Source organism: Jaculus jaculus, chromosome 15 (genome assembly GCF_020740685.1).
Source record: "Jaculus jaculus isolate mJacJac1 chromosome 15, mJacJac1.mat.Y.cur, whole genome shotgun sequence".
Classification (NCBI taxonomy): Eukaryota; Metazoa; Chordata; class Mammalia; order Rodentia; family Dipodidae; genus Jaculus; species Jaculus jaculus.
In genome coordinates, this window is record NC_059116.1 from 16,927,970 (window position 1) to 16,989,743 (window position 61,774).

Sequence of the window (61,774 nt, forward strand, 5' to 3'; positions counted from 1 at the left end):
AAAACCGCATTAAACTTGTTAAGGTGTGTCAGCCTTAAACCAACAAGCATGCCACTCCGGAATCCTTTCTCTCATCTAAAGATCATTCTTAACTATCATCCATCAAGACACATTTTGAAAGTTGACTTCTGATGAAGGATTGGAATACATTAATGTACTCCTGTTTTAATTTGGATCAAACTCAGCTTGCAGAGTCTCCTTTATAATCTCTGAGAGTGGTTGGTCTACTTAGGGGCATTATTAAAACAAGAGGAAATCATTTCTCCTCATGAGTTTTGTTGTTGCTTGTTGGGTCAGCAGCAACACATATCATTTGATGCACAAGAGGGCATATGCATCTGGAGTTCGTTTGCAGTGTCTGGAGGCCCTGGTGTGACCATTCTCTCTTTCTCTCTCTTAAATAAATAAAATATATTTTTAAAAATTATGGAGGCTGGAGAGATGGCTTAATGGTCAAGGCATTTACCTGCAAAGCCCAAGGACTCAGGTTTGATTCCCCAGGACCCATGTAAGCCAGATGCACAAGGTGGCACATCTGTCTGGAGTTCACTTGCAGAGGCTGGAGGCCCTGATGCACCCATTCTCTCTCTCTCTCCCTCTCTTCCTCTCTTTCTCTCCCCCTCTCTCCCTCCCTCCCTATCTGCTTCTCTGCCTTCTCAAAAAAATAAATAAAAATGAAATAAAATAGTATAGGTAGGCTGGAGAGATGGAACAGTAGTTAAAAGCACTTCTTGTGAAGCTTGATGGCTGGGGTTCAATTCCCCAGTACCCACATAAAGCCAGATGCACAAGGTGGCACATGTGTCTGGAGTTCATTTGCAGTGGCAGGAGACTGTGGTACAACCACACTCTCCTCACAAATAAATTTTTAATATTGAAATATCAAAAATATCATGGGATATTTAGAGATGCTCTCAAAATAGAAAAGGAACTAATTGGAAAGAAGAAAAAGTTCTGTGGAAGGAGATATGGAAGGAGAAAAAACAAGATAGTGGGAAAGGATTTTGATAATACATTATGTACATAAATGACATTTTTCAATTAAAAAATTTTTTTTAAATGTTACCAGATTGGGGACATGACTCAACAGTTACAGGTACTTGCTTGCAAGCCCCCCAGCCTGAACCTGATGCCCCAGCACCCACATAAAGCTGGGCACAAAAGACACACGTCTTTGATACAATGTGCCTATGTCAATGGGAGGCAGAACCAGAAGAAGTCAGGAGTTTGTGGGCCAGCTAAACTGGCAAAACAACCAGAGACCCTGTCATAAAAAGAAGGTAGGAGGGGCAGGAGAGATGGCTTAGTGGTTAAGGCACTTGCCTGCAAAGCCAAAGGATCCATGTTCTACTCTCCAGATCCCACTTAGCCAGACACACAGATGAGGCAAGAGCAAGGTCGCACATGCCCATTAGGTGGCACAAGAGTCTGGAGGTCAGTCTCAGTGGCTGAGGCCCTGGCATACCAATTTCCTCTCTCTCTCTCTCTAAAATAATTTTTAAAAAAAATTTAAAAAGAAGGTGGAAGGAAACCAACATTCAAGGATGTCTTCTAACCTCCACACCCATAAGCACACATGCACACACACATACATCATAAATATCCACACATGTTAAATATATATAAATTATACAATTATATATGTAGTATATAATATACGCTAATGTATAATAAATTCTACATAGTATACAGCAGAGGCTGTAGATCACTGATGGAGTGCCTGCCTTGCTTGCCCAAGGCCCTGGACTCAATCCCCCGTACCATAAAACAAAACAAAAACCTTAATACTGAAATACACCATGTTTATTTATTATATTATATAAAAGCAATATTTTGAAAACTAAAAAAGAAGAAGAAGACTGAACTTCACCACAGTTTAAGAGTCACTGTCTCAAAAGGAAGCTTCCAGCAAGGGGGCGGGTGAGTGTGGCCGTGTGTCCCGGTAACCTAACAAGAAGAAAACGAGAGCCACTGGGCTGAGTAATTATGTACTGCATAGTCTCCACAGTAAACAAAAACATTTGTTTCCATTTGGGTTGCAATGAAAACGAACATCTTCCCTTTCCCACACTGACTCTGCTTCCTGACCAGTGAGTGAGTCAGAGCCACTAATGAGGAAGGGCTGTGACCAGGGTCAGGCTGTCACCTGACTCAGCCCCAGCTTCTAGCTGGGAGGCTCTGCTAGTCCAGGCCTGAGCAGCGACCTGACTTGCGGTTCTCTTACTTCTGCTAACAGGGACCCACGCCCAGCTGCCACCAAAGAACAGAAACCCGAAGCAAGTGTTCCCATGCAGACCAGAGGAGACCCTTTAAGAAATTTGGCTTTTGAACCCTTCTACACTGCTGGTGGGAATGCAATCTGGTCCAGCCATTGTGGAAAACAGTGTGGAGGTTCCTAAAACAGCTAAAGATTGATCTACCATATGACCCAGCTATAGCACTCCTAGGCATATATCCAAAGGACTCATCTCATTTCCTTAGAAGTATGTGCTCAACCATGTTTATTGCTGCTCAATTTATAATAGCTGGGAAATGGAACCAGCCTAGATGTCCCTCAACAGATGAGTGGATAATGAAGATGTGGCACATTTATACAATGGGGTTCTACTCAGCGGTAAAGAAAAATGAAGTTATGAAATTTGCAGAAAAATGGATGGACCTGGAAAGGATTATACTAAGTGAGGTGACCCAGGCCCAGAAAGCCAAGCGCCACATGTTCTCTCTCATATGTGGATCCTAGCTACAGATGATTGGGCTTCTGTGTGAGAAGGAAAATACTTAGTAGCAGAGGCCAGTAAGTTAAAAAGGAGACATAAAGGGAAGAGAAAGGAAGGGAGGAGGGTACTTAATAGGCTGATATTGTATATATGTAATTACAATGATTGTAATGGGGAGGTAATATGATGGAGAATGGAATTTCAAATGGGAAAGTGTGGGGGTGGGGAGGGAGGGAATTACCACGGGATATATTTTATAATCACGGAAAATGTTAATAAAAATTAAAAAAAAAAAAAAAAGAAATTTGGCTTTTGAGCTATAGCACTCCTAGGCATATATCCAAAGGAATCATCTCATTTCCTTAGAAGTACATGCTCAACCATGTTTATTGCTGCTCAATTTATAATAGCTGGGAAATGAAAACAGCCTAGATGTCCCTCAACTGATGAGTGGATAATGAAGATGTGGCACATTTATACAATGGAGTTCTACTCAGCGGTAAAGAAAAATGAAGTTATGAAATTTGCAGAAAAGGATGGACCTGGAAAGGATTATATATACTAAGTGAGGTGACCCAGGCCCAGAAAGCCAAGCGCCACATGTTCTCTCTCATATGTGGATCCTAGCTACAGATGATTGGGCTTCTGTGTGAGAAGGAAAATACTTAGTAGCAGAGGCCAGTAAGTTAAAAAGGAGACATAAAGGGAAGAGAAAGGAAAGGAGGAGGGTACTTAATAGGTTGATATTGTATATATGTAAGTACAATGAATGAGATGGGGAGGTAATATGATGGAGAATGGAATTTCAAAGGGGAAAGTGCCGGGGGGGAGGGAGGGAATTACCATGGGATATTTTTTATAATCATGGAAAATGTTAATAAAACTTTAAAAATTTTTTTAAAAAAAGAAATAAATTTGGCTTTTGGATATCCATGACCTCACAGTGCCTGACACTACCTACACAAGACCATCATAACAGGAGGAAAAGATCATGACATCAAAATAAAAAAGAAACTGATGGAGAGGGGGAGAGGACATGATGGAGAGTGGAGACCCAAAGGGGGAAGTGGGGGAGGGAGGCCACTACCATGGGATTTTTTTTTTTTTAATTTTTATTTATTTATTTGAAAGTGACAGACATAGAGAGAAAGACAGATAGAGGGAGAGAGAGAATGGGTGCACCAGGGCTTCCAGCCACTGCAAATGAACTCCAGACGCGTGCGCCCCCTTGTGCATCTGGCTAACGTGGGATCTGGGGAACCGAGCCTCGAACCGGGGTCCTTAGGCTTCACAGGCAAGCGCTTAACCTCTAAGCCATCTCTCCAGCCCCCATGGGATATTTTTTATAATCATGGAAGTTGTCAATAAAAAACATTTTTTGAAAAAAAAAAAAAAGAAATTTGGCTTCATCTAAGTCAGTTGCTGGTGAGGTGGGCGGGAGCTGAGAAGGGCAGATGATGTGGGCCTTCAGGTTTACAGGATCAGGGCTGGGTCCCCATGTCACCTGGCAGAAGGAGAACTGGTACAAAGCGCTGAGAAATGCATCCAGAAGAATGTGAGAAGGCAATTCTGTCTGGATCAGAATGAGGGTGGGGCAAAAGAAAACGTAAGGCGCTTATCACTTTGTGCGGCTTCCTTGTTTGTTTTAGGTTTTTCTAGGGAGGTTCTCACTCTAGCCCAGGCTAGTCTTCAGCTCACAGTGATCCTCCAACCTCAGTACTGGGATCAGAGGTGCGCGCCACCAGGGACAATTTACTTTGTTCAGTTTTAAAGCTTCTGGCTTGTGTTTTTCTATTTCTAAACTACTGGCATGCCTTCTGAATCTTCCAAACATCCCAGTCTTGTCTGGGTTCACGTCCTGATTTGTGGGGCTGTGGACTTGGCGTGCTCACAGGTCCGCGGCTGGGGGGCAAGCATGCTCCCCGTAAGTGGAAGGCTAGCTGACTCCAACGGGTCGCTCTGGGGGCGAGCAATATGGAGTGGGGCCCGCTTCCTGTGAGTTTGTCCACTCAGTAGACCTTCATGGGATTTCCACCGAGGAGTGCCACAATATGATCTGGGGCCAGTGGTTGGATCCTCGGTACAAAGGAGTTGGTCCCCAGTCCTGAGCTGACCCCAACATTTATTCTATGTAAATTGTCTCTCGGGTGACATGACAACACCATCAGCAAACCCCATGGCTGCCTGCTCAAAAGGAAGATGTTTTGCAGTTACTGGTGAAGTGCTCTCTAAAACACAGCTCACAAAGTCAGTGGAGTCTACAAAAATGAAAGACCGTAAAAGCTGCCATTCCCCACACTCTCCAGTGCAAATCACACCCGCTAAAGATGGAACTGTTTTTAAAAAAATGTATTTGAGAAAGAAGCAGGTGTGTGTGTGTGTGTGTGTGTGTGTGTGTGTGTGTGTGTGTGTGTGAAAGGGGGGGCAGGGAGAGACAAAGGGAATGGACGCTCCAGGGCCTTCAGCCACTGCAAATGAATTCCAGATGCATGTGCCCCCTTGTGCATCTGGCTTGCGTAAGTTCAGGGGAATTGGACCTGGGTCCTCTGGCTTTGCGGGCAAGTGCCTTAACCACTACACTATCTCTCCAGCTCCACGTCTATTTATTTATTTATTATATGGAACTTTTTATTGGATTTAATTCCAAAAAAAGGTTATACTTCCCTGGCCACTAAACAGGCTTCCCCAGGAGACAGGTTAGAAAGCCACCCTACGCATGGGCCCCACATGTCCATCTTCTCACCCACCTGTTTAGACACACAAGCACACTCATGCACCCACTCTTGTGTGCACACTCATATTGGCTAATCCGTGTGCACAGGCTCACATGCAGATCTACTCATGTGCGTGCACACACAGACGCGTATCTGCGGTCACACAAACACAAGCACATTTGCATATGCACACGAACATACCTATGGGCATGCAAGCACACACTCACGTACACAGACATGTTCACCTGCTCTTACGCTTGCACACTCTGATGAGTGGATAATGAAGATGCGGCACATTTATACAATGGAGTTCTACTCAGCGGTAAAGAAAAATGAAGTTATGAAATTTGCAGAAGTATGGATGGATCTGGGAAGGATTATACTAAGTGAGGTAACCCAGGCCCAGAAAGCCAAGTGCCACATGTTCTCTCTCATATGTGGATCCTAGCTACAGATGATTGGGCTTCTGCGTGAGAAGGAAAATACTTAGTAGCAGAGGCCAGTAAGTTAAAAAGGAGACATAAAGGGAAGAGAAAGGAAACACACATACTCCTGTGCCTCCACACTCACACTTTAGCTTGGTAGCCAAGGGCTCACAGGGAAGAGAAGCTGCGGCTCTTCTCTGACAGCCGGGTCCAAGAGCACCCTGCGGAGTATTGCAGGCGTTCCCAACCTCCTCCCTCAGTTTATTTCTTAGGGGTGACAGGGCAGAGATCAGGACCAGACAGGAATGGACCAAGCTGGGAGGTGCACATCACAGCACCTGAGGTAGTGTGCAAAAGCTTGAGCAACTGCACACTTCGGAAGACCACGGCATCTCAGAGGTGATTCATTTGCACAACAACATCCCCTCTCTTGTAATCCCTCCAAGGTCACTTTCCCTGTGCAAGATGTTCTTGGCCAAGGAGTGGTGACTTCTCCACTTCCTGCAGCTCTCTCAGTGTAGCCTGAAGGAGCCATCGAAGCTTCCAGAACACGCTGGGGGTGGCCCTCCAAGATTTCCTCCAGGGGCCTCCTGAGTCTGCACACTCCTGGACCGCCTGCTGCAGCTGCCGCTGCAGCTGGAGGGAGACCGCGGGGCTCTTGAGAGTTGAGGAGAACCAGCGTCTAAATATTTTGTCGCAGATGACCTGAGAGAAAGAAGGAGAGACTCAACCACGGTGGCAAGAGGCCCTTGACAGCTCCCAGGTTCTTGGCTGGCTTTGAGCTGACCTTGTAGAGATGACTCTGGGCGGGTTTTACCCCCTGGAAACGTTGAACCATTAATTAAGTTCTGGGAACACACCCTGCCTAAGAGAGAAGGCTACCTCCCTATGAAAAGGAAAAATCTATTTCCAGCCCCAGAATAGTAGGGGGAAAGTTCCAGGTGACTCTTCAATGGGGGTCATGGTGGTTGTAGTATTAAATGTCCCACACGGGCTCAGATGTTTGCATACTTAATCCCCAGGTGGTGGCCTTGTTCCAGTGGGTCACGGAACCTTTAGGGGGGTTGAGCTGTGTTGGAGAAAGTAGGTCACTGGGCCGTGGACCTGGAGGTCCTATAGCTGGGCCCCACCGGCTGCTGTCTTTCCCCACTTGCTGTTTGCCAGTGTGACCATGTAACACCGGCTTCCCATACCTGCCCCGCTGGACTCTGCCCTCCGGAACAGCAATCCCAGTGAAACTCTGTTCCTTTCATAAACTACTTCTGTTCAGGCATTTTGTCCCAGCTGGGAGAAAGTAACTGACACAGACAGGGACCCAACCAAAGACAACGTGAAACAGAGTCATGGGCAGCAGCCACCACATAAGGAATTGTCCCCACTGCAGGTAGGTCTCGGGGCGGCCACGTTTGCTTCATCTTCATGCCTAGGTGACACCTTCATGTTACCCACAAGACGACCACGTAATAATAACCATCAAACAGGGCTGTCCTGCGGGGTCCATAGCATGGCACTGAAAAGCATACAAACGTGGGTCGTGACCTCCATAGCCCTTGGAGCCCCATCAGAAGAAGTTACATTCCAGGGGGACATGCTGCAGGCGTAAGGCTCTGCTAAGAAGCTTCTGGAACTGGAGAGATGGCTCAGTGGTTAAAGGTGCTTGCTTCCAAAGCCCGCCAGTCTGGTGCCCAGGTAAAGGCAGATGCACAAAGTGGTACATGCATCTGGAATTCTTTGCAGCAGCAAGAGGCCCTGATGTGTCCATGCTCATTCTTATTCTGCCTCTCTTTCAAAAGAAAGGAAGGAAGGAAGGAAGGAAGAAAGGAAGGAAGGGAGGGAGGGAGGGAGAAAGAAAGACGGAGGGAGGGAGGGAAGGAAGGAAGGAAGCTTTGAACCGTTCTATTTTAGGAGCTGAAGTCAACAGGTGAGCCACTATCTCACAGTTCTTAATGCTAACAGGCCATGAAATTCGAATCTACTTCCTCGTCCATCAGTCAGTGTGTAGTGAGTGTTATGTGGTGTGTATGTGGGGGGGGGAGGGGGTGTTGCAGGAAAATTTAAGTTTGCAAAGAAACTGCACAAAAAAATCCCCAAAAAAGTAAGCTAAAATAAAAGCAAACTAAAATAAAAGCTATGTGTATTCCCATCATTCAGAAATAATTGATATTGATACTTTAGTATCTGCCTTGTCGATAATACACCATTTAATGAAAACAGGATCAGAGAGCCCATGCTGCTCGCCTGGCCTGTCTGAACACGGTGTCTGTCCAGCGTCTCCTTTTCTCTAAACGGCCTGTATTCATCAGTCAGCCACAGAGAGATCTGTTCCCATCCATCCAGGGAGAGCTTCTTGGAGGCAGACATTGCACCAGGAGGAATGTCTCAAGGAAGCAGGAAGCCCAGCAAAGGCTGAGGCTGGGTCCTCCACCCACTAAGATCCCACTAACCCACTTGTCCAGCCACCCCCGCGGATAGGCCACAAGCAGGGACAGAGAGCTCCCGAGACCCTGTCCTGCCCTTGCCGAAAACCGGGAGAAGGGCCGGCCGCATGTGGAGGGGCCGAGGCAGGCAGGGCCCAGGCGTCTCCTGTCCTGCCGGCGACCAGCCACTCACCTGCAGGTTGCTGTTAACGCGCTGCGCTCCACACTTGTTCACTCGCAAATCACACCTCGAAAAACAGTCAAAGAAGTTGCAGTCTTCATCTCCTGTGCAGTTTTGCTCGAGGATTTCCCTCATTTTAGGTTCAAAAAAGGCCATGTCCACATCGATAGCCACCACCTGCCATCAGGGACATAGCGTTCAGTGACCCTAGGACTGCTGACCACATGATATGACCCCAGGGCTGTCTCTGCCCGCCAAAGTGAGAAGCCCAGATGGGCGTGGTGGTGCACACCTTTAATACCAGCGCTCGGGAGGCAGAAGTAGGAGGATCGCCCAGAGTTGGAGGCCACCCTGAAACTACATAGTGAATTCCAGGTCAGTCCACCTTGGGGGAAAAATATTGCTAGAATGCTGAGTATTATATATACTATGAGCTGAAATTATGCTTTTAATATTTTGAGGTGAAGGAAGCAAGAAGTAGGTGATGGGGTGATGAGACAGGGTAAGGCTGTGGTGTTTTAGGTGCTATCTAATTTTTCTTTGGTTTTTCAAAGTAGGGTTTCACTTTGGTCCAGGCTGACCTGGAATTCACTATGTAGTCTCAGGGTGGCCTCGAACTCACGGTGATCCTCTTACCTCCGCCTCCCGAGTGCTGGGATTAAAGGCGTGCGCCACCACACCAGCTCACATCTAATATTTTTGAACAGGAATACGACACCTGATCACATCCAGAAGGCCAAGAACTGACTGAACAGAAATAATATAAGACTTGTAGCTGGGCGTGGTGGTGCACGCCTTTAATCCCAGCACTCAGGAGGCAGAAGTAGGAGGATCACCATGAGTTTGATGGCACTCTGAGACTACGTAGCAAATTCCAGGTCAGCCTGGGCTACAGCAGGACCCTCCTTAAAAAAAAAGAACAAGAAAAAAAAAGTGAGAAACCCAGTCTGTGCCCAGGGAAGTGGCTTGCTTTCTCTGCAGAGTTCACAACTGTCTTTCTTGACACAAGCAATTATCATAGGTTATGTTGCAAAGTTCTAGCTGCAAAAGAACTTTGGGTATCTCTCATTAAGGCCTTGGATTCAGGACTACAACCACACATAAAACTTTCATCTTTGGATACTTGCTCTTTAAAAATGAATTTTTCTTCTGTTGCTTTGTGACTGTCCCTAATATTTGTCCCTAATAATATTGAAAAACAAACTATCTGGGTTGGAGAGATGGCTTAGCAGTTAAGGCACTTGCCTGTGAAGCCTAAGGACTCATGTTCAATTCCCCAGTACCCATGTAAGCCAGATGTACAAGGTGGTGAATGTATATGGAGTTCATTTGCAGTGGCCAGAGGCCCTGGAACACCCATTCTCTTTCTATCTGTCTCTTTCTCTGTCTGTCTGTCTCTCTCTCTCTCAAATAAATAAATAAAATAAAAAACAATCAGAGAAGGTTCTGCTAAGAAGACTGATATGTAGGGCTGGAGAGATGGCAATGTGGGTAAAAGCACTTGTAAAAATGTAAAGACCCGAGTTCAGATCCCCAAAATCCATGCATATGCCAGGCTCAGTAACACATGCCTGTGTGGGGGGGAAATATATATATATATATGTACGTATGTATGTATGTATGTATTTGCAACTAGCCGAGCATCATTATATAAAGATATGTGCTCTAGGCACATTTAAAGAGATTGAGGTAGGGGGAAACTTTTAAAAACAGAAGCCAGAAGCAAAAAAGATAACATCAGAGACTGGAACACAGTGATCATCGCTCACAATGACTAATAGCGAGCATGGCATCAGTCCAGGGATGAATCAAATGCTACTGGACAGATGTCCTTGTAGAAATAGCTTATCAAAGGCCATGGTGGCTACTGTGTGAGCCTGTTGCTTCGATGAGTCCAGAGAACAGAATTCTCTTGCAATCCTGCTAAGCAGTCACCCTTCATACCTTCCCACTGCATTGAGGTTTTGTTGTCAGCAACTCCACATTTTTGTTTGTTTGTTTAATTTTCAAGGTAGGATCTCATACTGTAGCCCAGGCTGACCTAGATTTCACTCTGTAATCTCAGGCTGGTCTCGAACTCAGTGATCCTCCTACCTCAAACCTCCTTAGTGCTGGGATTAAAGGCGTGCACCACCACACCCAGCCAATTCCACTTAGATTATGACAATTTTCACATTCTTTTCACACCCTTGGGGTTGAATATTATAAAAGCTATGAGAGTTGTACAATCTATCCCCAGGAGAGTAAGCAACCAAAGCCAGCTTTGGCTGTGGAGAGTCACAGTAGAACTGGGTGGGCAGTACCTAGGTTCTTTGTTTCAGGCACGTTACTACCCAAGTCAGCTGTTTTCAGACAGGAGATAGCAGCAGAAATGAAGAGGTACATATACGAGTCCTAACCCAGTAGGATCAGCCACCGAGTGCCACTGACAGGGACTGGAGCCATAGCTCAGTGGAGAAAGAAGTTGCCACGTAGCCTGAGCTTGGATCCCCAGAACTCAGGTGAAAGCCAGAAACTGTGCCAGACTTCCTTGATCCAAGCATGCCTACAGTGAGATGAGAGCAGGAGGCAGGAGAGTTTCCAGAAGTTTACAGGCCACCAGTCTGGGAAAACAGAATATAAACAATGAGAACCAGAGACCCTGCCTCGAACTGAAGAGGAAGATGGCAGTGGACAAACATGCCATACTTGTCCTCTGACCTGCACGTGCAAGCTGTGGTATGTCCACATCCACACTCCCACACATGTGCACACACACACGCACACACAAATTTTAAAAATTAAGAAATAAATAATGAAGCCAGGCGTGGTGGCACACATCTTTAATCTCAGCACTCCAGAGGCAGAGGTGAGAAGATCACCATGAGTTCAAGGCCATCCTGAGACTACACAGTGAATTATTCCAAGTCATCCTGAGCTAAAGTGAGACTGTACCTTGGGGTGGGGCAGGGGAAAGCAAGAAATAATGAAAAGAAAAAGTTTCTTAGCCAGGCATGGTGCACACCTTTAACCCCAGCACTTAGGAGGCAGAAGTAGGAAGATCACCATGAGTTCAAGGCCACCCTGAGATGACAGAGTGAATTCCAGGTCAGCCTGGGCTAGAGTGAGACCCTATCTTGAAAAACCAAAAGAAAAAGAATTTATCAGAGTGAGAACTTGACTTGAAGATGTCCTGGAATTTTAGATTTGTCTTTCTGGCTTCAAACCAAATAAGCTTCAAAATCAGAAAAGAAAATAACTTGTAAATTATGCAGATTTTCCTTCACCACCTGGATGCAACAGGAAAAAAAAAAAAGGTGAACTCAAATCCGCAAGAATCTGGAGTCCGCCTGAGCCAAGCAGCTTGTAGCTTCAAGGCATGAAGAAGCCACCAAGCAATGTGACGTTTGACGAGTTGGTGCCTTCCCGCAAGCCCTCACAGGCCAGCCTTCCTTCCCCTCTGACGCACCTTTGTTCTCCTCCATTCTGTGTAGCACTGGGAAGCACAAGCACTGTTTTTTTTTTTTTTTTCTTGTTGTTTGTTTTCATTTTTCATTTAAGATTGCCGGAAGGCAATAAAGTTTCTTGGGAATTATTTAGTAAAAAAGAGCATGAGGTAAACATTTCAAAATATGTGCAGAGCCGGGCGTGGTAGCACACGCCTTTAATCCCAGTGCTCGGGAGGCAGAGGTGGGAGGATCACTGTGAGTTCGAGGCCACCCTGAGACTCCAGAGTGAATTCCAGGACAGCCTGAGCCAGAGTGAGACCCTATCTCGAAAAACAACAACAACAACAAAAAAAAAAAAAGTGCAAAAATGAATAGAGAACTCTCCCCTAGTTCAGAGGCCTTGGCTAACTATAAATTTAGGCATGGCAAACAATTTATTATTTTAATCAATCTTTCCTACCTTGTTATTGAAGGACTCAGGAACCAAACGGACGCCATGACAGGCTTCAGAGTCCTCAGTAGGCCTAAGTTTCTGTTTCCCAGCAAGATCTAAGTTTTTAATCTTCTGGTAAGGATAGGCTTAACAGTTACTGAAAACTGATCATGCCATACATTCCTGAAGTCATAAAGTTCAATTCCCCTAGCTCCAGCCCGCCGACCTTGCCATAAGGGTAGGCTTAACAGTTAAACCGGTTATGCCATACATTATGCCACACAGTCCTGAAGTCATGAGACATTCCTATAGTCATAGATCAGCTCAATTCCCCTAGCTCCAGCCCGCCAACTTTGCCCACCAACATCTTAAGCCAACCAGAAGAGTAGACTGTTTAAATCAACCAATCACGTACCAATCTCCTTCTATGCTCAAATCCCCATAAAAACCCTACCCTCCTGCTTCTCAGGGCTCTTCTGTGGATCCACTGCGTTGGTGAAGTCAAGGGACCGAGCTTAAGCCCGAATATTAAAAAATGCTCCTTGTCCTTGCGTACGTGTTTGGTTCTCCTTGGTGGTCACTGGGGGGGGCCGAGAACTGGGCGTAACAGTTATTAAGTCGAAATAAATTGATAATTTCATCATTTAGTCTGGCTAAGCCATTGAAAGTGAATGGGAGCTATGCTAGTGAACCTATTGTCTTTATGAATTATGATTAGGGGCTAGGAGAACCTTTTCTTCTTCCAGTAGTTTCTGGAAGTCTCTGCAGCCTCCCCAAGCTGATTGTTCCTCCTCTGTCCCATTTATGACACTTTTCTTCTCATCTCCCAGTGAGGGCCAGATTTTTTTTTTTAAATAATTTTTATTTATTTACTTATTTGAGAGTGACAGACACAGAGAGAAAGACAGATAGAGGGAGAGAGAGAGAATGGGTGCGCCAGGGCTTCCAGCCTCTGCAAACGAACTCCAGACACGTGCGCCCCCTTGTGCATCTGGCTAACGTGGGACCTGGGGAACCGAGCCTCGAACCAGGGTCCTTAGGCTTCACAGGCAAGCGCTTAACCGCTAAGCCATCTCTCCAGCCCCAGATTTATTTTTTAATTTGTACTGTGTGGCCTAGAATGAGTAGAGCCCCTGTCAGCACAACCCTGCACTCCCAAAATAAACACGGTCACAGAACAAACAGGAAAGCCGACATACTTGTCAATGTCCCGAAAATCATACAATTCTGACTGCATGAAATTACCTGTTCTTCATCTTCTCCAAAGTAGAAATTTCCAAGAGAATTATCTCATGGTCCACTGAATGAGATGCTTTCTGGTCCATCTTCCACCTTCTTCATGCGTGTGTGTGTGTGCGCGCGCGTGCACGCGGTGTGCATATTCATGTGTGTGCACATGTATGTGGATATGAAGACCAGAAGTTGGTATCAGGTGTTTTATTTAATCATTTTCCATTTTAGTTTTTTTTTTAATTCTTATTTATTTATTTGAGATAGAGAGAAAGATACAGAGAAAGAGAGAGAGAATGGGCATGCCAGGGCCTCCAACTGCTGCAAATGAACTCCAGACACATGTGCCCCCTTGTGCATCTGGCTTACGTGGGTCCTGGGGAATGAAACCTGGGTCCTTTGGCTTTGCAGACAAGTATCTTAATGGCTAAGCCATCTCTCCAGCCCATTTTAGTTTTTTTCTTTTTGAATTTAATTAAAATTTACAGTTAAAGGTTGAAAGCACCTCAGCAATTACACATCCAGATGCTTGGATTCTGGTCTTTTATGTCCTTATACTCTGACCATGTGGCCACTGCTGACCTCACTGTGCCCAAGAAAGCAAGGTGTGCCTTCAGTGATTTCCATGAACCTAGGATATTTGGACTAGAGTGACATTTTGAACTCTCTGTTTTTAAATGTATCAATTTCAATTAGAATTATATTGACAGTTTTAAGAGTTTTTCATTGAAAAAAATACTTCTTGGAACAAAATTCACTTAACTTTAATCCATTACTATAGAATACTTGGAAACCTTTACTTTCCATAGAAATATAGCCTTTTCTCTTTTTTTAACTTTAGTTTTTAAATTTTTATCTATTTATTTGCATGTGTGTGTGAGCATGCTCGCACATGCATGCTCAAGCCAGGGTTTCTTACCACTGCCCTGTGGGCTTTATACAGTTGTCTGGGGAATTGCACCAAGGCCAACAGGCTTTTTTTTTTTTTTTTCTCTTGGAGTATAGACCAATGGAATAGAATTGAGGACCCAGACTTTGGGTCAAGCAACTACAGCTACTTGATATTTGACAAAGGCCCTAACAATACAGGCTGGAAAAAAGATACCATCTTCAACAAATGGTGCTGGACAACCTGGATAACCATATGCAGGAACCTGAAACTTGATCCACACATCTCACCATGCAGAACACTCAAGTCCGAATGGATCAAAGATCTCAATATAAGACCAGAAACTCAGATACTACTGGAAGAAAATATAGGAAGAACTTTCCATGATAAAGGAATGGAAAAAGACTTCCTGAACAAAACCCCAGTAGCATAGGATCTTAAACAGCCACTCAACCAATGGGATCACATGAAGATGAAGAGCTTCTTCACAGACAAGCATACAATAAGCAAAGCCAATAGATTACCCACAAAATGGGAGAAAATATTTGCTGAATATCCAACTGACAGAGGCCTAATCTCTAGTTTTTTTTCTTTTAAACATTATATTCCATATATTTATTTCTTTGAGGGGGCCCAGAGAGAAAGAGGGAGAGAGAATATGGGCTACCAGGGCCTCCAGCTGCTGCAAATGAACTCCAGATGCATGTGCTCCCTTGTACGTTTGGCTTACGTGGGTCCTGGAGAACCAAAGCTGGGTCCTTTGGCTTTGCAGGCAAGCACCTTAACTGCTAAGCCATCTTTCCAGTCCTCCATTTTAGTTTTTGCGGCAGACTCTCCCTGAACCTGGAGCTCATCAACCCAACTCAATGATCTTGGCCAGCAGGCCTCTCTGCCTCCACAGCACTGGGATGGCAGTTGTCTACCAACACTTGGCTTTCTACATGAGTGCTGGGAATCCAAACTCAGGTCCTTAGGCTTGTGCAGACAGTTTACTGGCCCGAGGCACCCCCGGCTCCTTCCACCTTTGTTCTCTAGAGCAAGAGACATCTGCTGGAAAGAAGAGCTTGTTGGCCACAGTGGGTGGTAGCCTTCATTTTCTGGTTTCTTCAACCACTGGATGAATGCTGAAGGCCTGAGGTGGGAGAGTTGGAATCTTCCATTCTTTTTCTTTTTCAAATTATTTTTATTTTTATTTTTTTAATTTATGAGAGAGAGGGTAGAGAAAGAGAGAGAGAATGGGCATGCCAGGGCTTCCTGCCACTACAAACAAATTCCAGACACATGCACCACTTTGTGCATCTGCCTTTACACAGATACTGAGAAATGGTACCAGGGTGTCAGGGTTTGCAAGCAAGTGCCTTTAAGTACTGGGCCATCTTTCTAGCCCCAATCTTCCATTCTTTTTTGTTTGTTTGTTTGCTTGCTTTTTGGTGTTTTTTTGCTTTCCAAGGTAGGGTTTCACTCTAGCTCAGGCTGACCTGGAATTCACTATGTACTCTCAGGGTGGCCTCGAACTCACAGCAATCCTTCTACCTCTGCCTCCCAAGTGCTGGGATGAAAGGCGTGTGCCACCATGCCCAGCCCAATCTTCCATTCTTACAACACATCTCTACAGACTCTATCCCTGTTGGGCAACAAAGCAGCCCAAGTTCAAAGACAAGCGTATCCTTTGGGGTTCCTGAGTATGTAAGTTCTCAACTCTGAGCATGCGGCAGAACCATCTGAAGATGCCCTGTTGGTTTGCTTGCTTGTTTGTTGTTTTAAATCTTTTATTTATTTATTTAAAAGAGAGAGAGAGAAAGAGAGAGGGAGAGAGAGGGAGAATGGGGGTACCAGGGCTTCTAGCCACTGCAAACAAACTCCAGATGCATGTGCCACCTTGTGCACTGGGGAATCAAATCTGGGTCCTTTGGCTTCACAGGCAAGCACCTTAACCACTAAACCATCTCTCCAACCCCTGCTTGGTTGTTTTTGTTGTGGGGTCTCATTGTATAGCCCAGGCTGGTTTTGAACCTCTAAACCTCCTTCTTGAGTATTAACAAGCGTGTACACCATGCCTGGCTAGAAGGTATGGTTTTGAGCTCAGATTAAGTGGGTCTGAGGTACAGTATAAGAATTTGTGGGTATGGTGGTGCACGCCTTTAATCCCAGCACTTGGGAGGCAGAGGTAAGAGGATTGCTATGAGTTCAAGGCCACCCTGAGGCTACATAGTGAATTCAAGGTCAGCAGCCTGGAGTAAGGCAGACTCTACTTCAAACAAACAAACAAATGAAAAACTGCATTGCTAATAAGTTCTTCTGGTGGTATGGAAATTGCTAGTTTTCACTTAAAAGCTGAAAAATCTTAGGTAAAATAGCTGATTCCTTATACCTACAGTTTGCAAGAAGGACAAAGGCTAGTGAAGTGGGCTCTCCTGTCCTTGCCCTCCCCAATCCTGCCAACTGCAGCATGAAAGCCAGGGTAACACGTGGCCAGGGCCCAGAGCCAACCCATAAAATGCACTCTGGGGCAAAGGCGAAGGGCACATAGTCAGTGTTCCACTTAAAAAATTCCTTCTGGTACTGGAGAGATGGCTCAGAGGCTAAGGCGCTTGCCTGCGAAGCCTAACAACCAGGGTCCGATTCTCCAGTACCCACATGAACCCAGATGCATAAAGAGGTGCATGCACCTGGAGTTTGCTGGCAGTGGCTAGAGGCCCTGGCATACCAATTCTCTCTCTCTCTCTCTGTAAAAAAAAGAAAGAAAGAAAGAAAGAAAGAAAGAAAGAAAGAAAGAAAGAAAGAAAGATAGATTGATCCCTGGGCTAGAAAGATGACTTAGCCATTAAGGCGCTTGCCTGCAAAGCCAAAGGACACCAGTTTGATTCCTCAGGGCCCATGTAAGCCAGATGCACAAGGGGGCACATGCATCCGAAGTTCATTTGCAGAGGCTGGAGGCCCTGGTGCTCCAATTCTCTCTCTCATCATCTCTCTCCCTCTGCCTCTTTCTCTCTCTCAAATAAATAAATATCCGTGTGTGTGTGCACGCGTGTGTGTGTGTGCGCAAGCGCCTGTATGTGTTTGTGGGGACCAGAGGGTGCATGAGGAGACCAGATGACCACCTTGGGTGTCATTGCTCAGGCTTCGCATCCATCTCCTAAAGTCCGGGTCTTTCACCGGCCTGTTTAGACCGACTGGCCGCTGGGGATTCTTCCTGTCTTAGCCTCCCCAGCGCTGAGTTTACAAGCTTGGCGACTTTGCATGAGTACTGAGGACTGAACTCGGGTCCTCGTGTTTGTGAGGCAAGCACTTCACCTACTGAAACACTTCCCTCTAGAAGTCCATTCACAGATCGGAAATGAACGAACCACTCCCGAAGGACGAGGCTGGAAAACGTCGCCTGTTGCCAGCATTCTGGAGTTTGAATGCAGAAGGTCCAGGCTGGGCAGCTGTCCTAACAGCCCCTGAACAGTCTCTTCACCACCCTGTGCCGCCCAGGTCACAGACACTCCGCAGCCCAGGCTGACCGTGGGGCGTAACTTATGCATTAGTGCTAAGTAGCCACTGGGCTGTCCTGTTTCTGTGCTCTGGCAGCTCCTGCAGTGTACTCCTGGTTTTGAGACAGAAGATGCATCTATTTAAATCCCTTTGTCTAGGCACCCACAAGGAAGTGGTCCAGAAGACATGAGTGATCTGAGCGTATGGGCTGCCCAAAGTTGCGCTCAGTCCCCCCCCCAAAACCACGATCTCATTTCCTCCCACGCAGGCCAGAAGCTCTCTTCTCCCCACCATACACAACCCAGCGCCCGCTTCACTTACCGTGAAGTCCCTCCGGATGGCAAAGTTTTCAGGCTTGATGTCACAGAGGTGGAGGCGGTGGGAGAAGTCATTGTCAAAATGGCTCACCATGTCCAGGAAGCTGAGGGCGATGTGGCTGGTGGCCTTGGCCTGGCCAGCCCTGGGGGTGGCCTCGTCCAGGGGGAAAAGGGTTCTGTGGTGAGGGTTGCCCGCAGCCAGGTACTCCACCGCATAGAAGTGGCCACAGGAGCCCAGCACGGGCAGGATGTGTGGGCTCAGATCGGGCAGCAGGCTGAAGTACACATACTCCTCCTGCTGGACCAGCGTCCACGCACTGGCCAGCTGTCGCCTCCAGCCGGGGCCCTGCTGGGCTGGCCACAGGGGTCCCATGCTGCTGTTGGGCAGCTCCAGGCCTAGTATGTTCTTGACCTCCCCAGCCACCAACAGGAGCAGCTCGGCTTTGGGGACACCCTGAGAGCCTGGCCCCACTTCCTCCTCCAGCAGACCGAGGGGTGGGAAGCTGGAGAAAGCCTCCCTCTTGGACTTGAGGACCACAGGCCGGCCACGCCACCGGGCCTGCAGCACTTTCTTGCCTCGCTCGTAGTACAGACAGCACTGGTACAGCAGCTCCCCGGCCACGCACAGGTCCTCACACAGGGTCCCCGTGAGCCGCCCGTCACTGTAGTCCTGGCACTGGAAGGAAGAGAATGGTGGGTCACAGTGGGCTTAGGGGCCAGGCCTTCACTAGCCTGGGGCCAGGACAAAGCACACGGCTCAGTCTCATACACAGGATCTCATAATGGACTGTAGAGAGAAATCTCCCAGATATGAATTATGGAGGTCATTCAAATGGTGGGTTCAGGTAGCCATCTTTTCCTGGAGGGTCTCCAGAAAAATCCTCTACTGAAACTGTTTTTTTTAAATAATATTGCATCTGGACCTAACATGTGGACACTCTTCCTCATCACTGCCCCCTTCAACACACAGAACAATTACTACTTCCATTGCAATAGGTAACAGATGAAGCCTAGAGACGATTTAAAGTGTATGAAGGAGAGCTGGAGAGATGGCTCAGTGGTTAAGGCGCTCACCTGCAAAGCCTAACAACCTGGGTGTGATTCCCCAGTACCCACAAAAAGCTAGATGCACAAAGTGGTGCATGCATCTAGCGTTTGTTTGCCGTGGATAGAGGACCTTGTGTACCCATTCTCTCTGTCTGATTCTCTCTCTCTCTCTCTCTCTCTCTCTGTGTGTGTGTGTGTGTGTGTGTGTGTTTGCAACCAAATGAATTAATAATTTAGGGCTGGGGAGATGGCTTAGCGGTTAAATCGTTTGCCTGCAAAGCCAAAGGACCCAGGTTCCTTTCCCCAGGACCTATTAGCCAGATGCACAAAAGGGCGCATGCATCTTAAGTTCCTCTGCGGTGGCTGGAGGCCCTGGTGCGCCCATTCTCTCACTCTCTGCCTCTTTCTCTGTCAAATAAATAAATAAATATAAATGAAATATTTTTTTAATAGTTAAAAATAAAGCATATAGAAGGATGTGCACAGGTAATATAAAGATATGGAGCTATTTTTATGCAAGAGACTAGAGCACCTCTGGATGAGGCTTCCATGGGGTTCTAGAACCAGTCCTCACAGACATGGAAGAACAACTCTAATTTTGTGAGAGTGAGGAGAGAATCTCATGATGATTGTGTCACTTAATGGGGTTGAAGATCAGGTCTTCAAAGCCAGGCATATGGAGGCCAGAAGCTTGTCTCCTGTGATTCAGCAAGATGGGCCTAGGAAAACCTTAATCCTGAAAGTACTGGCCCAGGCCATGACTCTGGACTCTGGCTTTTTATCAGAGACTGGCCTAGGGAGCAGTTAATATTCCCATCCCAGAACACAAGGTCAGATGCCCCCAGGGCTGACCACAGCGCTGTCCCTTATAGCAGGCCCACGCCTTACACTTGCTATTTTCAGCTTGAAGTGTTGTGGCCTACATAGAGAGCAGTGTAGCATGCGCGGCTTTTACAGGAGGACCCCAGGGAGCTCAGAGAACAGGTCTCTGACAGACTGGAAAGAAGGCACCAGAAGACATGGCTTGGGATACATTCTGGAAGTGTGGGAACTATTAACAATCCCTGCGCCAGTGAGGGCCACCCTGGAAGGCTAAGGAGTTTCTCCTACTCTTTAGAGGACCTAAGGACAGAGCCATGGGAAGGTGTTGGTGGTTCTCCCCACACCACAATTCCTAAGAAAGACTACAGGGCCGGGCGTGGTGGCGCACGCCTTTAATCCCAGCACTGGGAGGCAGTGGTAGGGGGATCGCTGTGAATTTGAAGCCAGCCTGAGACTCCATAGTGAATTCCAAGACAGCCTGGGCTAGCGTGAGACCCTACCTTGAAAAACCAGAATAAAGAAATAAAGAAATTAATTAAGGGCTGGAAAGATGGCGTAGCGGTTAAGCGCTTGCCTGTGAAGCCTAAGGACCCCGGTTCGAGGCTCGGTTCCCCAGGTCCCACGTTAGCCAGATGCACAAGGGGGCGCACGCGTCTGGAGTTCGTTTGCAGAGGCTGGAAGCCCTGGCGCGCCCATTCTCTCTATCTGCCTCTCTCTCTCTCTCTCTCTCTCTCTGTCACTCTTAAATAAATAAATAAAAATGAACAAAAAAAGAAATTAATTAAAAAAAAAAAAAGACTGGTCTTACAATCCTACACTACAAGAGAGAGGAAAGAGAAAGAGAGAGGCATTAATAAAATGAAAGAGACAATTATAATTCTTTGGGTTTTGTAAGGTTTGTCTTTATTATGTATGTGTGGGTGTATTTATTTATTTTGGAGACACAGTCTCATGCCTAGGCTAGCCTAGAACTGGGATTACAGGTATGAACCACCGCACCCAGTATACCAGTGTATGTGATGCTGGGAACAGAACCTGGGGCTCTGTGCCCGCTCGCTATGCCCTCTCCCCACTGAGATGCCTCCCCAGCCCCTAATTCTGTTCTGACAGTTTTATTCTCTGTCAGGAAACCCAATGTCTAGATTTGTGATTCAAGGTTGAGCATATTTCCCAGGCTTATCCACCCCACCCCTGCAAATAACTCCCCCCCCCCCACACACACACATGAGCAAATATAGGCCTCTCTTCTCTCCTGGACTTCCATGGCATTAAACAAAAAGTCAAAAAATGAATAAAAAACAGAGTCACCTTAGTCCTTGGAAGGTCATAAACAAGAATAAAGTTACAATGCAGGTGTTTACTGTTGACTAAAGGATGGGATGACCCCTCCCTGTATCTCTGTTTCTAAATGTCTTTGCGATTACATAGCATAGAATGTTTCTTGCCACAGTTCCACCTATATGACCTATGTAACCTTGTAACTTCTTGAAACATCCCCTCCCCTTGTTTAACAGTATGCAACTTTGTGGTTTAACTCCTGATCCTGTTTTTACTGTAAGCATCGTGTGGTTATTTCCCTATAAAAGCTGACTCTCCAAACAGAAAAAAAAAAAAGAAAAAAAAAAAGAATAAAATTACAAAACATCTAGCTCAGGAGGTCGCTCAGTGGCTAACGGTGCTTTCTTGCAAAGCCTGCTGGACCAGATTCAATTTTCCAGACATTAAGACAAACATGTTGCTAGGCGTGGTGGCGCACGCCTTTAATCCCAGCACTTGGAAGGCAGAGGTAGAAGGATCACCATGAGTTCGAGGCCACCCTGAAACTACATAGAGAATTCCAGCAGCCTGGGCTAGAGTGAGATCCCTACCTCGAAAAAAAAAGAGAGAGAGAGAGAGAAAAGAAAAAAAAAAAGAAACATGAAAAGTGGCCACAAGTACCTGACATTTCCTCTGGTGTGTGCACACGCACACACATAGAGAAAATCAATATATTTTTAATTACAAAGCATTTGTCTCACCCTGCTTTGCTTACTGTAAAACACACAGATGCAGAGTACTTCAGATGCCATGCAGCGTGGCGCAGTGTGTCACTAGAGCAGTAGCCGGAAGCCTGGGCCCAACCCCAGCCACGCTAAGGCATTCCTCCCCGCTCTGCCTCCCTCGCACAGAAGACTGTACGGCCAAGAGAGAAGCTCACATGGAAGCTACAAAGTACGTACCAGGGCCACGCCTTCAAGATGAGCGCAGAGTAACTCTGAGACCGTTCACCACATACACTTCAAAAAGAGGCTGGCGTTTCATGTTAGTCTACCTCATTAACCCCAAGAAGATGAACTCTCTTGTGTCTAGACACATAAATAACTCCAAAATAAAATAATTTTCAAATAAAAGAAATCTCTGAGGGGGCTGGAGAGATGGCTCAGTGATTAAGGCGCTTGCCTGCAAAGCCTAAGGACTGCACATAAAGCCACACACACACTAGGTGACGCATGTGTCTGGAGTTTGTGTGCAGTGGCTAGAGGCCCAGGTTTGCCTATATTTTTTCTATCTCCCTCTTTCTCTCTTTCTCTCAAATAAATAAAGAAGATATTTTTTGAAATCACTGAAAGCCACAAATGTTCATGACTCATTTGACCACATGTGGTGTCAAACTAGGCACAAGAGATAAAAGCCTTTGTAGCAAAGTTGCATACCTTTGCCTGCAAATTAACAATCTGCTGGATGACTGTTTCTGCCCCATATGCTAAACACAACGTGCACATGCTGTATCATCTTTGTAATATACAAAAGGTCTGAATTCCAAAGCACACCTGACCCCCCAACGTGTGTGATTATGCACTTTTAGAGTTGCCTTATTTTTTAAATTTTATTTATTAGAGTCAGAGAGAGAGACAGACAGTGAGAGGGAGAATGGGCACGCCAGGGCTTCCAGCCCCTGCAACCAAACTCCAGACATGTGCGCCCCCTTGTGCATCTGGCTTATGTGGGTCCTGGGTAATTGAACCTGGGTCCTTTGGCTTTGCAGGCAAGCGCCTTAACTGCTAAGCCATCCCTCCAGGCCTAGTTACCTTAGACCAACTGCACAAATATCTAGCTATCAATAGAGAGATACCCCCATGCTTAAATGAAGTACCTGGGGACCTGGGGAGATGGTTCAGGGTTAATGGTGTTTGCTTGTAAACCTGCCATCCACAGTTCAATTCTCCAGCACCCATGTAATGCGGCGCACACTTCTGTGATGACAACACACCGTGGCAGAGCCAAGAGAAGCTGGAAGTTTGTGGTCTAAACGGGAACATACACAGCCGTAGAAACAATGGAGACTCTGTCTCAAAGAGCGGATGGAAGGCGAGAACAAATACCCCAAGGATGTCTGGGTCTCCCCATGTGCATACACAAATGTCACACACACATACATCACATACATCATACACACAGAAATATATCACACACATCATACACACATACATACATCACACACACATACACAATTAAAAAAAAAAAACAAAACTGTGGATTTTCAGACAGTAAATAAACAGCAGCCTGAAAGACTCAAGCCACCTTGTCTGAACTGACCCCATCCCTGGCTTCATGCTGAGCAGATGGGGGTCTCCTGCCAGTGATTGGCCTTTAAATCTCTGTTTCTCCTACGGGATGTGGGTCACACTTGCCAAATACAATGTCACAAGTCATAGCTCTCTGCAGACAGAAAGTCCTGGGTCTGAACCTCCAGCAAGCAAATGACACTGTGTGCCTGGAACTGGATTTTTTTTCTTTTAAACATTTATTTATTTATTTATTTGTTTATTTATTTGAGAAAGAGAGAAAGGGATAATGCAAATTGATGAGCCAGGGCCTCCAGCCACTGCAAATGAACTCCAGACACATGCACCACCTTGTGCATACATTTACATGGATCCTGGGGCATCAAACCTGGGTCCTTTGCCTTTGCAGGCAAGCACCTTGACCACTAAGTCATATCTCTAGCCCTGGAACTTGATTTTTAAAAAATTTTTTTTATTGACAACTTCCATAATTACAATGAACCATGATAATTCCCTCTCTCTCCCCTTCTCAACTCCACTCTCCATTATATCCCCTCCTCCCCTTCTCAGTCTCTCTTTTATTTTGACGTCATGATCTTTTCCTATTATGATGGTCTTGTGTAGGTAGTGTCAGGCACTGTGAGTCATGGATATCCAGGCCATTTTGTGTCTGGAAGAGTGCATTGTAAGGAGTCCTGTCCTGCCTTTGTCTCTTACATTCTTTCCACCACCTCTCTGGAACTGGATTTTTATCTTTAGAAAACTAAGTCTCATACAGAAGCTGCATGAACACACTTGGGTGAAATTGTTTTCGGTGCCTGTGAAGTTTTGTACACATGCTGTGGTTTTGGAATTTAACAGCATGTGGCTACAACTTTAACTCTGGTACTTCCTGCCAAGGTTTGGGGTTTATGAAATGAATGTGGAAAGGACAACACCCATTCTCCCTCTCTCTCTCTAGAAAATAAAGTAAAACAAAACAAAAGAAATATTAACAAAAAAAACAAGCTAAATTGTTTCCTTGGTTCAGGACCCGTGGTAGATGGCTATATTAGCTTTCAGAAGTGTTTCAAAATGGAGACCGAGGATGGTAGAGAGCAAAGGTAGAGAGGCCCAGCCACCCAAGGGTGGGCATGATTGGACTGTGCATAGTGCTGGCTTCAGGGACCAGCCGGTGTTTAAGCATCCTTTAAGCTGACCAATCACAGATTCTGCATGAGAGGCTTACTTTACCAGATGAAAAGTCAGGCTCCCACAGGGGCAGTGGATCTCCAGCTCTGTAATCCCCTCCTCACTTGAAGAGTCTGTTGTTTCTGCCTTTTTATTTTTTATTTTTTTTATTTTTATTTTTTTTTATGAGAGACAGAAAAAGAGAGAGAGAATTGGTGTGCCAGGGCCTCTAGCCACTGCAATCACACTACAGATGTGTGCGCCACTTGTGCATATGAGCAACCTTGTGCACTGTGTCACCTTGTGCATCTGGCTTACGTGGGATCTGGAGAGTCAAACATGGGTCCTTAGGCTTCCCAGGCAAGTGCCTTAACTGCAAAGCCACCTCTCTAGCCCTTATTTTTTATTTTTTAAACGAGAGAAAGAGAATTGGAGCACCAGGGCCTCCAGCCACTGCAATCAAACTCCAGATGCGCGCACCACCTAGTGCACATGTGCGACCTTGCGCTTGCATCACCTTGTGTGTCTGGCTTATGTGGGTGCTGGGGAACCCGACCTGGGTCCTTAGGCTTTACAGGCAAGTGCCTTCACCACTTTGCTTTATCTTTAAGTAAAGTAAAAGTACTTGTGTGCAGAGAAATGTCCTTGATCCTATAAGAGAGAATCATCTGGTCCTCCCCTGTTGCTTTTTCCTTTAAGGAGTTCCACTTGCCCTAGAAACCTGGCGAGGTGCGTGGATACCTGGTGTGAAGGTTCGGCCTCCTTTCCTGCTCTTACCCTCTGTCTAGAATCTCTAGACTAACATCTTTATAAGCTTCGCCTTGTGTGGTCTCTGGATTTTATTCATTGAACCCAGAGGTCACTGACTTATGGGAGTGTTGCGTGGCTGTGAGCTTTCAGCACCCTAACTCCTGTGTTATACAGCCCATTCAAGAGCTGAGAACAGCTGCACCATTCATAAAGACACCTCAGTTTCCCCTATCAATATGAAATCTGCCTGGATATAGGCCTCAGCTACTGTGTCCCCTTGGAGCCTTGACAGTTTCTGCAACCACAAAGAAAGATAAGACGTCCCTGTTAAAAATGAGTTACTGGGGGGCTGAAGAGATGGCTTAGCAGTTAAGTGTTTGTCTGTGAAGCCTAAGGATCCCAGTTTGAGGCTCGATTCCCCAGGACCCACATAAGCCAGATGCTCAAGGTGGCACATGCATCTGGAGTTTGTTTGCAGTGGCTGGAGGCCCTGATGCACCCATTCTCTGTCTGTCTCTCTCTCTCTCTCTCTCTCTGTCTCTCGTTCTCTCTCCTCTCTCTCTCTCTGTCTATTCTATCTCGGTCTGTCTGTGGCTCTCAAATAAATAAAAACAAATAAACAAAAAATGAGTTAGTGGGATGGAGAGATTAAGGACCCATGTTCAACTCTCCAGATCCCATATAAGCCAGATGCATAAAGGTGAGGCAAGCCCAAGGTCGTACACGCCCATTAGGTGGTGCAAGCATCTGGAGTTCCATTACAGTGGCTGAGGTCCTGGTGTGTCAATTCTCTCTCTCTCTCTCTAAAAAAATTTTTTTTAAATAAATTACCAACATAGGCAACAAGATTAAATCTCATAGCACTGAACTAGCCTCAAGGCAGTTAAGCCTTCTGACTATTATATTGCTGGAATTTTGTTGGGGGAGGGGAGTGTGGCTTGTGTGTGACGTATGCACATGTTGGTGCTAATGCACACACCCTATGTGTGCATATGTGGAAAACAGAGGAGGAGAACATCAGATGTCCTCTTCTATTGGATTTCCACATTGTTTCCTTCAGACAGACTCTCTCCCTGAGGCCAAAGCTGCTATTTTTAGTCAGCCTGGCTGACAAGTGAGCCCCAACAATTCTCTTGTCTCTCTCTCTCTCTGCCTCCTCAGTGCTGGGATTACAGATGTGTGTCACCACAACCAGCTTTTACATGGGTGCTGGGAACCTAACTCAGGTCCTCAAGCTTGCATAGCAACTATTTTATCCACTGAGCAATCCTCCCAGGCCCTCTGGGAATATATCTGAAGTATTTTAAAAGTTATTAAGGGGCTGGAGAGATGGCTTATCAGTTAAGGCACTTGCCTTCAAAGCCAAAGGACCCAGGTTCGATTCCCCAGGACCCATGTAAACCAGATGTACAAGGTAGCACATGTTTCTGGAGTTCATTTACAGTGACTGAAGGCCCTGGCACACCCATTCTCTCTCTCTCTCTCTCTCTCTCCCTCTCTCATAAATAAATAAAATAAAAATATTTTAAAAAATACTTTACTGGAAAGTTATTAAGCTATGAGATGGTTGAATATTCCCTAAGTAGCAGCTCAGGGTTTGCCATGTGGGCATCTCACCATCTCGGAGTCTTTACTCTCTTATGGCACAGGGGAACATCTTGGCCCCTCAACTATATGAAACAGGACCAAGTTAGTTTGCCTCCCTGGAGTCCAGTTTTGTCTTCTGCAAAATGCTTCAAAGAGTTTGTTGACGGGATTGATGAAGATGGGTAAAACTACTGGACATGGTGTCCAGCAGAGTTGACTTCAGCAGGTACCGGCACCGAGCATCTTGTCTCCAGCTCTGTGACATGCTCTGCCTGCAGAAGCCAGGTTCGTCAATGACCCAGTGTGGCCCAATACGATCCCCAGCCAGCTCCTGCCCACGTGGCTCCCTGAACAGGTAGGGTCCTAACAACTCCCAGCCAGGCCAGGAGAGGGTTCTCCTTTGCTTGATTACGGGATGTGCTGGGAGGAGAAGGGTTGTGATCTGAAATCTAAAGCTCAAGTCCCAAGGTTTAGATTCCAAACAGGGGACCACAAGAGGAGAACAAAAGGGGAAAAGGACAAGAGGAAACACGTGGTATGAAAGCAGAAAGGAGGCTAAAAGAGGGGAAGGGAAAGAGGGGAAGACAAACAAAAAAATGTTTAAAACTCCATAATCTGGGCTGGAGAGATGGCTTAGCAATTAATGCACTTGCCTATGAAGCCCAGGTTGATTCCCCAGGACCCACATAAGCCAGATGCACGTGATGACACATGCCTCTGGAGTCCGTTTGCGTGGCTAGAGGCCCTGGTGCACCCTTATTCATTCTTTGTTTCTTTCCTGCTTTCTATCTTTCTATCCATCCATCATCCATCTATCTATCTATCTATCTATCTATCTATCATCTATCTATCTATCTATCTATCTATCTATCTATCATCTCCCTCTCTCTCAAATAAATAAATAAATAACACCATAATCTCTAAGAGCCAAAGAGAGAGGGGGGGAGTGCTTATAACACTCTTTCAGCCATAAAGTGGCCATGGTACCATGGCATTCATGAGCTCACAGTGGTTGATGCTACTTGCACAAACCTGCATCATAGAAAAGGGAAAAAATGATGACATCAAATTAAAATAGGGACTAGTTGGAAAGAAGGATTCAGTGGATGTGGGGATAGGGAAGGAGGAAAAGGGAGAGTTTATAGGAGGGGTTTACGATCATGGAATATTGTATACATGTATGGAGGTGGTCAATACAAAGTTAAAAAAATTAAGATATCCTGGTTTCTCTGAGGCTGGTGTGGGGCAGCTGGGACCTTGCGTGTCTGCGGTATGGAGAACAAGGATACATCAAGAAGTGAGAGCAGACTGTCCACCAGGAGAAGGGTCACCTCCACCTCATCTGCCAGGGCCCAGAATTCATTCCAGGGGAAATGGTGACACAAATTATGCTCTCATGGCTAGCCTGAAAACCAGTTCTAGGGAAATGGCAACCAATACTGTGGTCACTCAAACCTCACTTAACAAAAAAACAAAAAGATCTAGAGTCCACAGAGAAAGCAAGACTAAATCAGATCTCTCTCTTGCCCACCAAGTTTCAGGGAAATGTGTTCATATGAGGGGCAGAAAGAGTGCAAGAGCCTGAGGGTGGACGGGAATACCCTGAGACACCATGTTTCCCCCAGCCCTGCGGACACTGACTGAGGCCTCTTGGTCCCCACAATCCCACAATGAATACCAGTAACCCCACCAAAGACCCTTAGCACAATTGGGGCGGGGGAGAGAGAAGCCTATGTGTGCAACTTCTTATAAAAAAACAGAAAGGGCTGGAGAGATGGCTTAGTGGTTAAGGCACTTGCCTGTGAAGCCTAAGAACCCATGCTCAACTCCCCAGATCCCATGTAAGCCAGGCACACAAGGTGAAGCATGCATAAGGTGGCACGTGTGCACAAGGTGAAACATGCATCTGAAGTTCGATACGGTGGCTGGAGGCCCTGGTGAGCCAATTCTAATTCTCTCTCACACACACTCATTTTTTTTTGGGGGGGGTGTGTTGAGGTAGGGTCTTACTCTAGCCCAGGCTGACCTGGAATTCACTCTGTATTCTCAGGGTGGCCTCAAACTCACAGCAATCCACCTACCTCTGCCTCCTGAGTGCTATCTCCCTCACTCTTGTTCGTCTTAGATTTGTCCCCTCCCCAAAATTAAATAAATTTAAAAAGTAAATAAATTTAAAAAATAAGTAAAACCCCCATAATGAAACATAATTCTTTGTGTGTTAATAAAAACTAAATAATTTTGGGCTGGAGAGATGGCTTAGTGGTTAAGGCGTTTGCCTGCAATGCCTGAGGACCCAGGTTCGACTCCTCAGTACTCACGTAAGCCAGATATACAAGATGGTGCATGAGTCTGGAGTTCGTGTGCAGTGGCTGGAGGCCCTGTCCATCCATCCGTCTGTTCTTTCTTTCTATCTCTCTCTCCTTCTGCTTCCCTTCCTCTTTCTCACTCTGTCTCTCAAATAAATAAATGAAAATTTTAAACAGATTTAAAATAATAAACTAATATTTTTTTAAGTCCTAGGGCTCAAAGGATTCAGAACAAGTCAAGCAGGCTTTTTCACATAGTCTTGTCTCTACAGGTGTTAGGGAGCCTTGGGGGACCCGCAGACCCCAGGCCTCACCCCCAAAAGCTCCTAAGCTCCGTCACCTGACTGCTGTATAGGACAAGTCAGTTCTCCCCGCGGTACAGCCATAGCACCTGCCATGGAGGGGGCTGGGAAGCCTGGCTGCCAGCGCGGGGAACTCCTCAGGACTCCGGGCTCTGCCAAAGAGAACCTCCCTTTGGCTCCAATTTTCTTCTGTGCTCAACACTCAGAGTGAAAGCTAATGAGAGTCTGGAGGCCAGTCAGAAAAATAACAACCAGTTTTATTATGTGTAGGATGAAAGCCAGGCAGAATGAAAGTGCAGAGGAGCCAGAACACAGAGGCGCAATTCAGCTCCAGACCTTGGAAGCCACTGTACTAACCTCTGCTTGACAGGCAGTTGACTGGGTTCGGATTTAAGTCTCTTCCCAGTTTAGGGTCCCAGGCAAAAGTTGAGCCAGGGCACTGGGAAGGCTTTGCATCAACAAGTTCAGGGGGCTGGAGCGGTGGCTCAGCGGCTAAAGGTGCTTGCTTGCAAAGCCCAATGGCCAGAGTTCAGTACCCTAGTACTCATATAGGCAGGTATACAAAGTCTGCAATGGCAACAGACCCTGGAGCTCATTCTCTTTCTCCACCCCCACTCTCTCATAAATAAATTAAAAAAAAAAAAACTAATTTAGAATGAAAGGAGTAGAAAGGGGGGTATGGAGAGTAAAGAGGAATGACAAACTCACACAAAGCTTTCACAATGCTCGCAACACAGCAGTTCACTTGCGACACCATCAGACAAACTTTGGGAAGACGGGTGTGGGCATCATCCTTTGGCAAGAGCTAAGAATCAATCTTTTGGCAAGAGTTAAGATTGAGAGCCATCAGCGACAGAAGCAATCTCTTCAGCTCCATGTCAGACTGGAAATGATTCCATGTGACTGCCATCGACGACATATTGGTAAAGCTTCTAACAGAATTGCTTTTAATTTACAACCTGGAATGCTGGGAAAGTTATGATTAGCCATTACTCAAATTACATCGAGTGATTTAATATCCATTAAGCCTTTCTCTGTTGGAGCAAAGGTAAATAAATGAAAAATGGGGTTTGTTTCATGATAATAGAAAAGATTACTATATTAAGTTTGTAAACAGGGTCTGCATATTAGCCAAACTAGTCAATTTTCTTTGACTTAGTCCGTTTCTCCAGAACAGAGGGAGGAAATCTTTGTAGATGAGAAGGATCTTTGGATGGTTACTGGGAAAATACATGAGCCACTGACAACTTGATGGAATGTGGATGCAGTAAGGGGTGGACTGAGAGCTAGGTCCCTGCCTCACAGGAGGGAGTCAGTATGTCAGGTGCACCATACTATCGGGGAACACGACTTCTTAGGGTTCTTTAATTTTTCCAATCTCATTTTATAGATCATTTGTCTGTTGGCATAATGTATGTGTGTTCATGGAGTCTTCACAAGAGTTCATCTTTTTTTTTGAGGCATTGACTGGTCTTACACTGGCCTGGAACTCTCACCTGCTGGCCAACAAGTTACCCAGAGATATGCCTGTCTCTATCTGTCCAGCACTGGGATTGCAATTGTGCACCGCCATGCGTGGATTCTGGGGATCAAACTCAGATCCTCATGCTATCTCCCCAGTCCTAAAATTACGTATTAAAAAGAAATAACAACTCAGCCAGGAGTGGTGGTTTACGCCTTTAGTACCAGCACTTACCAGGCAGAGGTAGGAGGATTGCAATGAGTTCGAGGCCACCTTGAGCCTGAGACTACGTAGTAGTGTATTCCAGGTCAGCCTGGGCTACAGCGAGACCCCATCTTAAAAAAAATTACACTGCCACTTTTGAAAATTTCATAATCTGAAAAAATAAATCCAACTTTTGTAAGTCTCTGGTGCCCTTGTATGCCTCTGCCCCATGGGCCACCATCAATGAGTTCTTGGATTTTTTTTTTTTAAGAAAAATATATTAACTTCCAAACCAAATGCTCAGCCAGGCACTATTTAGGACGTGAATAATCAGCGAAGAAATCGAATTGGAGTAGGCGCTGCTCTGTCCCCTTTCTACAGGTAGGAGATGCTCGACTGTCTTTTTGGTTTCCTAAGAAGCAGCCTGTGTTTCCTAACCAGCAAAGATGAGCATTATGTTTCAGGGCTCAAGCCCAGGGCACTCAGAAGTCTGCAAATGCCAAGTGTTTCTGTCTTTCCCCAGCTGCCTGGCGGGGTTTTTTTGGAGTCGGCCCTATGGCCCTCCCTCATTGGGAGACCACAGTGGAGGCCCGGGACAGAGTCTGCTGGACGAGCCAGTGCGCCGCAGTGTTCCCTGGCTCGCGCTCTGCCTTAGGTTCCCAAGACCCGCACTGCCCAGACTTGATTTTGAGGCACAGGAAGGTGGAGCCCTAGCTGCGATCTACCTGAGGTTGAGCCAGGCTGGGAGGGAGGGATGTCACTGGGCAGCCCAGGGCGGAATCACAGAAGGGTGAGGGGGTAGCTGAGAAGCAGAGGCGATGTCCCCCAAACTGGCCGTCTGGATTGAACGTGGGTAACCAGACCTGGAACAGACCCGCAGCAAACTTTATTCAGGAGCTCAAGCTCAGGGGGTGTCGCGCAGGAGGAGCAGTTTTGGGACAAAAGGCTGATTTTTAAGAAAAGGGGAGCAATGCCACCCCCCCCCACGTATCCCTAGAAGATTCCCAAACTGAGACCCCCCCCCCCACCAGGTCCTGTGCTTCCGCTTTCCACCCAATGTAGAGACTTGGGTCCTTGAGTGGGGTGGGCGCGACGATGCAGCAGCTGGGGAGGCGGCGGGGGAACCCGAACTCGCAGGGTCAGGGGCAGGTGTCCCGGGATTCCCCCACCCCGCAACACACACACCCCGACCGCACGACGGGCCAGTGCGGCGTCCGGACCTACCAGCGCGGCCAGGATGCGTCGGCTCTTGTCGTCCGAGCAGCGCTCGGAGAGGACGCTCGGGTGCGCGCGGAGCAGCAGCGCGGCCGCCAGCACCCAGCCCGCGGTCCACGCGGCGAAGGCCACCAGCGCGCCCCGCCGGCACCGCCCGCCCCGCGCCGCCCGGCCCCGCGCGCCCGGCGCCCGCGCCATCGCCAGCTCCGCGGGCACCCGCCGCCTGCGCCCGCGCCCGCTCGCTGGAGTCGCAGCTCCGCAGCTCCAGGGGCGGGGAGGGAGAGGGAGGGGCGCCGGAGGGCGGCGGCTGCTCCGCCCTGGCACCGCGTGGGAGTCAGTTCGCGGGGTGATGGGCCAGCCACCCTCCCCTGGCCATCTTGCCACTGCGCCCCCAGCACCACCTCTCCAAGATCTGCCCATCAAATGGACTCTTCTGGTGGCTTCCCTTCCCACCTTTCTGAACTGCGGGTCCGCGCACCCCTGATTGCCAGCGCGCTCCCCTGATTGCCAGCGTCTTCTCCAGCCCCTTTGCCAAAGCCGCCTCTTAAGCGCCCGGGGCCACAGCACCTGCACCTACCTCTTCCCAGGACCCCGCCAATCCCCGCCACCCTCCTGGCTGCAGCTCTGGGCTCCTCCCCAACCTCTGTCCACGGAGCTTCACTCCAACTTGGGTTCCCTCCTGGCCAACCCGAGGGAGATGCCGCGATGTGGACAGACAGCCGGGATGGGGAGGGACACTCAGGGACTATCGAAGATGCTCGGGTCGCCCCTGCCCACGGGCGCGTGAGATCAAACCTCCGCCTCCCACCCTGCCCAAGTTTCTCCCGGAAAAGAGGAACGCGCTCGCCGTTAGCGCTAACCCGGGTGGGAGAAAGGTTCGCTGGCGGTGGGTCTTAATCTCCGTGGATCCGTGTGCTGGAGCCGTCTGGGGATGCTCCGATCCATCGTTACATAAAGCAGACAGGTGCAGGCTCCGCACACCCTGGAACTGCGCCCCTGGCTCCCCAAACATTTCTCCAGAAAAAAAGGGGGGAGCGCATTGGAAGGGTGGTCTCCTGGAGGCCCTAGCTGCCACGCACGGCCACAGCTCTGCGTTTCCATCACAAAAACTAATTAGTCACCGCGATCTAGGGCTGCCCGGCCTCCTAGCTGCCCTAAACCGGAATTTCTAGGGCTTTGTTTCCCAGTTCAAGGATAGCAGAATTGCTTTGGCCCTGATAAAGCGGTTCTCTGTGGTCCCTCGGGGACTGGCTTCCCAACCTGGTCTATTCTCCAACTCTCGGGCTTAACTTTGTTTTGTGGTTGGCTCCAGGGCAGATGTCTCCGGGAATTAAGCGAGCAGCCCTAAGGAACACTTGGGTTACACCGCAATTCAGTATCCCCTGAATGCAGCAGACCCTGGGGGCTTGCGGAGACTTACCCGATCCCGTTAAGCTCCCTCCTCACCTCCGCCTCGCCCAAGGCGCACACAACCGTGCGACTGTCCTCCTAGGCTGGCAAACAAGAAACACGTCTCCTCTCGGGACGGTTCCGGAACACGGAAAGTGTGGTGCAGTACTTTCACATCTAAATGGTGCGAAGTGCTTTTGCTTTCTCGGGAATTGTGTCTGGTGTGGGGAGGGAGTCGGGAATAGGAAGGGAAGTTAGACGAAGTCTAACTGCAGAGGCCAGTACTGGCATGCATGCCTGTAACCCAGCACTGGAGAATACTGAGTTTGAGGTCAATTGGGGTTATATAGTGAAACCCTGTCTCAGAGAGAGAGAGAGGGGGGTGGGCAGGCAGGCAGAGAAGGTGTCACCAATTGTGTACCTATTTCCTCCAAATCCTAACAGTCTGCTCTGGAGGGGAAGGGGAGCTCTTAAGACTCAGTAAGTTATCAAACTCAGGAGCCCCCCCGACCCCAGGCTCTATGAGCAGGAAACTTGCTGGAGAGCAGAGGGTCTCTGCTGGAGCTTGACTGCAAGTGCAGCTGAGATCTGTAAGGATAACTGCTTTTGCGAGCCATCACCCATGCTGGGATGCGCTTTTGGGTGATGGGCGGGCTTTTTGGCCATGCACCTGCCTTTGAATGACCTAAGTGCTTGAAAATAACCCTGGCCTATGCTTCTCTAAGAACCCCCCCAAAAGGGAGGGTATTACCATGGGATATATTTTTTTATTTTTTTTTAACTTTTCTTTATTTGAGAGCGACAGACAGAGAGGGAAAGAGGCAGATAGAGAGAGAGAGAGATGGGCACGCCAGGGCCTCCAGCCACTGCAAACGAACTCCAGATGCGTGCGCCCCCTTGTGCATCTGGCTAACGTGGGTCCTGGGGAACTGAGCCTCGAACCGGGGTCCTTAGGCTTCACAGGCAAGCACCTAACCGCCAAGCCATCTCTCCAGCCCATGGGATATTTTCTTGTAATCATGGAAGTTGTTAATCCAATTTTGAATAATAATAAAAAAAACAATAAAAGCCAGGCATGCTGGCACATGCCTTTAATCCCAGCACTTGGGGGACAGAGGTAGGAGGACTGCAGTGAGTTCAAGGCTATCCTGAGACTTCATAATGAATTCCAGGTCAGCCTAGACTAGAGTGAGACGCTACTTTGAAAAAACACCCCCCCCAAAAAAAAAAGAAAGAAAGAAAGAGAAAAAAGAGATCCGTGCTGGAGAGATGGCTTAGTGGTTAAGTGCTTGCCAGTGAAGTCTAAGGATCCTGGTTCAAGGCTAGACTTCACAGGTCCCACATAAGCCATATGCGCAAAGGCTCTCAATAAATAAATACAGTATTTTTTTAAATTTTTTTGTTTATTTTTACTTATTTATTTTACTTATTTATTTATTTGAGAGCAACAGACAGAGAGAGGAAGAGGCAGAGAGAGAGATAGAGAGAATGGGCACGCCAGGGCTTTCAGCCACCACAAACGAACTCCAGACGCTTGCGCCCCCTTGTGCATCTGGCTAACGTGGGTCCTGGGGAATCGAGCCTCGAACCGGGGTCCTTAGGCTTCACAGGCAAGCGCTTAAGTGCTAAACCATCTCTCCAGCCCCCAAATACAGTATTTTAAAAAGTAAATTTAGGGCTGGAGAGGTGGCTCAGAGGTTAAGGCATTTGCCTGAGAAGCCTAAGGACCTAGGTTCAATTCCCTAGTACCCACGTAAGCCAGATACACAGTGTGGCACATGCATCTGGAGTTTGCTTGCAGTAGCTGGAGGTCCTAGCGCACTCATTCTCTCTATATATATCTGCTCTTCCTCTCTCCCTCTCTCTGTCTCTCTCAAATAAATCAGTAAATCCATTCCCTCAACTTTTTTTCTATTATACTCCAAGAGCATCATGTGTTATATTTTGCATTCTGTAAATAATAAATTACTAGGAGCAAACATACACACATCTTCAGTCCACATTTTTTTTCAGTCTGTCGTTGAAAACATACTTTGTCATGGTTGTTTGCAGGCTGTATATGGGTGGTTCATCTGCTTGGTAAACGTGGCAACTTCAACACCAGTCCTACAGGCTCCCATGAGCAGTCTCAAGCATGCACGGTGATAAACGAATCTAATTGCCTGCAATCTGTCTTCCTTACAGATGAGACAGTACAGCCTTTCTTGTGCTACAGATACGTGTTCTTTCACAGCCTATCTAGTGCCACAATTTTTTCCACACGTTGCTGTGCTTTTTGTTGGTGACTTTGTTGTTATACTAGCTTCTGAGCATCATGGTGAAGTGTTCTCTCTCTCTCTCTCTCTCTCTCTGTCTTTGCTTACAACTAAATAAATAGAAATATTTTTTACAAGTGGTCATTGATATGGAATGATTATGAGAATATTAGTTTCCTTAGTAAAACGTTTCAAACTTCAATCAGTCTTACACTTACCATTCTTATCCCTTTACTTAGTGTGAAGGGTGAGTGGGGAACGAAGCGCCTTCTGCAAGTAGCTGAGAAGATATGGGTCTGAAGATGGCAAACGAAGCCTGCTTGAGTGCCAGGTTTACTTACTGAGATGTGAATGGACAGAAACTCACGTTCTGACTTCCTGTAACATTCCAGTCTGTGGAAGCATGTTCACAGAATATTATAGTCTGTGCATCTCCACATGGGTGTTAGCCTGCTGGGCTGTACGCTTACCTTTAAACTTCAGTGAAAGTGGAGTTACTAAAATATGAATTTACATTGGGGCTTCTGGTTGATGTGTAGGCTGTGCAGAAACTCCTTGGGCGTCTGCTATGGAGACTCCTGTAGTTGTTAAGCTTCTACTGTTGTCTTACTGGCCTTTAGCAATAGACCCATTCAGGTGGTCTGAAAGCCAAACCAAAGTATGGTTGATGTAGAAGCAGGGACTGAGCACAAGTCCTCTTGCCTGTGTTGACCATGTTAAGTGATTTTTTAAAAATGTATTTATTAAGCCTGGCGTGGTAGTGCACTCCTTTAATCCCAGCACTCGGGAGGCAGAGGTAGGAGGATCGCCATCAGTTCAAGGCCACCCTGAGGCTACGTAGTAAATTCTAGGTCAGCCTAGGCCAGAGTGAGACCCTACTTCGAAAAACTAAAAACTAAAAAATAAAAAAATTATTAGATAGAGAGAGAGAGTGCACCAGACCCTCTAGCCACTGCAAACGAACTCCAGACATATGCACCACCATGTACATCTGGCTTATGTGGGACCTGGAGAATTGAACCTGGGTCCTTAGGCTTTGTAGGCATGTGCCTTAACTGCTAAGCCATCTCTATAGCCCTTAAGTGAATTTTATTTTATTGTAAAATAGGAACTTCAAATGGGACCTACAGCAAAGAATAGCTTTTGGAAATTAGCCTAACTTATCCATAAGTTGTCCGCTAAATTGATTATTCAAATATAGAAATGAGTGACATGACAAATGGTAATTTGCTTTGAAGTACTAATTGTATTTCAAATGTTGTAGTTTTACTCCTTAAAATGTGCTTTGAATTCTTAAATTTTGGTTCACTGAATGTTAAGTGCTAAAAATGGCAATTAAAATTCTGCTGTACATAGTAGTTTTGTCTGAGTTGTAATTGTTTTAATTAACAACATATTTTATATGGGTACATCATATATGGGTTCCCTCTTTTCCCTCATCCTCATCCCTGCCCCCATTCCTCTGGGGACCCTCCTCAGTGGGGTTACAGGTATTCCCCATGGAGTTGTGGGATATGCCTTGTGGGAGAGCAGGCTTTGTTTTTTTGCTGTTGTTGTTTGGGGGAGAGGAAATGCCTCTGGGCATGTTGTTTCGCCCTGTGGCTCTTACATTCTTTCCACAAAATTCCCTGAGCTATTTGAGTATATATTTGCAATAACATCTATCTCCCCCCTGCCAAAAAAAAAAAAAAAAAAAAGGACTATGGCTAAACTGGGCATAGTGGACCAAGCCTTTAATCCCAGCACTTGGGAGGCAGAAGTACAAGGATTACTATGAGTTCGAGGCCACCCTGAGACTACATTGTGAATTCCAGGTCAGCCTGAACTAGAGTGAAAGCCTACCTCGAAAAACCAGAAGAAAAAAAAAAACTGGGAAAGTCATAAGCTCTAGGGGGAAACTACTACTGTTGTCTAGCAACATGGATATATTACGCCCACCAAACTACTTTCTACATATTTGTGTTTACGCCTGTATGTTAATGCCACTCTCACTTTTGATTAGAGGAACTTCTTTTTTCAGATGGCGGTTACTATTAGGATGACTCAAAATTCAGCACAGTGCTGAGAAGAAGGGACAGTGGAGTGTTCAACCAGAAGTGAGACTTCTCTATCACACCCTCCAAGGCTCAGGGTGGCGGAAGAGGGGGCAGAAAGAATGTAAGAGCCAAAGGAAGGGGAGGAGTGCTTACCAGGTGTTACAGTCAGGTCTGCATTGCTGGTAGAAGTCACCCAAGCAAGAGCAACGTGTAGGAAAGAAAAGGTTTATTTTGGGGCTGGAGAGTTGGCTTAGCGGTTAAGCACTTGCCTGTGAAGCCTAAGGAGCCCGGTTCGAGGCTCAGTTCCCCAGGTCCCACGTTAGCCAGATGCACAAGGGGGCGCACGCGTCTGGAGTTCGTTTGCAGAGGCTGGAAGCCCTGGCGTGCCCATTCTCTCTCTCTCTCCCTCTATCTATCTTTCTCTCTGTGTCTGTTGCTCCCAAATAAATAAATTAAAAAACTAAAAAGAAAAAAAGAAAAGAAAAGGTTTATTTTGGCTTACAGCCTCAAGGGGGAAGCTCCATGATGGCAGGGAGAAACAATGGTATGAGCAGGGGGCGGACACTACCCCCTGGCCAACATCAGGTGGACAACAGCAACAGGAGAGTGTGCCAAACACTAGCATGGGGAAACTGGCTGAAACACCCATAAGCCTGGCCCCCAAAAACCACTGACTCCAGAAGGTTTTAATTTCCAGTTGCCATCAGCTGGGGACCTAGCATTCAGAACACCTAAGTTTATCGGGGACACCTGAATCAAACCACCACACAAGGCAACCTTCCAGACACAAAGTGGCCTTGAAATTCACTGCTTCACAGTGGCTGACACTACCTACCCAAGGCTTGAATAATAGGAGGAAAAGAAATAAGGACATCGACATAGAAGAGAAACTGGCTGGAAGGAAGAAGGGATTCAGTGGAGATGGGATCTGGGAGGGGAAAATGTGATGTAGTGGAAAGGAATTGTGATCATGATATACTGTCTAAATTTATATAAATTGTCAATAAGTAACTGTTTTTGAAAAAGTAGGCTGGAGAGATGGCTTAGTGGTTAAAGCACTTGCCTATGAAGCCTAAGGATCCAGGTTCAATTCCCCAGTACACATATCAAGGCAGATGCACACAGTGGTGCACACATCTGCAGTCTGCAGTGGCTGGAGGCCCTAGTGCTCCCATTCTCGCTCTTTATCTGCCTCTTTCTCTTTTTCTCAGATAAATAAATCTATTTATTATTATTATTTATTTATTTATAAGCAGAGAGAGAGATGGGCATGCCAGGGCCTCTAGCCCTGCTTAAGTGGCACAAGTATTCATTTGCAAGGGACCCTGACATACATATATGCAAATAAACTATATATATATTTTTTCTTTGGCATTATTTTTTTATTATTTGTTTATTTGAGAGAGAGACAGGGAGGGAGGGAGAAAGGCACACCAGGACCCTCTTGCTGCTACAAACGAATTCCAGACTCATGTGCCACTTTTTGTGTCTGGTTGTTGGTTTTTTTTTTTTTTTTTTTTTTTTTTGGTTTTTGAGGTAGGGTCTCACTGTAGCTCAGGCTGACCTGGAATTCACTATGTAATCTCAGAGTGGCCTCGAACTCACAGTGATCCTCCTACCTCTGCCTCCCCAGTGCTGGGATTAAAGGCGTGCGCCACCACACCCGGCATTGTGTCTGGTTTTATATGGGTACTGAGGAACTAATCCCAGCCCACAGCTTTTGTAAGCAGGTGCCTTTAACCATTCTGTGATCTCTCTGGCCTTTCTTTTGGCATTTTTATAGGCAAGTATATAGGCCAAAAATTATAACTCCACAATAAATATATCCTTTTAATGCTTAGTATTGTTTAAATATAGCAGTTGGTGCTGGGGAGATAGATTAGTGATTAAAGGCACTTGCTTGCAAAGCCTGATGGCCCAGGTTTGATTCTCCAGTACCCAAGTAAGACCAGATGCATAAAGTGATGCATGCATGTGGAGTTCATTTGCAGTGACAAAAGACCCTGGTGTGCCCATGTTCACTCTTTCTCTCTCTCTCCACACTTGATCTTAGCCAAAAGGCCAAGAAGCGATCTCTCATTCTCTCTCTGTTACAAATAAATAAAAATATTTAGGAATGGAATTTCAAATGGAAAAGTGTGGGGGTGGGAGGGAGGGAATTACCATGGGATATATTTTATAATCATGGACAATGTTAATTAAAAATTAAAAAAAAATATTTAGGGCTGGGCTGGAGAGATAGCTTAGCGGTTAAGCGCTTGCCTGTGAAGCCTAAGGACCCTGATTCAAGGCTCGATGCCTCAGGATCCACGTTAGCCAGATGCACAAGGGGATGCACACATCTGGAGTTAGTTTGCAGTGGCTGGAGGCCCTGGCATGCCCATTCTCTATCTGCCTCTTTCTTTCTCTGTCTTTTGCTCTCAAATAACTAAATATAAATAAACAAAAAATTAAAAATAAATAAATAAATAGTTTGGGCTGATGAGATGGCTCAGTGGTTAAGGCACTTGACTGCAATGCCTAACAACTTGGGTTCACTGCCTAGTACCTGTGTAAAGCTAGATGCACAAAGTGGTGCATGCATCTGGAGTTCGTTAACAGTGTCTAGAGGCCCTGGTGCACTCATTCTCTCCTGCCCCCACAAATAAATAAATATTTTTTAAAAATAAATAAGTAAGGGGGTCATGGTGGTGCATACCTTTAATCCTAGCACTTGGGAGGCAGAGGTAGGAGGATCGCCATGAGTTCGAGGCCACCCTGAGAATACAGAGTGAATTCCAGGTCAGCCTGGGCTAGAGTGGACCCTACCTCAAAAAAACAAAATAAATAAATAAAGCCAGATGTGGTGGCCCATACCTTTAATCCCAGCACTTGGGAGGCAGAGGTAGGAGGATCATGAATTCAAGGCCACCCTGAGACTACATAGTGAATTCCAGGTCAGCCTGGGTTAGATTGAGCCCCTACCTTAAAAGACCAAATAGTAATAATGATAATAATAATAATAATAATAATGATCAGTAAATAAATAAACAAACACAGCAGTTATGGTACTCTCTAGAACCAAAATAAAAGGGCTCATTCAGAACAGCGGTCACAGCATTCATGCTGCACGGAGCCAGGCAGGCTGAATTCTCTCAGAGTACAGCTCACTGCACCCTTTTCCTGGGTGCCCAGAAAGGGACGCATAATTCAAAATGACTGGCAAGCTTGGTGGGGCCAAGGAATAGAGGACTACAAATCAAGAATACGGGTTCAGTCGAGGCTGATCTGGGGATACAGCTTGGCCCAGTGCTGGCCCCGTATCAACCTGATTTGATCAGACTCTGACTCCTTAAAAAAAAAAAAACAAAACAGCTGGGCGTGGTGGCACATGCCTTTAATCCCAGCACTCAGGAGGCAGAGGTAGGAGAATCCTCATGAGTTCAAGGCCACCTTGAGACTGCATAGTGAATTCCAGGACAGCCTGAGCTAGAGGGAAACCCTAGCTTGAAAAAACAATAAACAAAACAAACAAAAAACCCTGCATGAAACCCCAAGAGCTATTTCTCTATTCCCTTACCACAAACAATGCAAACTGAAGTCTTACTATTCAAAAAAAAAAACAAAAAAAAAAACACTGATCTCTCTAGTCACATCAACCTTCAGTCACAGAGATATTCATGAAGCCGTTTTCCTTTGCCTTCAAGGAAATGTAAATTTAATTCTGTGTAACTACTGAGGCAAAAGTCTTAGGAGCAGATGAGGGCACCCCACATTCCTAGAGTTCAGTACCCATGCCCCATGCCAAGGTGCCTATTACTTTGTTATTCGACTTTTCATAACTGAGAAGTATTGGAAACCATTGAAAGGAGAAAGGACTTATTTTGGCCTACATTTTTAGAGGTTTCAGTCTAAGGTCAGCCGGTTCCATTGCTTTGAGCCTGAGATGAGGCAGAATGCCAGGGTGATAGAAATGTGTGGTATAGGAGGCTGCTCGGATTGAGCCAGTGTCAGGCAGGAAGGAGGTGTGTGGGATGAGCCAGACCCTTCCAGAGTGCACCCCCAGTGCCTTCTTCCTCCAACCAGGTGCCACATCCAATGTTCTAGCACCTTCCATTAATGCCTGGTTTCAGATCCTGAAACCTGCCCCACAAGGCAGAATATGAATATATTGCATGTAGGTCAGTGGTGGAAGAAAAAGCAGAATTCTGTAATTTTCTAGGCAAGATTACTACTTCTCATTTTGTTAAATTACTGTGAGCCTTTGAACATGCTTTTCTTCTTAAAGAGATGTTGATAACAAGAAATAATTGATGGCTTCAGATCGTGACACTATCCACATGTCTTCATGAGCCAGTCGCCTCTCAATAGTCAAATCCACCAGCCTCCAACACATGAGCCTTCTGGAGTGCATTTTCTTTTCTTTTTCTTTTTCTTTTTTTTTTTTCAATATATTTTACTTATTTATTTATTTGAGAGAGAGAGAAAGAAGCAGAGAGAGACAGAAAGAGAGGGAAAGAATGGGCACACCAGGGCATCTAGCCACTGCAAACAAACTCCAGATGCATGCACCCCCTTGTGCATCTGGCTCACATGGGTGCTGGGGAATTGAACCAAGATCTTTTGGCTTTGCGGGCAAGCGTCTTAACCACTAAGCCATCTCTCCAGCCCCTGGAGTACATTTTCCATCTCCGTTGCCACCCTGACACTGTATGCTGCAATCCCAGGGCTGACTATGGTACCCAGTGCAAAACAGAGCCTTAAACATCCACTGCAGAGATGAATGGAGTCCGGGCTCCGACACTCCTTCCTGGGAGATCAGAACACCTCACACAGCCTGTGGAATTTTTCCTGAGAAAGTGTCTCTAGCACATAAATATTTCTATCAGCCTATTTCTGGAGGCTAAGTTTCATAATGAAGATACATACACACAGCATGGGGAATGCATTTGAACATATCCTCTGGTTCTGAACGTAGCCACTGACAACTGAACCTGTCACCCAGGGCAGAATATGAATATGTTGCCTGTAGGATAGTAATGGAGGAAAAAGTAAATTTCTATAATTTTCTAGATAGGATTACTAATGCTCATGTTGCAAAGTTTCCATGAGCTTTTGAACATGCTTTTCTTCTTAAAAAGATGCTGACAAGAATAAAGTGCTTTGCTTATTTGTAAAATATTATTTATTTATTGGCAAGCAAGGGATGAGGGAAGGAGATAGAGAGAATATGGGTATGTATGACAGGGCCCCTTGCCAGTACAAATGAGTTCCAGACGCATGCACCACTCTGTGCATCTGGCTTGACATGGGTACAGGGGAATTAAACCTAGGCTGTGAGGTTTTGCAAGCAAGTGCCTTTAACCATTCCAACAGGAGTTCTTTGTTTAACTTTGTTTAATCATGTTCATTAGCTCATGTGCTGCTTCCAGTGACCCAACAGCATAGATCAAGGAAACTGTAATATCTAAAGCTGGGTGAAGATGGCTTTTTTTTTTTTTTTCCAAGGTAGGGTTTCACACTAGCCCAGGCTGACCTGGAATTCACTATGTAGTCTCAGGGTGGCCTTAAACTCTCAGTGATCCTCCTACCTCTGCCTCCTGGATGCTGGAATTAAAGACATGCACCATCATGCCCGGCAACTTTTTTTTTTTTAAGCTAGCAGAGTGGCTTTTTTGTTGTTGTTGTTTATTTTAGTTTTTTATTTGAGAGCAAAAGACAGACACAGAGAGAGAAGGAGAGAGCGAGGGAGAGAGAATGGGCGCAACGAGGGCCTCCATCCACTGCAAACGAACTCCAGATGCATGTGCCACCTTGTGCATCTGGGGAATCAAGCCTCAAACTGAGGTCCTTAGGCTTCACAGGCAAGCACTTACCACTAAGGCATCTCTCCAGCTCCCCCTGCTTTTTTTCACATATGATCTGTCAGTGGGGAGAACAAGGATGGGGATCGATTTACCTACTTCTCAGTTTCACATTCGAATCCTCTATGAATATTAAATTGCCCACTCTGCCTGCATAATAGGAGAGAAAAATGATGACATCGAAAAGAAGAGGGACTAGACAGGGCCTGGAGAGATCACTCAACAGTTAAAACATTTGCCTGCACAGCCTAAGGACTCAGGTTCAATTCCCCGGCAGCCACCAAAAACCCAATGCACAAGGTGACACATGTATCTGGAGTTCATTTGCAATAGATAGAGCCCCTAGTGTGCCCATTCTCTCTTTCTCTCTATCTGTTTCTTTCTATCTCTCAAATAAATAAATTATTTTTTAAAAAAGAACAACAGGAAGAGCCGGGCATGGTGGCGCATGCCTTCAATCCCAGCAGTTGGGAGGCAGGGGTAGGAGGATCACTGTGAGGTTTGCTCTGTCCTATTTGCTCCTGAAGTGTTGGCTGCCACATGCACATGAGGCAGGTGAGGGAAGGAAGGGAAGTAGTTTCTGGTCACCTTGGGGATAGAAGATGGAAGCCTGAAGAACCCCCAGGCTGGCAGACAACACATCCTTCCTCAGACACAGTGCACACACGAGAAAGCTTAATGCATTGTCACCACGGTTTATTTTGCATAGCTCTTGCTCTGTGTTTCATTAAGTGAGCTTAGTCCAATTTAAAAAACAAACACCTTTTTGGGGCTGGAGAGATGGCTTAGCGGTTAAGCACTTGCCTGTGAAGCCTAAGGACCCTGATTCAAGGCTCGATTCCTCAGGATCCACGTTAGCCAGATGCACAAAGGGGCACACGCGTCTGGAGTTCCTTTGCAGTGGCTGGAGGCCCTGGTGTGCCCATTCTCTCTCTCTCCCTCTCTCTTTCTCTCTCTTCCTCTTTCTCTCTCTGTCTGCACTCTCAAATAAATAAAAATAAATAAATGACGTTTTGCTTGTGTGTGTAATGGTGCGTATGTGCTCTATGCATGCGTACATATCCAGGTGCCTGTGGCAGGTGCACTCGCCTGTGGTAGCTGGAGCCCAAAGTTGGGCACCCCACTCCATTGCCCTATTGCCTGATCTTATTTGAATCAGAGACTCTTACTGGTCCCAGAGCTTGCTGATTTTGGTGAGCTCCCGGGGTTCTGGGCTCTCTGCAAATGTCAGGGGGGCTGTGCCCATGTTACTAATGATGTCACATCTCCGTATCCTGGAAGCCTGACAGGCCAAAGCCAAGGGCGACTCCACCCTCACGCTTGTGGGGGTCTTGAGACAGACAAATCACGTTTGGATATTTCTTTCTAGATATTTCATCGGACTAGGATCATAAATGGGCGTTGTCTGCACTGCGCTCCTTCCGCCCCGTGCCTTTGAGAGTTCATGTTGTAACAGACGTCACCACGTCATTCCTTTTGTATTCCCTTGTAAGGTTCTATCACAGAATGTTTATTCGTCCTTCCCTTCACAGGCATCTGAAATGTTTCCACATCTGACCATTGTATATAGGGCTGCTGTGAAGATTTGTGTGCATGTCTTTATGTGGATGTATGTTTTTATTTCTCTTGGATTCCTGAAATTGCTGGGTCTTATGGTAATTTCATGTTTAACTTTTGAAGAAACTGCCAAGTTGTTTTTTTTCCAAGATGGTTGCGCCATTTCCCATTCTCATCAGCAGTATCAGAAATTTTCAGTTTCTGGGTCTTCTTGCCAATGGCCGTCACATTGCCTATAGCCATTGTAGGAAACGTGGGGTGGCATTTCCTTGTGATTCCAAGCTGCGCTTCCCTGGGAATAATCTTTGTTGTTATTTTCAAGGGCCAGAGGTGGCCCTACAGCTTAGGTAACCCCAGTTTCCTTAGCCCACAAGAAGGTCCTTTGATGAGACAACCGCATGTTAGGAGTTTCGTTTTTAAGTTTTCTCACCTTTGTGGAGTTGGCAGGGATGCTGAGTCAGTTCCTTGGAACACACACAGCTGCCCTTTGGTCTCGGAACATCAGCGGTACTGATAAAGGCTCACTCGCTGGAAAACTGTAGGCCCCCCATTAGTAATTCCCAGCCTGTGTCGAAGGTACATAACTAGAGCCACCCACTGACGTCTTTGCTGGTCTGACTCCCTGATGCATTAGTTGTTTGTTGAACTTGGCCAGAAAGCTTTGCACAAAGAGGATCACTTAGCTCCTCCTCAAGCTCAGCTGAGCTTGTAAACCTCTGGGGTTTTTGAACCACCCACATTTGCAACTGCATTTTTTGGGGGACTAAACTTTAGGAAATGTATAACCTTTTCTTGGCCTCCTTTCTGTAAGTTTAACTTGCAATTCAGTTTTCAGTTCATCCCAACACGGGGTTGCTGGTAAGGACTTCTCCCTCCAGCATAAACAGAGAGACGGGAGAAGACGCCCTCTCATGAACACTTCACACGCAGTGTCTTCGTGTGGGTGCTTGTCAGACATGCACACAAGCCCGTTCCATTCGTGCACTGCACAGGGAAAAAACGTGTCATGCCACTTGGCACAGAAACTCTAACACAAGGGTCTTAGGAAAAAGTGACAACCCAGGATTTGTCATTTTCCATTTGGAAGATGGCATGGAGCTCACTTGCTGAGGTCTGGGCTCAGCCTCAAAGCAGGCCCAAAGGAGTGTGCAGCCCAGATGGCTCCCAGAGGAAAGATGACCCTCCATGGTCCCATGAGCCCAGCAGGGGCTCATCTGCAAAGTCCAAACACTTCATCTGAAGCTGCTTTGCCAAACAAACATGCCGAGGAAACAGAGCGTCCTGGAGCTAGGCCTTCCTCCAGGGATGAGGAGGTCATTAAATATCAGCACGAGAAGCCACATCACCACCATCTCTCTCGTTCCTATTGACCTGAGCCCTCCAAGCACTGTTGGAAGATAGCATTGGCCTTGATGGTAAAAAGACTGCTTTTAAGTCAGGAGTGATAGCCCACACCTTTGATCCCAGCATTTGGGAGGTAGGGGTAGGAGGATCATTGTGAGTTGGAGGCCACCCTGAGACTACTGAGTGAATTCCAGGTCAGCCTGGGCTAGACTGAGACGCTACCTCAAAAAAAAAAAAAAAAAAAAAGACAGCTTCATTACACAGAAAGGTTTGTGCTGCCTGGCCCTGCTTCCTGGAAGGGATCTCACAGCCTTTCTGTACTGACACAGCTTCTAGCAGCTCCATTCCAGCACATTCCTGGGATTCCTGAAGCCCCCAGTAACATCACCAACCCTCCAGTGACTTCTAATCCCAAACAGGTCCTTTCCTTTCCCTCTTTCATAACATATCCCTGGATTTTTTTTTTTTGGGGGGGGGGAGGTGTTTGAAGAAGGGTCTCAGGCTAGCCCAGGCTGACCTGGAACTCACTCAGTAACCCACCTGAGCCTCCTGAGTGCTGGGATTAAAGGTGTGTGCCACCATGTGGTTCCTGGCCACCCTGGGGTCACTGCACATCGGTTTCCCAGAGGCATCCAGGCAACTGTGGAGCAAGGTCGTGAGCAACCATGAGTGCAACAGGAAGAAACACCCGGGAGACTGTGTCGGAGGACAGCTCGTTTATTTGTTGGGGGAATGGGCTTATAAGCGTTCATGGAGTGGCAGGAAAGGTACAGAGTATGGGTCACAGGGGGACTGGCTCTGTGAAGGCTGCTGGCTGATACCTCATTAACATATAGGGACTTTCTAGGTGAGTGGTAAAAGGTCACATGGCCACAAGAAACCCCAAAACCTAAGTCTTATCAGGACATCCCGGTGCCCCAGGCGAAGAGGGGGAGTGGCCCCACTCGTGCTGGTCTCAAGGCGAGATTATTATGGGGGGTGGGGTTAGGCCTGCTGCGGCCCGGGCCTTAGCCATGCCTGACAGCTCAGGCCTACTTTAGCCTCCAGTGGCCTGGGCCTATAACCTTTTCTGACACCACCATACCGGGAAAACATCACTGGATTCTTTAAACATTAAGCTTGAAGCCAGGCGTGGTGGCGCATGCCTATAATCCCAGCACTTGGGAGGCAGATGTAGGAGGATCACCGTGAGTTCGAGGCCACCCTGGGACTACAGAGTGAGTTCCAGGTCAGCCTGGGCTAAAGTGAAACCCTACCTCGAAAAACCAAAATAAAGAGATAAAATAAATAAACTTGAAGGGTCTGGGGAAATAGCTCAGTTGGTAAAGTGCCTGACTCACAAGCATGAAGACCTGAGTTTGGATCCCCAGCACATACACTTACAAAAGCCCAGCACAGCGATGGTGTGAGGGATGGGCAGGCAGATCCCTGGAACTGGCCGGCCAGTGAGAGATCCTCTCTCAAGAAGAAGCGGGGCCAGAGAGATGGCTCAGCAGTTAAGGCCTGCAAAGCCACAGGACCCAGGTTCGATTCCCCCGGACACACACAAAGCCAGATGCGCAAGGTGGCACACGCGTCTGCAGCTCATTTGCAGTGGCAGGAGGCCTCGGCACAACCATTCTCCCTCTATACCTGCTTTTTTTCTCTCTCTCTCCCTCTCTCAAGTAAATAAATAAATAAGTTGGACCAACCTGAGGAATAGCACCAAAGGCTGTCGTCTGGTCTCCACATGTTTGAGCACACACATGCTTGCATACGTGGGCACACACATGCATCCCTCCCACAGAAACAAGCACACAGACACACTCAATAAGCTGTGTGGGTGGGCTGTGTTATGTGTGTGGCGAGTGTGTCAGTGTCCATGGATGTGCAGGTGCACGTGTGAGCACATGCATGTGAAGGCCCGAAGTCCACACTGGGTGTGTTCTTCTATCTCTCTCTACCTTATCCTGTTTTGTTTTGTTTTTTTCTTTTTTTCCCCCCAAGGCAGGGTCTCGCTCCAGCCCGGGCTGACCCGGCACTCACTCTATAGTTCCAAGCTGGCCTCAAACTCACAGCGATCCTCTTACCTCAGCCTCCCAAGTGCTGGCATTAAAGGCATGGGCCACGACACCTAGCTAGGAATGGTATTTGTTTGTTTGTTTGTTTGTATTTATTTGAGAGAGAGAGAGAGGGAGAGAACATGTATGTGCTGAGCCCTCAAGCCACTGCAAATGAACTAAGATGAAAGAAGTAAGTTGCTTCAGGAGAATTTACAACTGGTGAGGCATGGGAAGGCACGCCCGTAACCCCAGCATTCAGAAAGCTGAAGAGAATTATGCATTAGAGTCCAGCCTGGGCTGCATAGAGATCCTGACCCTCCCCCCAAAAAGAAAGGGTCTTGGGTTGTAGCTCAGTGTGCTGAGCCCTGGGCTTGATGCCAAGCACTGGAAAACTAGGAGAAGAAACAAGAAGGAAAGGGAGAGGCAACAGAAGGGAGGACAGGAGCAGGAAGAGAAGGGAAGAGAGGAGAGGAGAGGGATTAAAGAACTACAACTGCGAAGACCTTTGCCATTCCTCTTCGGCTTCCTGTTCCTGTCCTCCTGCCCATTTGGACTTCTTCCTTTATGAAGGACAGAAAAAGCAGTCACCAAGTGACTTCAATTGTGTGCTGCGTTCCATCTGCATGATAATTTTAGCACTGAAATAATGAACAAAAGAGAAAAAGTCAGTAAAGGATGAACTATGAAAGTGGCTCATGAATAGATTAATGGCATTGTGTATTTTTTCTCTGTTGATATTAATTTTTAATGAAAAGAACAAGTGCCAGAAAGAGATATAACTTCCCACTATAAAACACAAACTTTTATTGTATTTATACGCATAACATAAAACTTACCATTTTATCATTTTAAAATGCCAACAGTAGTCAGAGCATTCGCAACGTGAGTGCCACCATCCATCTTTCTTCTCTTCCCAAACTGAAACTCTGTCCTCAGAAAATGCTAACTCCCGTTCCCTCCTCTAAAAGAATATCTACTCTGCTTTTTTTTTTTTTTCTATGATTTTGCACTCCATCAGTATGAGGTTCCCTGGAAAGCCACATCTCTGTCAAAGATTCTACAGACTGGCTGATTGGAACTATGTGATTGTGGGGACTTAGAATATTCTAGATCGAGAGGTAAAATGGTCTTGAGCTGTCTTGAATCTTCTCAATAGACATTGACTATCAAGCTCTTTTATGACCTAACAGCTCTTGGCTATCAGATGAAACCTTGGGAATGTAGTCAACAAATTATTAGCAGACCCCTAGTTTCCACCAACCCCGAAGGGTGTCACCAGATAGCGTTTGAGCCGAGCCTCGTGGCAGAGACTTACCCAACTGGCTGCGTTCTATACACCTGTTGCCCCCACAAAGACCTTTAATAAATGCATCGATTTATGACTTTCTTTTGTCTTTGACTATTAAAGTTCATGTAACCACTTCCAAAGTGTAAGATAGCATTCAGGGCAACCTGACACTGTGTTCCTGGGCCATGGTTGTTCATATTTGGCTCAGAATAAACTATTGCTTAGTCCCTTTGGATTAAGACTATGTTTAGACTGACCCAAAGTAAGTTGCTGTTTAGATCTTTTTAAAATATGTATTTATTTATTTATTTATTTATTTATGAGAGAGAGAAAAAGAGACAGAGAGAATGGGGCATGCCAGTGTCTCCAGCCACTACAAATGAGCTCCAGACACATGCGCCACTTTGTGCATCTGGTTTTACGTGGGTCCTGGGGAATCAAACCTCTGTCCTTAGGCTTTGCTGGCAAGCGCCTCCTCTGAGCCATCTCTCCAGCCCCCTCAGTTTAGATCTTTTAAAAACGATTTCTACTTATTGGAAAGAGAGGGAAAAGACATGGGCACTTCAGGGCCTCTTGACAGTGCAAAGGAACTCCAGATGCATGTGCCCACCACTCTGTACATCCGGCTTTACTTGGGTACTGGGAAATCAAACCCAGGCCAGGCGGCTTTGCAAGCAAGTGCCTTTAAATGCAGAGTCATCTCCTCAGCCGGATAGTTTAGATCTTAAGTGTTCTCCCACAGCCCATATGTTAAAAGGCTTATTGCTGACTTGGTGCAATGGAGGTGGTAAAACACTGAGGAAGATGGGTGTGGGGTTGGGGAGATTGCAAGGTGGCTAACGGTGCTGCTTGCAAAGCCTAAGGGCCTGGATTTGATTCCCCTGTCCACATACAGCCAGGTACACAAAAGGACACATGCACCTGGAGTTCATTTGTAATGCAGAAGGCCCTGGCATGCACATATACTTTCCCTCCCTCCCTCCCCCCCCCCTTACACGCACGCACGCATGCACAAACATGCGCACACTCATGTTAGGAAACTTTATTTTACATGCTTGCTAAGGTACAGAATTACTGGAAGGAAATCTATTGCCAGTCAAGGCAAGGGTCTGGCTCTAGCCCAGCCTAATCTGGAATTCACTATGCAGTCTCAGGGTGACCTTGAACTCACAGCAATCATATGACCTCAGACCTCAAAGTGCTGGATTTAAAGGTATACACTACCACACCTGGCAATTTATTTATTTATTTATTTTTTGTCTGTCTGTTTTGTTTTTTGGAGGTAGGGTCTCACTCTAGCCTAGGCTGACCTGAAATTCACTATGCACTCTCAGGCTGGCCTCGAACTCAGCAATCCCCCCACCTCTGAATGAAAATTTAATATTTTCTTTTTTTTTTAAAGGGAGTATGCAAATTTATTTTGAAGATTATTTGTGTGTGTATGTGAGAAAGCCTACAGGTAGTATCTACACCTTAAAGAATCTTCTAAACAGATTATTATTAAAGTAAGTACTGTAATTAAAACAAGAGCAAAACAGGACACTTCCAAAAGGGTTGAGATAAACACTTGCAAGTAGGACCATGAACAGGTGTTCAACATCACACCAGTTCTGAGGAAAACCAATTTACATCCACACAGAGACCTTTTGGTCAGATTCACCAGAAGTAAAAACCGACACCGAAAGCCGGGCATGGTGGTGCACGTCTTTAATCCCAGCACTCGGGAGGCAGAGGTAGGAGGATTGCCGTGAGTTCGATGCCACCCTGAGACCACATAGTTTAATATTTTCTTTTAACCAGCCATATTTCATCCGTGCAGACCAATTAACTCAGCACCCATTCCTCTAACTCCTTTCTTAGGAGGCTTCTACCAGCACACTGTGCCTTCCTTTCCAGTCTCACTGCCAAGCTCATGCCATTCTCCCCTGTACTCATTTACCCCTTCTGCCAAGGGCACTTATCCTTTTTCCTAACAGATTCCAGTTCTAATGGGAAAGACCTGCTTAGTTGCCCACAAGCCCAGCATTAGTGTTGTTTGGGCCCGAAACTCCAGTGTGTAGGGAAGGTATTGCTGTGCCTGCTTTGAGTTGAGACCTTGCCCTTGCCCGGCCCTCGGGCAAGTGTGTGCCAGATGTGAAGGGACCAGGGCAGGTTCCTGGCCTCCAGGGTGGGAGGAGGAGAGGATGCCTCATTGGCTCTGCGTTGGCTGGGCTTGTTGGGGGAGGGTGTGATGAGAAAGCAGACTGCTTTTCCTCCTGACAACACCCAGGGCTTCTGCCACTCCTGGCTCCTGATGCTCCTGGCTGTGCTTGGAGCTCACTCACTTTCCGTGCTAAACAATAGCGTCTTTATTTCCATCGAGTAAAAGGTCTGATCCTAGTTAACGTTAGAACACAGCTTCAGAAGCAAGCACTTTTAACTGCCGAGCCATCGCTCCAGCCCATCAGCAATGTTTCTATGTCAGCAACTTCCTCTCCCTTGTACCATCAATTGTACCTCTTCCTCTGTCCATCCCATCCACATACAAACCTATCCTCGCTTCTCCCTATTAAAAACAAAGGGCGGGGCTGGAGAGATGGCTTAGTGGTTAAGCGTTTGCCTGTGAAGCCTAAGGACCCCGGTTCGAGGCTTGATTCCCCAGGACCCACGTTAGCCAGATGCACAAGGGGGGCACACGCATCTGGAGTTCGTCTGCAGTGGCTGGAGGCCCTGGTGTGCCCATTCTCTCTCTCTCTCTCTCTCTCTCTCTGCCGCTTTCCCTCTGTTGCTCTCAAATAAATAAATTCAATAATAATAAAAAACAAAGGGCGGCTGGGGGTGCTGGAGAGGTTGCTTAGCGGTAAAGGCATTTGCCTATAAAGCCAAAGGACCTCGATTCGATTCCTCAGGACCCACATAAGCCAGATGCACAAGGGGCACATGCATCTGGAGTTCATTTGCAGTGGCTGGAGGCCCTGGCGCGCCCATTCTCTCTCTCTCTCTTTCTGCCTTTCTCTCTCTCTCAAATAAATAAAATAAAAAAGTTAAAAAAAAAATACATGCTCCCTTCGGGAGCACATATACTAAAATTGGAATGAGAGAGATTAGCATGGCCTCTGAGCAAAGATGACACGCAAATTCGCGAAGCGTTCCATATTTTTTGCTAGCTTCAGAGAAGAGATGTGACTCTGTGCCCAGCACCAGAGGTTCAGTGTTCGCCTGGCTTGTGCTGGCCAGTGTGCCTCATCCTTGTTGGAGGTGACCTGTAATCAGAGCCCATTCTGCTTTGTCAGCTTTGACCCAAAGACGTCACCATTTCCAGTTACTCGTCACCACAGAATTGGTGTTGACTGGAAACTTTCTGACACGGGGCAGAACCACTTGGTTGTCTTTTCCGTGTACCTTAAGCATAGCAATGTAAATAAAGTAATAGTTAGAAACTGAAAATAAATAAATAAGGGCCAGGCGTGGTGGCGCACGCCTTTAATCCCAGCACTTGGGAGGCAGAGGCAGGGGGGTCGCCGTGAGTTCAAGGCCACCCTGAGATTACATAGTGAATTCCAGGTCAGCCTGGGCTAGAGTGAGACACTATCTCAAAAAACAAAACAAAACAAATAATAATAACAGCATAATAGCAACAAACATTTATTCCCCTCCATCTTCTGCCTAATCTCTCCTGTGTTAATCGAAACTCCTGGGCCATCATCCTTTCTTCCAACACTGCCCCTTCAACCCATTGCCATCACACAGCCGTGCAGGCCCCACTGCCCCTGAGCTTGGACCCTGTTCAAGTCACCCCTTACCTCCACAGTGCCATATTCAATGGTATTTGCTCATTTTATTTGACCAACATTTGGGCATATGAGTCATTCTCTCCTTCTGGAAGCCCTGTCTTGGTTGTCCTTTATATAACCTGACTGACTTCCCCCCTGCCTTTCAGCTCTGTCATTCCCGTCTCAACTCCTACCCTTTTTTTTTTTTTTTTTGGTTTTTCAAGGTAGGGTCTCAGTCTAGCTCAGGCTGACTTGGAATTCACTATGTTATCTCAGGCTGGCCTCGAACTTACGGTGATCCTCCTACCTCTGCATCCCGAGTTTTGGAATTAAAGGAGTGCACCACCACGGCCGGCCATTTCTAGCCTTTTAAATGTAGTGTCCAAGGCTCAGTCCTTGGACTTCCCCTCACTACCCACACTCCACACACACACACACACACACACACACACACACACACACACGCCTCCAGGGCTTGCGTCTTTCTTCTGCATTGAAATGCCTGCTCTGTTCTGACCACAGCACATTTCCACATTTCGATTTGCAGCTCTAACCCATGACCTGCACTCCGGCACTGTTTAACCTGACCCAGACATAAATAATACACATCACATACATCACCTGCTCTGCTCAGCATATGTGCAGGGTTCCTTCAGTGACTGCTCTCCCGCTGCTGTCTAGTAGAAAACAGAGTGGTGGAGCTGGGACAGAAAACAGTTAAAGCCTGCAAAGCTATTGTGAACCCTAGCCCCAGCTTTCATGAAAATGCCTCAAGTAAAGTAACAACAGGGCACAGGAAGGTGCTCAGTGGATAAAGGCACTTGCTTACAAAGCCTGCCAGCTCAGGTTCAATTCTCCAGTACCCAAAACAAAAGCTAGATGCATCTGGACTTCATTTGTAGTAGAAAGATGCCATGGGATATCCCTGACTCTCTCTCTCTCTCTCTCTCTCTCTCTCTGTCTCTCTTGCAAACCAATAAAAATATAAAATAAAGCCGGGCATAGTGATGGACACCTTTAATCCCAGCACTCAAGAGGCAAAGGTAGGTGGATAGTTGTGAATTTGAGGTCCACCCTGAGACTACATAGTGAATCCCAGGTCAGCCTGGGCTAGAGTGAGACCCTACCTCAAAAAAAAAAAAAAAAATTACACACAAAAATACAATACAATACAATACCAGAATGTCTTAATGCCAGGACAACAAACTGTCTTATCTAACAGTCATGAGATTAATCACAGTAATGTGAGCAGTGTTAACAAGGAGTCAGAGAGCTGAGGACATGGCTCAGTAGATAAAAAGGCTTTTGACACAAGCATGAGAAGCTGAGTTCAACCCTCAGCCCCCATGGAGAAAGCTGGCCATTGCTGAACAGGCATGTGGCCCCAGTTCCGGTTGGGGGAGGGACGAGAAGATCGCTGGGGCTCCTTGGTCAGCCAGTCTAACAGAGAAATCAGGAGCTCCAGCTTCAGTGAAAGACTCCTCCTCAAGAAAATGAGGCAGAGGGGGCTGGAGAGATGGCGTAGCGGTTAAGCACTTGCCTGTGAAGCCTAAGGACCCCGGCTCGAGGCTCGATTCCCCAGGATCCATGTAAGCCAGATGCACAAGGGGGCGCACGCATCTGGAGTTCGTTTGCAGAGTCTGGAGGCCCTGGCGCGCCCATTCTCTCTCTCTCTCCCTCTGCCTCTTTCTCTCTCTGTCGCTCTCAAATAAATAAAAATAAACAAAAAACATTAAATAAAAGAGGCAGAAAAGCAGTAAATAAGGACACTCAACCTCTTCCACTGGCCCTTGTGTGTGCACACATATGCAAACCACACACAATGGAGTTTGGGCTACAGAGATGGCTCGGTGGTCAAGCGCACTTTCTGCGCAAGTTTGAGGGCCTGCTCGGGCCTGAGAGCATCTGAGTTTGAATCTCCAGATCCCCAGTAAAACAGCTAAGAGCCACACCTGTAACTCTGTCCAGCAGGGGAGCAAAGACCTGGACTGTCCCCAAATCAGTGAAAAGATGGAGAGGTGGACTCTTCCTCTCCAGCCACCCACATGCAGGTGCCTCGCCAGAGGGACAGCCACATGTAACTTTCCGCCACACACGTTACACAAGCACTTGTGAACAAAAGAAGAAAAGGGTGAAAAAACAACAACAAAAAAGTTAACTTTTTTTTTTTTAAATAAATGTGAGCCCCAAACTCTCTGAACAGGAGCAAGAGGCCAAGTGGCCACTGTGGACACTGCAAGATAGGTGTAATCTTCAGAACCTTCCTCATGCCTCCCACCTGGAGGAGGATGCGATCCAACTACACTGGCAAAAGCAATCAGGTCCTCATTGCCAGAGCACGTGCGTGTGTTGCTTTGTACGGCAAAGGGGACTGTCCGGCAGTCTTGAGATGGGCGATTGCATTGGATTATCCCGAGATGGTCACAGGATTCCCTGGAAAAGGAACGGGTCAGCGCGAGGAAAAGAAGATGTGAAATTGGAACCCTCAGGCTCTAGGAGCAGAAGCTGGGGTTTGGTTTCACGTTGGTGAGGAGCTCTTTGTGGAATCAGCCCACTTGACTCGTAAGTGACACCAACTGTTGACAGTTTCAAAGCGTGTATAATACTCCAGAACCAGGTCTTTAATGAATCATTATGATCAAAACACCTGGCAGATGACCATGGGGGTAACTCGAAACTGGCCAGCGTGCCAAGAAGCAGGGACAGTGGAGTGTTCAGCACTGAGTGGGACATCTCTATCACTCCCTCCAAGGTTCAGGGACCATCGTGGAATAGGTGGCAGAAGGAATGTGAAACTCAAAGGGAGGGGGAGGAGTGCTTGCAATGCTGCCTTCTAGGCATAAAGTGGCCTTGATATTCATGACTTCACAGTGGCTGACACCACCTGCACGTAACAGGAGAAAACAAAATGATATCAAAATAGAAAAGAACCAGGCATGGTGGCTCACACCTTTAGTCCCAGCACTCAGAAGGCAAAGGTAGAAGGATTGCTGTACTACATAGTGAATTCCAGGTCAGCCTGGGCTACGGTGAGACCCAAACTCAAAAAAAGAAAGAAAGAGAGAGAGAAAGAAAGAAAGGGAGAAAGAAAATAGGGGTTGGAGAGATGGCTCAGCAGTTAAGGTGCTTGCCTGCAAAGCCAAAAGACCCAGGTTTAATTCCTCAGTACCCACGTAAAGCCAGATGCAAAAGGTGGCACATGCATCCGGAGTTCGTTTACAGCAGCTAGAGGTCCTGGCACTCCCATTCTCTCTACCTGCCCCTTTCTCAAATAAATAAAAGAAAAAAGAAGAGAGTATAGTTGGAAGTAAGGGATTTAGTGGAGGGGGGATTTGTTTAGGAGGAGGAAAAGGCAAGTGTTAGAGAGAATTATGACCATGGTATATTGTCTATATTTACAGACATTGTCAATAAAAAGTTTTAAAAGGGGGCTGGAGAAATGGTTTAGCATTTAAGGCATTTGCCTGCAAAACTTAAGGACCCATGTTCAACTCCCCAGATGCTATGTAAGCCAGATACACAAGGTGATGGATGCATGCACAAGGTCACAAATGCACCAATGATTACAGTGCTCCATTACAGTGGCTGGAGGCCTGGTGTGCCAATCCCCCCCCCCCCGAATCTTACTCTCACTCGCTCATAAAAAAGTTTTTTAAAAATACTTGACAAAGTGGCGCATGTATCTGGAGTTCGTTTACAATGGCTAGAGGCCCTGGTGCACCCATTCTCTCTCTAAATGAATTTTTCTTTTAAAAAAATCAAAGAGGAAAAGAAGAAATCAAAGAGGGAGCCAGACATGGTGGCACATGCCTTTAATTCCAGCACTTGAGAGGCAGAGGTAGGAAGATCTCCATGAGTTGGAGGCCACCCTGAGAATACAAGAGTGAATTCCAGGTCAGACTGGGCTAATTTGAGACCCTACCTCAAAACAAACAAACAAACAAAAAAATCAGAGAGGGGAGGCTGGAGAGATGGCTTAGGGGTTAAGGTGCTTGCCTGCAAAGCCCAAGGACCCATGTTCAATCTCTCTTCAGACCCCACATAAGCCAGATGCACAAAGGCAAGGTAAGTGCAAGGTCACACATGCCCACTAGGTGGTGCAAGCATCTGGAGTTCAACCACAGTGGTTGAGGCCCTGGCACACGAATTCTCTCTCTCTAAAAAACAATCAGAGGGGGGTGGAGGTTGGTTAAAAAAAAAAAAAAGTCAGGGACTTGGGTACATGCTGGAAGGATGGAGTGAGCAGTGCCCGAGAGGAAGGGCGACAAGAGACATTATATCTAGGCTACTTATTCTCATATTCTCTTATTACAATATTCTGTAGGCCTCTGGAAAATATGCAAGACCCCAAGTGTGCACACTTTAAATTCATACTTGGAATCTGGCTAGATGGTAACCTAAATGAAACTAACTGTTCACTGTTCTGAGAACATGGGCCAACTGAACAAGCTCAGATCTGATTACAACTTTTGTTCATCTTTTAATACTTAGGGTTTAACATGAGAGTCAGGTATGCAACCCGGAAGCGGAAATTACAAACAGAGCTCTCTCAGCTCAGGTTGCTATGCCGAAGTGCCACAAACCAGGGGCTTCAGCCACAGGCAGTCCAAAACAAAGGTGACAGCAGACCCCAGGTTTGGTCAGAGTCTCTTTCCTGATTCACTGAAAGCCTGTTTTCCAGCTGTGTTTCTGTGTAACAGAGAGGGGAAGGGATAGGAGCTCTGGTCTCCTTATCTCTTGGGGGGTTTTGCACAGGTATGTATGCATAGTATGCATGTATGTATGTTCATATGTCTGTGGAGAGCATATATGCATATGTGTGTGTGTGTGTGTGTGTGTGTGTGTGTGTGTGGTGTGTATGTGCATGTGGAAGCCAGAAATGTCTTCAACTTCAGGTGTCTTCCTGTATTCCTTTCTACTTTATGTTTTTGTTGTTTTGTTTTGTTTTTGGTTTTTCGAGGTAGGGTCTCATCTCACTCTAGCCCAGGCTGACCTGGAATTCACTATGGAGTCTCAGGATAGCCTCGAACTCATGGCAATCCTCCTACCTCTGCCTCCTGAGTGCTGGGATTACAGGTGTGCACCACCACGCCCAGCCTCGCTTTGTGGTTTGTTTTTTTTTTTGTTTTTTTTTTTTAAGACAGGTCTCTCACTGAACCTTGAGCTCATGGATTAGGCTGGCCAGCAAGCCCCAGGGATTCTCCTGTCTCTGCCTCCCCAGTGCTGGGATTACAGCTGCATGCCATCATGCCCATCTTTTTACAGCTAGGGGCACAAACTCTGGTCTTCATGCTTGTGCAGCAAGCACTTTCCCCCTTGATCCATCTCCCTAGCCCTTCTTTATCCTTTATAAAGACACCAATTCCAACCTGGGAGCTCCAATCTTTTATGACCTCATTTAAATCTAATGATCCCCAATCCCGCCGCCAAGACTATACCTGTAAACCCCAGCAGATTCAGAATTAGGGGTTCAAAGTAAACTTGGCTGGGATGACGGGACAATAAATATTTAGAACACAAGTATGAAGTAATCGAATTTACTAAGAAAATTGGCTCTGGGACTAACATTTATTGGCTTAGCAACTACTTTTTAGAAAATATAGAAATGCATAGAACTTTCCAGAGATTAAGTCACTGAATATTCTGTGCTTTTAGAAAGGAAGATTCTGTGCTTTTAGAAAGGAATAAATAACATAACACCCTTCCCTATAAACCTAACTAACAAGAAACATACTAAGAGAATGCATGATGTTTTTTAGAAGAGGAAATATTATTTTATATGATTAAGAAAATCAGTTTTCTTTTCCCTTCCTTCCTTTGTATTGTTCCTTGTATTCACACATGGGAAAACTTAACATATCACAAAATGTGCAACTATGGTAGTTAATTATGACTACACACTGCAGCTGGTACACAGGACATGACTCCCAGCTCTCCAGGTTAATCAACTCAGGTGTCAGATTAGTCACACAAAGATATACCAAAGGGGCTGGAAGGATGGCTTAGCGTTTAAGGTGCCTGCTTGCAAAGCTAAAGGACCTAGGTTTGATACCCCATGATGCACGTAAGCCAGATGCACATGGTGATACATGTGTCTGGAGTTCCTTTGCAGGGGTGGTAGGGCCTGTTGTGCCCATTCTCTCTCTCTAGATAAATAATTAAAAAACAATATATATATCATATATTATATATATATGTATATTATACTTCTCTCTCTCTCAAATAAATAAAATTAAAAATTAGAAGAAAAAAAAAACTTAGCCAGGTGAGGTGGGGCATACCTTTAATCCCAGCACTTTGGAAGCAGAGGTAGGATTACCATGCGTTCAAGGCCACCCTGAGATTACATAGTGAATTTCCAGGTAAGCTGGGACTAGAGCGAGACCATACCTCGAACAACCTAAATAAATAAATAAATAAATAAATAAATAAAATAAACAAATTCTTGTCTTATACTGGAAACTGAGCATTGCAGCAATTGGAAGTATAAGCTAATGTCTGAATGGATCAATAATTATGTAACACGTCCCCTATGTTTTCAAGATAAGGTTGTTGCTTCTCTTTCCAGACCTCCATACCTCTGTTGTCCAAAAATTTTCTCTTTTTTTTCTCTCATCATGCCTCTGTTTTCCCCAAGACATAAGAAATTCATGTACCCACCAGCTCTTGACACTTAAGATCAAAGCATACTGTCATTAACGGTGCTTCCTTTAGTAAGAAGCTGACGCGCAGCGCCACCTGCCGGACACTCAGAACTGTACACACACACTCAAATACAAGCCTGCTGTGTCCAGTGGGCCTTCAAACAGAGACGCAAAGGACGCGGGGCTTTCTGAAGACTACTAAGAGTTTTTGTTGTTTTTTGTTTTTTTGAGGTGGGGAAGGAAAAGGTTTATTTTGGCTTACAGACTCGTGGGAAAGGTCCATGATGGCAGGGTAAAACAATGGCATGAGCAGAGAGTGTACATCACCTCCTGGCCAACGAAAAGATGAACAGCAACAGAAGAGTGTGCCAGGACTGAGAGCTTTAAGGACATCAATTTCCCGCTGCTCACATTCTACGGGGCCTGTCCCTAGAACTGATGGGTCTGCTGGCTTGCGACAACATAACACTCCTATCCTGCCTAGCCTTTTCCACTCCCTACAAGGAGCCCTTGGTAATGCCAACCCTAGCTGTGCTTAGCAACTCTCGCTGGTCATCGAGTCTAAAGGCACGGCTCCTCTTTCTCTCTCAAATAAATAAATAAAATTTAGGGCTGGAGAGATGGCTTAGCGGTTAAGGCAGTTGCCTGCCAAGCCTAAAGACCCAAGTTCAACTGGCCAGTACCCACGTTAAGCCAGCTGCACATGGTGGCACGTGCATCTGGTGTTCATTTGCAGAGACTGGGGGCCCCGGCACGCCCATTCTCTCTTTCTCTCTATGTGCCTCTTTCTCTCTCTCAAATAAATAATAAAAATAATAAATAAGCCGGGTGTGGTAGAGGTAGGAGGATTGCCGTGAGTTCGAGGCCACCCTGAGACTCCATAGTAAATTCCAGGTCAGCTTGGGCTAGAGTGAGACCCTACCTTGAAAAACATAAGAAAAAAAATAATAATAAATAAAATTTTTAAAAAAGGTTTAAAGAAAAAA

General features: G+C 46.4%; 1 protein-coding gene and 1 pseudogene across 1 annotated transcript; one reads left to right on the top strand and one right to left on the bottom strand.

Moving 5' to 3' along the window:
• Window positions 1-6,244: 6,244 nt before the first annotated feature.
• On the bottom strand, window positions 6,245-32,836 carry Dipk1c (divergent protein kinase domain 1C). Its single transcript, XM_012947947.2, has 4 exons — window positions 32,648-32,836; window positions 18,233-18,904; window positions 8,467-8,631; window positions 6,245-6,561 (listed from the first exon to the last, which is right to left on the bottom strand). Exons 1-4 carry the CDS (start codon window positions 32,834-32,836, stop codon window positions 6,304-6,306), a joined length of 1,284 nt encoding a protein of 427 aa, XP_012803401.2. The 3' UTR covers window positions 6,245-6,303.
• Window positions 32,837-53,432: 20,596 nt separating this feature from the next.
• LOC123455176 lies at window positions 53,433-53,532 on the top strand (annotated as a pseudogene).
• Window positions 53,533-61,774: the final 8,242 nt, after the last annotated feature.

What these genes read in the sequence shown, in the direction of transcription:
- Dipk1c (XM_012947947.2), bottom strand. Translation starts at nt 32,836, where the DNA reads ATGGCGCGGGCGCCGGGCGCGCGGGGCCGGGCGGCGCGGGGCGGGCGG. An exon ending in CCATCCGGAGGGACTTCACG is followed by an intron (nt 8,632 to 18,232) that starts GTAAGTGAAGCG and finishes CCCTGATGGCAG; the next exon opens with GTGGTGGCTATCGATGTGGA. An exon ending in GCGTTAACAGCAACCTGCAG is followed by an intron (nt 6,562 to 8,466) that starts GTGAGTGGCTGG and finishes TCTTTCTCTCAG; the next exon opens with GTCATCTGCGACAAAATATT.